Source organism: Zingiber officinale, chromosome 5B (genome assembly GCF_018446385.1).
Source record: "Zingiber officinale cultivar Zhangliang chromosome 5B, Zo_v1.1, whole genome shotgun sequence".
NCBI classification, from domain to species: Eukaryota; Viridiplantae; Streptophyta; class Magnoliopsida; order Zingiberales; family Zingiberaceae; genus Zingiber; species Zingiber officinale.
This window is the reverse complement of record NC_055995.1, coordinates 77,108,181-77,180,269: the sequence shown is the minus strand read 5'-3', so window position 1 is coordinate 77,180,269 and position 72,089 is coordinate 77,108,181. Positions and strand designations below refer to the sequence as shown.

The 72,089-nt window shown below is 37.5% G+C and overlaps 3 protein-coding genes and 1 pseudogene across 7 annotated transcripts; all 4 read left to right on the top strand.

Moving 5' to 3' along the window:
- The first annotated feature begins 32,954 nt into the window (after positions 1-32,954).
- On the top strand, positions 32,955-37,059 carry LOC121987511 (monodehydroascorbate reductase 2, peroxisomal-like). The gene is made up of 7 exons (XM_042541276.1): positions 32,955-33,152; positions 33,406-33,457; positions 34,289-34,369; positions 35,455-35,573; positions 35,681-35,900; positions 35,975-36,093; positions 36,285-37,059. Exons 1-7 carry the CDS (start codon positions 33,033-33,035, stop codon positions 36,960-36,962), a joined length of 1,389 nt encoding a protein of 462 aa, XP_042397210.1. The 5' UTR covers positions 32,955-33,032; the 3' UTR covers positions 36,963-37,059.
- Positions 37,060-37,202: 143 nt separating this feature from the next.
- Positions 37,203-44,837, top strand: LOC121984598 (annotated as a pseudogene).
- A 1,799-nt stretch (positions 44,838-46,636) lies between these two features.
- LOC121987510 lies at positions 46,637-50,103 on the top strand. The gene is made up of 8 exons (XM_042541275.1): positions 46,637-47,066; positions 47,737-47,770; positions 47,906-48,112; positions 48,883-48,972; positions 49,237-49,302; positions 49,396-49,487; positions 49,564-49,611; positions 49,792-50,103. The coding sequence occupies exons 1-8, from the start codon at positions 46,747-46,749 to the stop codon at positions 49,886-49,888; spliced, it is 954 nt and encodes a 317-aa protein (XP_042397209.1). The 5' UTR covers positions 46,637-46,746; the 3' UTR covers positions 49,889-50,103.
- Positions 50,104-50,745: 642 nt separating this feature from the next.
- On the top strand, positions 50,746-59,407 carry LOC121984596. 5 transcript variants are annotated; one of them, XM_042537603.1, is made up of 10 exons: positions 50,746-50,880; positions 50,957-51,047; positions 51,122-51,176; positions 51,247-51,305; positions 51,750-51,827; positions 52,276-52,323; positions 55,917-56,354; positions 56,437-57,901; positions 58,543-58,983; positions 59,080-59,407. In XM_042537603.1, the coding sequence occupies exons 2-8, from the start codon at positions 51,021-51,023 to the stop codon at positions 57,034-57,036; spliced, it is 1,305 nt and encodes a 434-aa protein (XP_042393537.1). In that variant the 5' UTR covers positions 50,746-50,880; positions 50,957-51,020; the 3' UTR covers positions 57,037-57,901; positions 58,543-58,983; positions 59,080-59,407. The 5 variants fall into 5 exon arrangements, with proteins under 5 accessions (XP_042393537.1, XP_042393536.1, XP_042393535.1 ...); XM_042537602.1 differs by having other exon boundaries at positions 55,899-56,354; XM_042537601.1 differs by having other exon boundaries at positions 50,757-50,880; positions 51,122-51,305; positions 55,899-56,354; positions 59,080-59,121; positions 59,220-59,407.
- Positions 59,408-72,089: the final 12,682 nt, after the last annotated feature.

The window sequence follows — 72,089 nt, the reverse complement described above, 5'->3', positions numbered from 1 at the left end:
AAATGCCAAAGACACTTCATTCAAGATAATCAAAAATGCTCTTCGGGATGGTGGAGAGAAGAGCTACATGTTCCCGAACGAGAATGATGAAAGACTCCGACAAATGACCTTGTGCCTTCAGGTGGTCCGCAGTAGCAGTGATAGCCAACTCGAAGGCCAGGACGAACCGATCGCACACCTTCTGGACGAAGTCGACCGAGCGGATGTAGGACTGCCTCATCGCAGCAAGGCGGCTCGGCTCGGCCCCCTGATACTCCGTAAAGGCAGCACGGGAAGCGTCGAGAGCCTCTTGCACGGCCTTCAAATTGTCCTTAAGTTTGGTCGCCTCCTCCGAGCGGCCTTTCTACTCTCCTTCCAGGAGCTCGGCCAGCTCTTTCACACGCTGGTCCAGAGCTCGGGCTTCCACATTCTTTTTTTCCAGATCAGCGATGGTGGTGTTCTTCTGAGTGGTGGCGAGCTCAATCTTTTGGTCATAACTCTTGACCTTCTTGTTAAGCTGGTCCAGCATGTATGCTTGGTCGGCCGTCTTCTTCCGCTCGGCCTCTAACAAGTCCTTGGTTTTTGCGAGCTCCTTCTGCAGCTCAACATAAGAGGGATCTCGAGAAGAAGACGGGCCGCCCGGACTCTTCAGTCTTTTCAGTTCCTCCTCCACCATTGCCAAGCGGTTGGCAACAGCAATTTCTTCCACCCATCTCTGATATACAAAGGCATGTTAAAAGGCCGACCGAGAAGGCTACATAAAAGGGCAGAAATGAACCTTACCCCTGTGGACTGCTGTATATGACTGTCAGCCAGCTTGTCGAGCGGTATCATGGCTACACGGGCCCGGGCGTCCGCCCACATCTCAGCGAGGGGCCCCTTGTTGGTGATCATATGTTCGGGAGCTGTCGGCCGATCGGACTCGGCCATAAACGCCTCAGTGGGGAGGTGCAGGGTGGCCCTCATAGTGCGGCGCCGGCCCGGGGTCGTATAAGCGGACGCAGAAGGATCGGAGGTCGGGCTGGACATTGTGGACAAAATGCCCGAGCGGCGAACTCAGCGGGGTGCAGGAGGAAGAGAGCTGACTGGTACCACTTTGATGGGGGTCGCGGGCGCATCCAGTTGAGAGGGGGTCCGGTCGGAGGAGAGCGGCTCGACTGATGGCGCTTTGCCGCGTTGAGATATGGCGCCCGTCCGCTCGAACACTTGCACTGCGGAGGTTGCCGAGCGTAGAGGCTTCTCAACACGCCGTCTTTTCCTGTCAAGAGGGAGATCATCCTCCGGTTCGGAGTCTTCCTCCCGAACGATCGTTTCCTTGCTAGGAGTGGCACCGCCAGTCGCATCCGCAGGCGAAGCCTGAGCGGCCGACTCCCCTGCATTTGTCTCGCTCTCACCTTCGTGAGAGCCGACCGGAGCAATACCCAATTGCTCCATTTCCTTGGCCACAATCGCCTCGAGCGCGGCCGCCTTCTTCTTTAAAATTCCGAATAGCACAGACTCCATTACGATGGTCGCTGCAAGGAAAGGAGAAGGAAATCAATTAGAACTCAAGGCAAATGTACAAGTGAAGTTCTTACCAAAGCTGCTCGGGAGGGGGGTCCGGATCGGACTCAAACCAAATATGTACATCACTCCTTCAGGTAGGAGCTTATTGATGTCGAGCTTCAAACCGGCTAGCAGATTCGCTGCTTGAAGATAGTCCGGTCGAGTCTTAAACTTCTTCAGCTCGGGAGAGGTAGGCGGTCCAACCTGCCATTTAGTGCGGAAAGGGAGCCGCCCGGGCATACGAAGAAAGAAGAAGTTTTCTTTCCACTGTTTGTTGGAAGATGACAGTTTATCAAAAAAGACTAAGCCGGGCCGAGCCTGAAATAGATAAGTGCCCGGCTTGGACTGCTTAGGATAGTAGAAATAATAGAAGACTTCCGGGCGGAGGAGAATGTTGTGTATCTTAAATAATACCATAACTCCGCACAGAAGGCGAAAAGTGTTGGGAAACAACTGGGCGAGCGGAATGCCAAAGAAGTTACAAATTTCGCCGATGAAGGGGTGGAGAGGAAATCGCAGACCGACTGTAAACTGTTCGCGGAAGAAACAGATAGCGCCGCGTGGAGGGTTATGTGGCCGAGCGGAAGGAGAAGGTAAAATCAATTCGAAATCAGAAGGGATGTCGAAAGCGTTAATCAGGCTCTCGGCATCGCGCCGATCGAGCCGCGACTCCATGGTGGTATACCATGGGCCGAGAGCGGGGTCCGCGGGCTGAGAGGAACTTGCCATCGCCAGAACAGTAGTAGAGAAGGCGGAAAGGGGGAGAAAATACAAAGGCTTGAAGGAGATGAATGGAACAGTAACCAAAAGACGAGAATTCGGCAAAGAACGCAAAGAAAATACAGAAAGAAAGAGGGAAAGACAAAGAACCTTACAGGAAAGATGAGAAGCGAAGGAGGAAGGCGAGGGATCGCCGGAATGCCGAGGAACAGGGTCGCCGGGACACTGAGCAGGAGGAGGCTTCTGGACGCGAGGGCGGAGGTGCGACGAAGGAGAAGGGCGAAGGCTTTATAGGGTTATGCCCGATCGTCCTGAGCCGTCGGATTCAGGTCACAGGGACCTAGGCCCACATCGCGCCGTCCATTTCAAATCGACGGATGTCGCATCAGGCGTAAGGCGGTGGCCGTACGATGAAGTCATCCGCGCCACGTGGCATTCGGTCAAAGGAAGGCATTTAATGAGCCCCATCACGAGGCAAAACCCGCATGCTCAACCATAATGGCGGAGATTTGCACGTATTCTGAGAAGATCCCGAGGACATGGTCACAGGCCATTGGAGCAGCCCTCGCCGATTAGCCGACCGGCTCTATTCGACCCCATAGTGGCCGAGCGGAGGTATACTTTCGGCAGTGGCGGGTCGGCTGTCGATTGGCCAGACTCATAGTCCAGTCAGTCGGACTTAGTGCCTCCTTCGACTAGACTTGAGGGGGAGGCATGTGATCCGGTGGTAAGGACGGGGATCACTCGTTGGCGGGAGGTCAACGACACGTGGAGGTCAATGGTCAAGAGGGTCAAGCCAGAGGAGAGGTCGTGTTGAGCGAAGTGACGGGGCCGACCAAAGCATCCGGCCGACCAGCATCCGGCCGACCGGATATCTGGCTAAGGGTCTCCCGAACCGAACGAGGGAGAGCCCGACCAGGGGTCGGGTTTCCGATGCTCAAGGTAAAAAGGTATAGGAGCCGGGCGGACTGGCCGCTTGGCTGAGACGCAGGACAATAAGGCGCAATCTTAGCCGAGCACGTGAACAGGGCTTCCTGGAGGCCATGAGCGCCGAGCGGCTGGTCCGCTCGGCTCGGGAATAGATAAGAACGCTAGAAGACAAAAAGGACAACTGGTAGCTTCATCCTCGAGACACCTGCCGCCGACAAACAGCATGGTCGGCGGTCGGAGCGGACAGAATATCGTACGGTGGAAGCTTCCACCATCACATCCGGGATATGCTTGGACGATTGCGGAATGACGTCAGACGTATTTTTCTAACACAACCATATTGAGGTATGTTTAGGGAAACGTGCACGCATCGAGAAGCGTGTCTGCCCCTCCCCGAGGTCCTATATAAGGACCCCCAGACTTCGACGGAGGTATGCAATCTTGATCACTGTAGCCACAGTAACGTTACTCTGCTTCTTCGTTGCCTGACTTGTGTTGGTGCAACATCCCTCAGGTCAAGGTTGACCTTGTTGACCAAGCTGAGTCTTGGTTTGAGTTTAAATGTTTGACAATAAGAAATTGATTGAAGAAGAGTCAAGTAGGTCAAGGTTGACCGGATACTTGACTGGGAAGTCCTAACTGGGATGTTAGGTAGAATGGAAGTCCTGGTGAGTGAAGCCAGGAAGAAGGAAAGTCCTAGTGAGTGAAGCTAGGCAGATGGAAAACCCTAGTGAGTGAAGCTAGGTGAAAGTCCTGGTGAGTGAAGCCAGGTGAAAGTCCTAGTGAGTGAAGCTAGGCAGATGGAAAACCCTAGTGAGTGAAGCTAGGTGAAAGTCCTGGTGAGTGAAGCCAGGTGAAAGCCCTAGTGAGTGAAGCTAGGCAGATGGAAAACCCTAGTGAGTGAAACTAGGTGAAAGTCCAGTGAGTGAAGCCAGGCGGAAAATCAGATGGATCAAGGATGATCGGACATCTGGTGTTGGGAAGTCCAAGTAGGTCAAGGATGACCAGATACTTGGCATGAATAGAAAAGTCCAAGTGGGTCAAAGAAATTGACGGACACTTGGTGGGAAGTCCTAGCAGTCAAGAGTGACCAGATGCTAGGCATGGTGTACCAACAGGTCAAGGTTGACCGGGTGTTGGTGTAGGCTTGGGACTTGGTTTTGGGCAAAATCAATTTGGATCGATCGATTGGCATAGTCCAAGCTCTTGAGCAGAGAGCCTGGATCGATCCGTGGATCGATCAGATGTCCCAATCGATCGGTGGATCGATTGGGGCGTCTGGATAGCGGCTGGATCGATCCATGGATCGATCCGGCGTTTGCCCAGGCGCTCCGGATCGATCCGTGGATCGATCCAAAGCCTCCCGATCGATTGGGAATTTTCGAATCGATCGGGATCCGACCGTTGCGTCGATATTTCCGTCGGCATCTCTTCACCGATTCACTCCAGATCTCTCGCCAGCTCCTCCACAGCACTCACAAAGCTCAGATCGCCAGTTCTTGAAGGATCTTGGAAGTTCTCCAAGTCAAGAGGCGGATCAAAGCCAAGAAGAGAAGCTAGGGTTAGGGTTTGTACTCATTGTAAGCTTGTATTTCTTGTATCCTTTCCCTTTCTTCTTGTATTGAGTCTTGTAGGGTTTCTCCGCCCTTGGTAGTTAGCATAAAGGAGAGTTTTATTAGTGGAGGGTGTGTGTGTTGGTGTGGATCCTTGGATTAGTCACCTCTTGTGAGGTGGATACCAAGTAAACCAACCGTGTTAGCGTTGTGTGATTGTTTCTTTGTATTTCCGCTGCACATCTTTGAAGAAATAAGCAACGCCGAGCAACGAGCGCAAGCGACGAGCTATTCCCCCCCCCCCCCCCCTCTAGCTACTTTTGGTCCTAACAACTTGAGCGTCGGAGGGTCGTCACCGGAACCCCTCCCGGCTCGGCTTCTTTGCAGATTCGCCGGAGATCTACACCACCAATCGGAGACAGCGGAGAGTGTCACGTCCCGAGTGTCCATCGACTCAGCGTTCGGATAGGATCAAAATATATATATATATATATATATATATATATATATATATATATATTTCTTGTATCATCCAGGACTTTGCTCCCTTTGATCGAGCAGTTTGAACTTTATGTAGGTAAAACCAATTTTTATGATTGACTTTCTTTTGACAATGTTTGGTTTAAACCATTAATAGACACTTATTTTTGTCACATGTGTGCAATACAGAAGTTTTTGAAACTGTGCATGGTAACTGATATTCTGTTAGTTCATACTGATTGAATGTACCCTTTTGGTGACATTTCGAAGGAATTTTAAAGAGCCAAACTAGGTTTCCAATTACTTAAATAAAACATTTTTAGTTGAATGATCCATTTTGATGGGTAAATCCTTCAAGCAAGGACATACAGTGTTTTGAAGCATCTCGTGGTAGAATTTTCTGAAAACATCATTGGGAGATTTTTTAGACCATGATTTTGAGAAAAAAGAAAAGATCTGGATAGGATGACTACTTGATTAGTTTAAGGGCATCAATTTAATCCATGCAGTCTATTGTTATAACTCCATTTCTTTTGTTTTATCATTTGGTAGATATTTCTTGGACAATATATTTTTCTTTCTAACTATACATTGAATGGAGACCAGAACTTAATCTAAATTTTCTGGTACTTGTTCTTTTTATGAAATTATTTTGCAGACTAGTTTTTTGTATTGGTTGGTTCTTCACTTTGTTCCACAATAGTATATATATTTTACTTGTGTGGATGTATGTTAAAATAAAATTAGATTTTCAGATACTTAATGCATGATTTTGCTAATCAGTCTGTTTCAGTGTTACTGCTAAGTTCCTTTGCTTTTTGTTTTTTTTTTTGGTATCATCTGATGTTGCTAGTCAGCTACTTCTCTTTTATTTTCTAAGAATTGCTAAACTATAAGCCCCTTCCCAAAGATACTCAACCCAACTGAATGTGTGACACAGGATGACCAGAGCATCGATCATCTAGCTTACTGGTTGTCAAATTCATCAACTTTGTTACATCTCTTGCAAAAGAGTCTAAAAGCTTCTGGCGCAGCTGCTTCTACACCACGAGCTATACCTCCAACGTCAACATCATTGTTTAGGCGAATGACATAAGTATGCAATTCATCCAGTCTTTCTGTTGCTATGAGAATTCTGTTGTAAATCATACATGGTTACTAAAACAATTCTTCAGAAAATGTAAAATTCACCAACTCCATTTCTTATGAAATGTGTTGCAAGGGTTTCGCTCTTCTTCAAACCTTCCTGTGGATGGACTTGCCTTTGTGCGCCAAGTAGAGGCCAAATACCTAGCATTGCTATTCAAGCAACAGTTGTCAGCTTATGTTGAAAAAAATTTTGGGATCCTTCGTGATAGTACAAAGAAAGATTTGAGCTCATTAATTTCATAGTGTTTACAAGTGATATGATTTTCATTTGTTTCTATGGTTGCACATTCTTTTAAATTTTTACTGAGCAGTCACTCATCCCCAAACCAAATCTCTCATTCATACTCAAAACTAAGCTCGTACCGGTGGCAAAATGCCAGAATTTACGACTTCATTCTCTTAATGCTTCCTGTTCATGATTGTAAGTTGTACACATCTTTGATTGCACAGGCACAGTTTAAAAATCATCAGACATTAGGAAAAGTACAGTTCTATTTTTATTATTATCATATTCTAATCGCCACTAACTCCGCCCATGATGACCGGTCATGACCGGTTCCAAATCCGGATAAAAGAGGAGGGTTACGTTAGGTTGTCAGCCAGTGTCAAACTATGACAAATATTCAATGAATGAATCCATTAAACTATTATGCTAATGCTAGATTGTTCCCCGGAAGGAACGCGTTGCAAGGTCCAACTGTAACGTCTTGGCAAGGACCGCTACATCTCCAGAACTCAGGTGTAGTGATAAATATACAAGAGTTCGCGTTACAGGGTCCAACTGTAACGTCTCAACAAGGACCGCTACATCTCCATGAGAACTTTGATGTAGTGTTAAATAGGAAAAAGTTCTCACACTATAGGTTTAGATAAAAATAAATATGATAGGAAAACTAGATTTAGAATATGAAATATAGGAACTCTCACTGGTAAATCAATGGAGGTAGTAGATATGATGATTAGGAGAAAAATTAGTATTTTGTATGTACAAGAGACTAAATGGATAGGCGAGAAGGCAAAGATGATAGAGAACTCGGGTTTTAAGTTATGGTACACTGGAAAGAGTAAAGCAAGAAATGGAATGGGTATCATTGTAGATAATTTATTAAAGGATGAAGTTGTAGGAGTAGTTAAAAAAGGGGATAGAATTATAGCCCTTAAGATAATAGTGGCGAAAGAAACTATGAACATAATTAGCGTATATGCACCACAAGTAAGATTAGATGAAGCTACCAAATCAAGGTTTTGGGAGGACTTAGCTGAAATATTACAAAATATTCCACCAAATGAAATGATTTTAATAGGAGGTGATCTAAATGGGCATGTAGGGGTGAAAAATGAGGAATATGAGAGAGTACATAGGAGTTATAGGTTTGGAACGAGGAATGAGGAAGAGAAAACTATATTAGATTTTGCGATAGCATATGACCTTATATTAGCTAATATTTTTTTAAGAAAAGAGAAAAACACTTAGTCACATTCAAAAGTGGGAATAATAAATCGCAAATTGACTTTTTTATGGTTAGGAAGAAGGATAGAAAGATTTGTAAAGATTGCAAAATCATCCCTGGAGAAAGCTTAACTACCCAACATAGGGTAGTAGTGTTGGATATACGCCTCAAACATAGTATCAATAGAAAGAAAATATATACAATTCCTAGAATTAAGTGGTGGAAGTTAAAGAATGGGAAACAAAATATATTTAAGGAGAAGGTAGAAGTACAAGCATTAGGTGAAATATACGATGACTCTAATACAATATGGGATAAGATGGTATCAAAGTTGAAAATAGTAGCTAAGAGTGTACTCGGTGAGTCAAAGGGACATGCACCACTAAGTAAAGAATCTTGGTGGTGGAATGAGAAAGTACAAGAGAAAGTGAAGGAAAAACGAATAGCTTATAAGGAATTATATATTTGTAAGAACGAGGAAAACTTAAAAAAATATACAATAGCCAAGAAAGAAGCTAATAAAGTAGTGAGCGAAGCAAAAAATGAAACTTTTGAACGGTTATATCAAAAATTGGATACAAAAGAAGGGCAAAGAGATATTTATAGAATAGCTAAAGTGAGAGAAAGGAAAACAAGAGATCTTAGCCAAATAAAATGTATTAAAGATGAATGTAATAGGGTATTAGTAAATGATGGAGAAATAAAAGAGCGGTGGAAGAGGTATTTTCATCAACTTTTTAATGAAGGTTTAGGTGACCAACTTAACTTAGGTAATTTAATTAGGTCAAATGAGCATAGAAATTTTAATTTTTATCGTAGAATTCAAATTTCAAAAGTAAAACAAACTTTAAATAAGATGCACAATGGAAAAGCCGTTGGACCATATGATATTCCAATAGAGGTATGGAAGTGCTTAGGGAAACAATGTATTGAATGACTTACAAAATTATTTAACATGATATTGAAAACGAAAAGAATGTCTGATCAATGGAGGATAAGTACTCTAGTTCCCTTATATAAGAACAAGGGAGACATACAAAATTGTGCAAACTATAGGGGTATTAAACTAATGAGTCATACTATGAAACTTTGGGAAAAAGTAATAGAAAAAAGATTAAGGAAGGAGACCACAGTGACAGAAAATCAATTTGGGTTCATGCCTGGAAGGTCGACAATAGAAGCTATACATCTCCTTAGACAATTAATTGAAAAATATCGGGAGCAAAAATAAGATCTACACATGGTATTCATTGACATAGAAAAAGCTTATGATAGAGTCCCAAGAGAAATTATATGGAGAATTTTAGAAAAGAGAGGTGTTAGCGTGACATATATTGAACTAATTAAGGATATGTATGAGAATGTAACGACTAGAGTAAAGACTTCAGGCAGAGTAACTGAAGCATTTCTAATAAAGATAGGGTTACATCAAGGATAAACCCTAAGTCCCTATCTTTTTACACTAATTATGGACGAACTCACTCCGCACATTCAAGACACAGTACCGTGGTGCATGTTGTTTGCAGATGATATTATTTTGCTAGATGAGACACGTGAAGGAGTAAATGCTAAGCTAGAATTTTGGAGGGAAACACTAGAAGGGAAAGGTTTTAAGCTTAGTAGATTAAAGACAGAATATATGAAATTTAAATTTAGCAATATTAGAAGTAATGAAACAATTGTTAAGATAGGAGAGGACGAGTTGCCCGGAACCGAGAGATTTAAATATTTAGGATCATTTTTACAAAATGATGGAGGGATTGAGAGAGACGTCTTACATAGAATACAAGCAGGATGAGTGAAATGGAGGGGAGCGTCGGGTGTTTTATGTGATCGTAAAGTACCTCTTAAACTTAAAGGTAAGTTATATAAAACCATTGTTAGACCTGCTATGTTATATGGAGCTGAATGTTGGGCTATGACTCGAGCACATGAGCATAAGATGAGAGTTGCAGAGATGAGGATGTTAAGGTGGATGTGTGGACATACGAAGATGGACAAAATAAGGAATGAGAGCATTAGAGAGAAAGTCGGAGTTGCATCTATTAAGGACAAACTCCGAGAGACGCGTTTAAGATGGTACGGACATGTACTTAGACGACCAATAAATGTTTCAGTTAGACGATGTGAAACTATGATAAATGTGTATATCAAACGAGGATGAGGAAAGCAAAAAAAGACTTGTTAGCAACAATAAAAAAAGATAAAATTTATTTAAATATAAATAATGATATAATAGGAGATAGAGCTCAATGGTGTAAAAGGATTCATACAGCTGACCCCGCCTAGTGGGAAAATGCTTGGTTGTTGTTATTGTTGTTGTATATTCTAATCGCCTCTATAATTTGATTCTCCATAAATTCCTTGATTATTTTTCTACACTGCCTGTAATTGTTGCACTTGCCCTTGATTCTTCTTGAGCTTCATTACTTGACCACTATTACACATTTTCTAAAGAGCTTCAGTCAGTGTTCATTGCATATACTTTGTGTTTAGGAAAAGGTTTAAATACACTAACTTAGTCATTCTGGATGGCCAGCACTGGTATACTCAGAAGTATAGGAATCTGTACCAATTTGTTTCTAGGTATACAATCTTTTAAATGATACTGTTAGTTCTATCAGATGCTACGAGGACATATGACTTTTAATTGCACTCGGAGTGATAAACACGTTTGATGGTGTTTTAATACATTTAGTACTCACTTTTAATTTGCTAATTGTGAATTTTTAAACTAAAGGTGACAAAGACAGAAAGAGCAAAGACTATGCTAAGAGGATGATCCTTTGTAAGTAACACTCAGAACAGTCCGTGGCAGAGTATCATTGACAATCTTAATAACCTGTTGGCAATTTTGCAAGAGAACTTTGTAAGGATTCTTTTGTCATGTATAAATTGTGAATAAATATTTATTCTAGCAATCAGATTACCTTTGTGAATATTTAGGTACCTGAGATTCTTATTCAGAAGATCGTTGTTCAACTCTTCTCTTTCATCAATATTCAACTTTTTAATAGGTGAGACTCCCTCTCTCTCTCTCTCATTTCAAATTAAGTTACATGCCATTAAATTGGAGAGTATATATTGTTCTAGTCTTCTCCTGCGCCGAGAAAACCAGAGAACTTGTCTTCATCTGATAGTTCTTGGTGCCATGTGCAGGTAATATTCCAGAAGTATAGGATTTCGTATGATGAGATAGTCAATGACCTCTGCCCAGTAAGCTTACTCTCCGGTTTACTCAAATCTATCGGATGTGCATTGAGATACTGAAAGCATTCAATACTAACAATTCAAATATTTGCAATAGTTACTAGTGCTTCTTTCTATTTATGCAGGTGCTCAGTGTTCAACAACTATCCAGAATTTGCACCCAGTGTTATGATGACAAATACAACAGTCAGAGGGTCTCTCAAACTGTAAGTTCAAACAACTAAGTCTTCGATAAACGTAGTACATTATGCATTTCCTCGATATTGTAATCTTCATTTTCAATATTCTTGTAATCTTTTTCAACATCCTTTAGGTATTATCATCTTTCTATTTCAGAACCAACTATATCTTCCATTCATTGTTCTACAGGTACTTTTTGACATGAGTAAATTACTAGCAAATGATTCCGAGAATGGTGAAGTCACCTTTTTGTTGGACGATGATTTGAAGTACAAACGATGTTATACAATATATTGTAGTTGTTTTAAAGTTATAGAGCAATTCATATTAATTAGTTCGATCGATGCCATTTAATATATGATAGTTGTGTTAATGTTATGGAGCAATGCATGTTAATTTCTCTTTCACTTCTCATGATACAGCATTCCTTTCTCACTGGATGAAGTTTCAACCTCCGTGCACGACAAGGATTTACTCGATGTCAAACCACCCGAGGAACTTCTCAAATACACAGCATTCCAATTCTTACAAGACTAAAGCTTTGGCAATCCAAGCGTGCATATACTTTTCGATAAACCAAGGAACATCAAAATTCTTTTAGATTATTTTGAGTTGTTTGTGATGAATTTTGGTCCCTATTTCTTGTAGTTTTGGTTCAATTCTTTGTTTGATTTAAAGAAGAAATATCCTTCTTCAGAATAGCAGTTTATTCTTCAGAATAACTTACGATAGAAATATCCTTCTACAGCAATATAATGATTTGATTTTAGTGCCAAGAACAATTGTACAACAAAATATATTCTGAATTAGTTTTGTCGATCCAGAAGAATAAGATATGATTAATGTGAGAAATTTTGAGATCTTTTATTGTCGAATATTTATAAATCAATTAGTTAGTTGACTTGAACATCTAAAAATAAAGAAAAAATAAAAGCGAAACGAATTATTTGTTTGATAAATTTTAATGGGATCATTTTTCATAACATAATTTAACTGGCATTTGAAGGAAACTACAATTCTTTCTTCTAATATGATTTAACTGGAAAAAAAATCAAAAGATTCTTTTATTAAAAAATAAATTATTATTTACCAATGCTCATTACATGATTTCCATTAATAAAAAAGAAAACAAAAATCAAGAAAAAATAAAATTGATTTTCTTGATCTCTCTAATTGATTTCTCCTTCGGTGGCTGGGTCGTCGTCGCCGCCGTCGTGTAGCCACTGGTTGATCGGGGTGCTCCTCCGAGCGCTTTCGCTCAACGACCGGCTCCTCGTCCAATCCGGGCGACCATCATCGGATGCCGATCACACCGTCTCTTAATCGTTCCCATCGCCCTCGACGCGGTCGAAAGACCTCAGGGGCGACAGCATGGCGATCCCGCCGGACTCCTCCGCGCCGCTAAGATCAAAGGAAAAACGCGGCCGAATCGCGAAGCGTAGATGGCGGCCGGAGGAGAACCTGCCGATCAAACAGCGGCAGACACGACGAATCGAAAACCTAACCGGAAACCCTAACCCTACATTTGGTGGAGAACGGAGAGGGAAACAATGAAATCGAAACGGGAGGAGGGCAGGAATTTATAGAATTTAGTGAATTAAATGAACGGTCGGGATCAACAATGGACGAACCTGATGCAATATAAGTTGATATTTTTCTTTAATGCATTTTCAAAATTAGAATTCATTATTATTTTTTGACGGCACTTAATACTATTATTTTCTCTCATTTCCTATCAATTAAAAATTCGAGAGAACAAGGAACGAAATCATCTCCCGATGCTTAATATTTATCCATTAAAGACTCAAAATGCAACAATTTATAAAATATAAATAAAAATATTTATCTCCTCCAATACATACTGTTTAAAAGAGAAAGAAAAATTAGATGCTAATTTATCTGACTTTACCTTTAAAATAAATTTAAAAGTTTTAGAATGGTCAAATTGTAATTTTTTTTATTTCAAATTATTAAGATTTATAGGAAGGTTTTGATGAGGTATTGTGTGATATATTTTTTACAATGAGATTTTTAGAAAGTTACAAATTATTTTTTTAATAAGGTATTGGATACTTTCTCCCCAAATAAACATTAAAATGTAAATGAGTCTAACCACTTGTATCTCGGCCCAACCTAAGATTGTGGCTAACATAGCTAGTTGAAGAAATTCTTATTTACCCATGTCGTACCTGACTTATTTTGTTTTTTCTTAGTTACAATTGAAATAAGAAACAACTTTAGTATGGATCATCTATCTAACCATATCATTCACACTTCTCTAGTTATAATTTTCCATTGTCAACTTACAATTTAAATAAAAAAATTGACAAACATACAGAGTCAAGAGAAAAATAATAATATTCTCAAATTGCATCATTAGGTATATTTAAGATCCAAAAAATTTAAGGTCGTAAAGTCAAGCCAAGTGATAAGATAATTGAGTCGAGTAAAATTAAATTTAAAATGAATCAATCTAGTAAAATAATTGTTTAAATTTGATTTGATTTTTTTTATGAACTTAATCAAACTCAGACTTCAACTTAGTTCATTTATATATTATTATTACATTTTCAATTTAAACGTATATATATATATATATATATATATATATATATATATATATGTGTGTGTGTGATTTTATAGACTTAGTCAAGATATTAATGTTAGGTGACTAGTAACTTGGGGATGTAATTATCTATTTTCTGTCTATATATTAGTAGAATTACATCATAATATAGGGTACCGAGTATCCTAGTAGACCCTTACTTGTTATATAGGTGCATGTCTATACATTAGTAGAATTATACCATAGTGTAGTATTTTGAGGATCCTACTAGACCCTTGGTTGCTATACCTTGTCAACCATTATCTCTCATTCGTGGTTGAGAGAGTCGTTGGCAACCGTTGGTATATCCTATCGACCATTGTCTCTCATTCATGGTTGAGAGAGTCATTCATTGTTGAGAGAGTCGTCAACGACCATTAGTATATCCTGTCTCCCATGCGTGGATGAGAGAGTCATTAGTGGTCATTGGTATATACCCTGTCTGCCCATGGGACCATTCGTGGTAGAGTGTTCTCCCACATACAGTGACTAGTTATTTACCCTGTCCACCCATGTGACCATCTGTGATAGAGCGTTCTCCTACGGACAGTGACTAGTCATTTACCCTGACTGTCCACGGGACCATCCGTGGTAGAGTGTTCTCCCATAGTCAATGTTTGTTATATATTTGCTATATGTCAGTCATGTATTTGTTCGTGCAGGTTTGGATGTACTGTATGTACTCCCGATTTGTTGGTTATTCTTGGTTGAGCAGGTTAGTGAAGTGCTATGTTATTGATTATACTTTTGGTTAGCTGATGATTATGTTGGGACACCTACGTTAGTTAGCAAGTATTTTACCTGAGACTACATCCTTTGATCTCCTATTAGTATATATTATTCATGCACTATCCTCTTCTAACCACTGAGTGGTTGTACTCACTACCTTTTATTTTTTTCTTGACTTTCATGTTAGTAGATAGAGGAGGTGTTGTGTCACTTAAAGGTCTTGGCGGGCAGTCCTGCTCGAGTTAGATTTATGTTGAGTTGCTTCATTTTATTGTTTCCGTTGCTTATAGTTATAGTTCTTTCTATTCTGGATTTTTTAGTATTTCACATGTACATGCATACATACATGTATTGTCATTTGTGACTTGGTGCTGTTATATTACATCAGTATTTTTATGTTAGCTTGAATTGGTTCGATATCGTATTTCCTATATTGTCACTAGGAGATACTGTCTGATTTGACGGATAAGTATACCCTCGAGGCGTGACCCCCGGAGCATTCGGGCGCTTGGACTTGGTCCAAGCACCCAGACAGTCAACAACTTGTCGACTGCCCCATTCTCCTCCCATCCGGCTCCGTTAGCTTGGGTGATTTCAGCCATCCGGAATAGGACTCGCCCGAACCCATTTTCAGGCCTTCTCCTCAAGCAAGCTTCCTCTCTGGCTTCTTGTCCTTCAAAAATGCTACACGCTTTCTTCTCGTTCGCCTTGTCCCTCAGACGCATCGAGCCCGTCGACTCTCTCCCGTGTCGTCCTTCTCGCTAGCTGCGTCTTTCGCTCAACTTCCTATGCTCCTAAGTTCCTACACACTTAGACATAAGACATCAAACAAACACAGGACCTAACTTAACTCAGTTGATCACATCTAAACTATCTCGGTGTACTAACAATCTCCCCCTTTTTGATGTGCATCAACTCGAGTTTAAGTTAGGTAAAAAAATATAGAATAAAATAACAGTTAAAACTGAAATTTTGCAAACTATAAAATTATAAATATAAAACCCCCTAGACATAAGCTCTCATCTCTCATTCTCCCAGTTTTATCACAATAAAAATAAAGTCGAGGGAAAAATAATATTAAAAAAAATTTGAAACTTTTGCTGAGGGTTAAGGAAACAAAAGTCATGGTAAAAAAACTTTTACAAAATAATTTTCTAAAAAGTCTGAATTTTTCAAGATTTAAGAATCATATTTACAAATTTAATATTAAAACTAATTTAACATTTTGAAAAAAAAAAAACTGCAACAAAAGTATTTAAATAAAAGTATTTAAATATGTAGAAAACTTTTCATGAAAATTTCTAAGCATTTTAGCATAGATAAATTATTTTATATAGAATCATAATTTTTGCAAGTTAAACTTTAAAATTAGATTTTTATACAAATACATTTCTAAAATATTTATAAGGATTTAGAACATAATACACAACAAATGAAAAATTAAAATTTTCAAATATAAGTTTCTAAGATTTTTTAGTTTTAAAAATAAGGTTTCCGATAATTAATCTATAGAACATTCACTGTTTATAAAAAATTTACAAAAAAAAATATTTTCAAAACTATTTCAAGGGATCTGTCATTATAAAAAATTTGGATAAGAATTTCAAAAATAAGGATTGTACAAAAAAATGTTTAAAACATACATAATTCTTTTCAAAAATAAATATTAAAAACAATTTTATTGATCCAAAAACCATGCTAATTTTTCTTGTTATTTAAAATATAACAGTAATTCTCTAAAAAATCAGGTTTTTCAAAATACATATCCAAAATATTTTAAATTTTAAATTATGACTCTTCAATAAAAACTTCATAAAGCAAATTTTAATCGAACAAAAATTTTGAAAATTTTAATACTAAGAGATTTTTCATTCTGGTAATAGAAGAAAAAAATTTCAACAATAAATATTAAGAGTAAGCATGCAAATGAAATTAATATTTCTAAACATAAAAATATACATAATCATTTATTTAGACTAAGTAAGATTTGAGGACTCAAAATAAATTTTTTAACCTAGAGAAATTTCTTGGGTACATAGTTTTGTGATATTTTTCTAATTTGACCCTTATGATATTTAAGATACCAATTTAAGCTTTTATAATTTTTCCAGGTATTTTAATTAACACATGCCGAGTTTCTTGATTTTTCAATTTGGCCCTTTAGTTTTTCATTTTCATCTTTAAATTATTATACATTTCTAAGGGATATATATTTGATACATTATTTTCAATTCTCATATTGCTTTTTTCAAATTATTATTTTTAGATTTAAGTTTATATAAAGATCTACTCATTGACTTAATAGCTGAATATAATTAATCAGGAGGTAGTAAACATACCTCACTTATCAGATCTGCTCTGAAGCTTGTTTCTTTCTCCTCACTGTAGCTTTCTTCTGAGGAGCCTCCTCCTTTGTTTATGCTCTGCTCCTGGTGACTTGCCATTATTGCAAGTCCAATGTACTCCCCCAAGTCAGATTCTGATGATGACTCGTCCCAAGTCACCTTTAGGGTTTTGTGCTTTGTTGTTATACTTGGTCCTTTTTGTTGTCCTTCTTCTTCATCTTTGGGCAGTCCTCCTCGATATGCCCCTCTTCATTACAATTATAGCATCTTATCTTCCTTGCTTTTCTTTGTATGCACTTGATTAAACTTATTAGTTCTAAAAAATTTCTTAAAATTTCCTTACAATATATGTTGTTTCTGTCATAGTTTGACGCTGGCTGGCAACCTAACGCAACCCTCCTCCTTTATCCGGGCTTGGGACCGGCCATGACTGTTTGCAGATGATATTATTTTGGTAGATGAGACACGTGAAGGAGTAAATGCTAAGCTAGAATCTTGGAGGGAAACACTAGAAGGGAAATGTTTTAAGCTTAGTAGATTAAAGACGGAATATATGGAATTTAAGTTTAGCGATATTAGAAGTAATGAAACAATTGTTAAGATAGGAGAGGACGAGTTGCCTGGAACCGAGAAATTTAAATATTTAGGATCATTTTTACAAAATGATGGAGGGATTGAGAGAGATGTCTTACATAGAATACAAGCAGGATGGGTGAAATGGAGGGGAGCGTCGAGTGTTTTATGTGACCGTAAAGTACCTCTTAAACTTAAAGGTAAGTTTTATAAAACAGCAGTTAGACCTGCTATGTTATATGGAGCTGAATGTTGGGCTATGACTCGAGCACATGAGCAGAAGATGAGAGTTGCAGAGATGAGGATGTTAAGGTGGATGTGTGGACATACGAGGATGGACAAAATAAGAAATGAGAGCATTAGAGAAAGTAGGAGTTGCATCTATTGAGGAAAAACTCAGAGAGACACGTTTAAGATGGTACGGACATGTACTTAGACGACCAATAAATGCTCCAGTTAGGCGATGTGAAACTATGATAAACATGCATATAAAACGAGGAAGAGGAAGACCAAAAAAGACTTGGTTAGCAACAATAAAACAAGATAAAATTTATTTAAATATAGATGATGATATAATAGGAGATAGAGCTCAATGGCGTAAAAGGATTCATACAGCCGACCCCACCTAGTGGGAAAAGGCTTGGTTGTTGTTGTTGTATATGTTGTTTCTGTTGGAACCCCAAGGTTGTTTTGGTGTGATCAACAAGTAAAGTTAGGTCCTGTGTGCTTTTAACCTTGTGTCTAAGTGTGCAGGAGCTTAGGAGCACAGGTAGTCGAGTGGAAGACGTAGCTAGCAAAAAGGACGGCACGCGGTGCGTCCGAGGGACGAGGCGCTGCGAAAGAGTACACCGGCGGACGAGAAGGAAGCGTGCGGTGGTTCCAAGGGACGAGAAGCCGGAATGGACGACTGCTCGAGGAGTAAGAGACGCAACTAGTGAGAAGGTCGACACGGGGTGCGACCGAGGGACGAAGACTGCGGATGAGTACACTGGCGGATGAGAAGGAAGCACGCGACGATTCCGAGGGACGAGAAGCCGGAGCGGAAGCCTGCTCGAGAAGACCAGAAGTTGGGTTCGGGTGTGCCCTATTCTGGATGGCAGAGATCACCCAAGTGAGTGGAAGACTCGGTCTGAGACAAACGGAGCCGGAGCAGAAGACCCGGGCTGGAAAAAGTCAATAGGATTGACTTTTCCTCCGGGGCGCCCGGAACTGTCCGGGGTTCTGGGCGCCTAGAGTTGACTTTTTGACCATATCGCGTCAAACACAATCTGAACTTTGGGAGATAAAGTTTTATCCCTCCCAAAGCACCCAGAATCCCTTCGGGGCGCCCCGACTAAGGCTATAAATACAGCCTTGGTCCAGAAGCTTTTCAACAACTCAAGCAATTCATTCTTTCTACACTTGTACGCTTTCTCTGTAGTTAAGCTTCTATTTTCTGTACTTCATCATTGTAAGAGGCTTCTCCACCTGAAGGTGTTTTTAGTACGATCATCTTCCTTGGATTAACAACCTCCCCGGTTGTAACAAAGTCAAATCCGGTGCCTCGTCTTTTCTGATTTACTTTTTGTTTAGCTAATTTATGCAAGTGTTAGTTTAAGAGTCTGAGAAGGGTTTGTTTTTTTATTTTCATGCTATTCAACCCCCCTTCTAGCCGGCCGCCGCGATCCAACAGTTTCATCATCGTCGAGGGAAGCACCGACGTCTGATTAGTCCTTCTTGGCTTTTAGAGCAATATTGTTTAACTTTTTTAATTCATGAGAATCTACACATTGAGACTCGTAAAATTCAAAAGTTGAAAATAAGTTTTCAAGAGTACTTGCCTGGAGGTCCTTAGAGATGTAGTAAACATCTACTAAGGCTGACCACTCTTGAGTTCTCGAAAAAGTATTAAGTGCGTACCTTAAGGAATCATGATTTGTCACCTTTTCTCTGAGGTTGTTAAGCTGGGTGATCAAATCTTTAATCCTTGCATGGAGTTGGGCTACCTTCTCTCCCTTGTTCATCTAGAGGTTCGTCAGTTGGCTTCAAAGGATGTCCCGCTTTGCTAATTGGCTTTCGAAGTACCTTCGTGAAGCTCCAAGAATTTCTCCCAGAGATCTTTGGCGGAGTTGTAGCTTCCGATCCGACTGACCTCCTGGGGAGGAAGAACATTAAGCAGATGGAACTCTGCTTTTTCATTAGCGACGAAATCAGCCTACTCCTTCTTCGTCCACGTGTACTCTTCTTTCTCAGCTGTGCTGATCCGTGAGTGCTACAAATCATATTTTATAATTAGTAATATTTCAAAATCAGTCTTGAAGAATACCTCCATGCACATTTTTCATGTCATGAAATCTCCCTTAAATTTCAGCGGGTAAATGCTAGATCCATCCATTTCTTTTGCTTTAGATAGCGGTTAGTGTTGGTCCCCTAGCGACCGGCAAAAGGAGGGTGAATTGCCTGAAATTGAAAATCAAACCTTTCTTGAACTTTAGCCTAAGTTAGAAAAACACTTGTTTATAAACAGAAAGTGAATGAATAAAATAAAGACAGAGGCAAGAAGTATTTACTTAGTTTGCAATCAGAGGATTACTAATCCAAGGTAAATGAAGCTCACTAAGATATCCTTTGGACGGAGTAACCTCTTACAATGTTGACAACTCACAAAAGTAGTAGAATAAAAAGAGAATTTATTTATGAGTGTTATTTTTTACTACTGAGATCAGGACTGTAATTATAGCCCAGTTCCGAGGGTCTAGAAGGGCTCCAGGTGTCTAGGCATGGATAAAATTTTATTCACATCGCAACGGATCATAATTGCTCAATCTGGATAAACTTCCCTAGTCCTGGCGCCTGGAACAGCTCCGGGCACCTGAACCCTTGTTGACTTGTATCCATAGCGAGGTTAAGTCAAGGTACCCCCGAGCTACCCCAGGGGTTCGGGCATCTAGACCATGTCTGGGCACCTGGACGGTTGGGGCACTTGGACTCCAGTCAACTTCGAGTTGACTTTTGTGTCCTAGCTTCTGCTTCGGCTCCTCTTGTTCCACTCTCATGGGTGATTTTTGTCATCTGGAATTGAGTTCACCCGAACCCATCTTTCGGCCTTTTCCTCAAGCAATCTTCCACTCTGACTCCTCATCCCTCAGAAATGGACATGTAGAAATGACATGTAGAAACGAAGCACCCGACGGAATATGGACTCGATCATTCTCAAACACAATTATCAAGATTTTCTTCAACTAGCGGTAGTACCGATTCTGGTTTATTTTTATATTCGGATAATAAATTAAGAGAATCATTAGCTAAATTTGTTTCCGTAGAACATCTTTCTTTTAGTTTTGGATCTGAATACACATTTGAAGATTTTTGTAAAGAATCTCTTAATCCATGTGCTAAACGTGTTTCTAGGACTACACTTACTTGTACAATTAAAAAATTAGTAAAACAAAGAAAAAAAAATTTAATTGATGAATTTAGTAAATTAGATAATAAAGTTTCTTTATGTTCTGATATTTGGAGCGATCATTGGCAAACACATTCGTATATGGGTGTGACTTGCCATTGGATCGATAACTCTTGGAACCTTCAAAAAAGATTATTAGTTTATAGAGTTTTTGATGAATCACATAATGCTCATAATATCGCACAATTATTATGTTTAATTTTAGAAGAATATGGTTTAACTCATAAAATATTTTCAATATCATTAGATAATACTAGTTCCAATACCGTTTGTATAGATGATCTAAAATTTGTTTGTCAACCTATTATTGGAGGTTTATTTTTTCATATTCGTTGTGTATGCCATGTTTTAAATTTATGTGTTCAAGATGATTTAAAAATTTTAGAAAGTTATATTAAACCAATTAGAATTGTAATTTCTTATTTATAGTCTCATACGTCTATAATAAAACAATGGGGTAGGTTTTGTAAAATTAATGGGATGAGACCTAAAAAATTTCCACGTGATGTATCAACACGTTGGAATTCAACATACCAATTATTACAAGATTCATTTTAATATAAAGAATTATTATGTTCATTTTTTTGTACAAAACACTAATACTAATATATATTTATTTTCACAACAATGGAATATTTGTAGTAGTATTTGTGAAATTTTAAAAGTATTTAATGATGCAACCGAACAACTTTTCGGTGTTTATTATTCCACTGCTCAATTAGTTTTAGAAAAATTTTCTAATATAATATTAGTTTTAAATGAATATATTAATAATGAATATTTATCTCCTTGCATCTTAGCTATGAAAACTAAATGGGAAAATTATTTTTATTTAATTCTTGAAATTTATTTAATTGCATTTGCTTTAGATCTTAGATTTAAATTAGAAGTTTTACCAGAAATGTTAACTTTATATTATGACGCTTTAATTCCAATTAAAGATTCTTCTTCCCTTGATCCAGTTAATATTATATATAATGTTAGAATTTATTTATATGATATTTATAATCAATATTATGCAAAATATGGAACACAAATTAATATTTCTGAAATACAACAAACTACTAGTAGTAATTTAAAACTTACAAAAACACAACTCTTATTAAAAGAACGGACAAAACGTCCACGAGAATCCTCAAGTTCCACACAGGAACTTGAGAATTATTTTACGACTTCTTTTGATTTTAATGAAGCAGATAGTGAAAACTTCGATATCTTAAAGTGGTGGTCACAGAAGGCTCAAAACTTTCCTGTTCTCTCCGTAATCGCAAAAGAAATTTTAGCTTCCAGTGTCAACTGTTGCTGTGGAGCAGACGTTCAGTGTCGGCGGCAACATATTAGATGAACGATGATTAACTTTGTCTCCCGACTCATTGGAAGCCCAAGTATTACTGGACGATTGGACCAGAGCGGAGAAAAGAATCCAAGGAATACAACTTTCAAATGACGAAGTTGGAGATTTTGATACTGAAGGAACAAATATGACAGGAACAGGAAATGGTAGTGAGTGAAAATGTAAAAGGATAAAAATATAAAATAACTACGTGAGCTTTGATTCCCCTAAAGGGATACGTAGGCAACTTAAATAAGTGCAAGTCCTTTTTCCAATAAATTTTAATTTTTAATTTTTACTGTTTAATTTTTAATTTTTAATTTTTAATTTTTTTAACATAATAATCTTGAACCGTGGCAAACCGTGAACCGAACCGTGAACCGAACCGTGAACCGTAACCGTCTTGGGCGGTTAAGGTTAAGGGTCGACCTGCCTGGAACCGTCGAACAGGCGGTTCTGAACCGTCGAACCATGGTCAGGTCTAATTCCGAGCATTCGGACGTCCGGGCGCCAGGAACCACTCCGGGCACCCGGAAGTCAATATTTGACTGGATAGCCTTTTACGCGATCTAAATGTTGGGGGATAAAGTTTTATCCCCCCCAGGGCGTCTAGAACCCTTCCAGGTGCCCCGACCAAGGCTATAAATATAGCTTTGGTCCAAAAGCTTAAAACAACTCAGAAATTGTAATTCCAACACTTGTGCGCTCTCAGTTGTAGTTTAGCTTCTTTCTTTTGTGCTTCATCGTTGTACGAGGCTTCTTTGCCTAAAGGAGTTTCTTTAAGTACGATCATCTTCCTTGGATTAACAACCTCCCCGGTTGTAATCAAGTCAATCCCGGTGTGCCTCATTTTTCTGATTTACTTTCTGTTTACTTTAATTTACAAGTGTTAGTTTAAGAGTTCGAGAAGGGTGTTTTTGTTTTTGTTTTACAGGGCTATTCATCACCCCCCTTCTAACCGGCCGCAACGATCCAACAAAAATTTCATTCCATGTTTCTAGACTTGTATTAGAAAAATATGGAACTGTTACCTAATCCGGATACACTACTATGTACTCACTATCTGTACTGTACCCTAAAAACTTCTGGACTTGTATTAGAGCTCTGGGGGTATGTTTGATTCAAGTTATCATGTATAACCTTCGTTATGTGATTACAGATAATTGCATAACTAAGACTATAGGGAATAAAATATAACCCTAGTGTTGTTTGGTTTAACGTAAGTAATGATATAACCTAATTTAATATTTACTATATTACCCTTAATAATATTAGGATTAGAAAACCTAATTAAATTATTTTATTAAGTTAGGAATTGATTAATAATTAACTAAAGTTTAAATTAAAAAATTAAATCCACTTCGAATTATTTTTTACTATATTCTCTTCTCCAACATCGTCCGCATCCCCCCTGCGAGCTTGTCGACGTCGCGGGCGGTGCCAATGTCATCATCAGGGTGGATGGCGAGCACGATGATAGAGTCGTCGAGAAGGAGAGGGTCCTCAGCGGTGGCCTCGGGATGGAGGCAATGATGATGAGGAATTTTATGAAGGAGAGTTGCTGATCATCGAGAAGGAAAGGGTCCTCAGCGAAAAGGTGAGTTGTTGATCAAGCAGTTCTGCTCTGACGCTGGCATCAACTCCAGTGACAAGTCCTCTTCTTCGACGGATACAAGAGGCTACTTCTTGTGGGAGACGCTTATTTGTGGAGGTGAAGAGGAGGTTGTAGGTGGCACTTGTGGGGCGAGAGGAGGGATCCACGGCTGTGCCCATGATCGTGTAGACATGGACGACCTCGGAGACCATGCGACCGCTCGACATAGAAGTAGAGGAGGGTGTTGAGGTGTGGTTCAGTTGGGGGAAGGGAAGGAAGGGCAAGACCACATCGTCCATATCAGAGTAGAGGAGAGCTGTTGGTCCCTTGGTGGCCAGCAAGAGGGGAGAGGTGAGTTGCCCTGTAAAAACAAATTCAACTCTTTCTCGACTTATAGCTTGATTAAGAACACTTGTAATAAAAAAACTAAGAGACTAATTACAGAGACAGAAACACAAGGAGACTTACTTGGTTTGCAAACAGGAGATTGCTAATCCAAAGAAAATTAAGCGCACTTTTATGTCGATCTCCTTCGGGTGGAGTAGCCTCTTACAACGTTAACAGCACACGATTAAAAGTAGAACAAAAAGAAATAAATTACAAGTGATTTTTGAACTGCTGAAATCAGAGCTATATTTATAGCACTGTTCCAGGCGCTTGGAAGGGTTATGGGCGCCTGGAGTGGGATAGAATTCTATCCCTGATACGTCGGTCAACGACCATGTCACTTTTGATAATATTTGAGTTTTGGGCATCTGGAAGGGTTCCTGGTGTTGGGACCAAAAGTAGCTAGAGGGGGGTGAATAGCTCGTCGCGTTCGCTCGGTGCGCTTCGTTGCTTGGCGTTGCTTGTTTCTTCTTGGATGTGCAGCGGAAAATACAGAAACAAATACAACCACGCTAACACTAGGATTTTACTTGGTATCCACCTCCAAAGGAGGTGACTAATCCAAGGATCCACACCACGCACGCACCCTCCACTATGAATAACACTCCTTTATGGTAACTACCAAAGGCGGAGAAGCCCTACAACACTCTCAATACAAGAAGAAGAAAGGGAAATACAAGTTAAGCAAAAGCTTACAAGATGTGCAGTAAAAATCCTAACCCTAACTTCTTCCTCTTGCAATAGATCCGCCTCTTGACTTGGAAAGCCTCCAAGAACCTTCAAGAACTGGCGATCACGTGCTTGTAGAGAGCTGTGGAGGAGCTGGAATGAATCTGAGAAGAGCTCGTTAAGAGATGCCGAAGACCACGCTCGCCTGCGGCTTTAAACACGACGCAACGGTCGGATCCCGATCGATTCAAATGTTCCGAATCGATCGGGGAGGCTTTGGATCGATCCACGGATCGATCCAGAGCGCCTCTGTGCTCTGGAAACGCGCCTGGATCGATCCACGGATCGATCCAGCGCTTATCGCGCGAAGCAGCATCGTCCCGATCGATCCAGAAGCTTTCTGTTCGCTGGGAAGAATCTAGATCGATCCACTGATCGATCCACATCCTGGATCGATCCACGGATCGATCCAGCACTTGGTTTTTGCCCAAAACCAAGTCCCAAACCTCCCTAACCAACATCCGGTCAACCTTGACCTGTTGGTACATCATGCCTCGCATCTGGTCACTCCCTTGACCTGCCAGGACTCCCCACCAAGTGTCCGATCAATCCCTTTGACCCACTTGGACTTTTACTCGTCGTGCCAAGTATCCGGTCACTCCATTGACCTACTTGGACTTCCACCAGATGTCTGGTCAACCTTGACCCATCTGGACTTCCTTCCTTGCCAAGTATCCAGTCAATGCCTTTGACCTACTTGGACTTCCTAACACCAGATGTCCGATCATCCTTGATCCATCTGGATTTCCTTCCTTGCCTGGCTTTACTCACCAGGACTTTCACCTAGCTTCACTCACTAGGGTTTTCCATCTGCCTAGCTTCACTCACTAGGACTTTCACCTGGCTTCACTCACCAGGATTTCCTTCTGCCTAGCTTCACTCACTAGGACTTTCACCTGGCTTCACTCACCAGGATTTCCTTCTGCCTAGCTTCACTCACTAGGACTTTCACCTGGCTTCACTCACCAGGATTTCCTTCTGCCTAGCTTCACTCACTAGGACTTCCTTCTACCTAACATGCCAGTTAGGACTTCCCAGTCAAGTATCCGGTCAACCTTGACCTACTTGACTCTTCTTCAATCAATATCTTATTGTCAAACATCTAAACCCTAACCAAGACTCAGCTTGGTTAACCAGGTCACCCTTGACCTGAGGGATATTGCACCAACAATCTCCCCCTTTTTGATGTTTGACAATACCACAATAACACTTACAATCCCACATGTAAGTTAGGCTAATCCTATAGCCTCCTTCTTCATGCCACTAGGTAATGAACCCATAAATTAAGCTTTTCATTCTCCCCCTAAGAGGGCAAACTCCCTCTAGGTAATGAAAACCTAACTTACTTCCTTTCATTCTCCCCCTATTGGCACACATCAACCCACTACAAAAAACATCAACCCGTCTTTGGACACACATCAACCTATGCTCCAATTTTGGGCACACTTCAACAACTCCATTTGTTGAAGACTCTCCCCCTGAAGAGTTGCTCATCGTGATCACAATTTCACTCATGTGATCAACTCAATATTGAAGGTCCCATACCCTTCATTATCCTTAACTTCTCACTCAATGTTGACAAATACCCAACCTTGAGCATTTTCAACCACTTGAGTTGCCACTTGAAATGATGAGGATATCCACTCCCCATTTATCCCCATTTCAAGTTTAAATGCTCAACCTTGAGCAAGTTCACAACAGAAGGTTAACCACCTTCCAAGGTTCATGAAAAATAATTTTCATGTCTTTAAAGAGTCCCTCCCCCTAAAGACATGGTGGTAACTTCTGTCATTGCACCAACAATGACTTGGAATCCCTAAACCTTTAGGAAACCCAGATTTAGAAGTTTTGAGGTTCAAATGTTCAAAATTTGAAACAAACCTCAACCTAAACTTCAATGAAGTCTTCCTTTACCATTCCATCCTTGTTTTCAACACGAAAACACCCTTTTTATGTATACAAATGTATTTTAAGGGTTTGGAATGGTTACCTAGACTAAAATAGGTTCAAAGTGTTGAAATCAGGCTTTCCCCAAAATCAGCATTGGATCGATTGAGTTGGGTTCCAATCGATTGAACCTTTCGAATCGATCCACCGATCGATTCGGACTACCCAATCGATCCGTCGAGATCGTCCAGATTTCGAATCGATCCATGGATCGATTCAGCACTCAATCGATCCATGGATCGATCGGAGCTCGATAGTTGCTGAAATTCCATTTCGGTCAACTTCGAAACCCTAGAAAATTCTACAAAAATCCAAAAATTATGAAATTTCGTGTAGACATTGTTTAGGGCATATATTATCAAGGAAAAATAGTTTTCTATGAAAATACATCATGTTTTCAAAGATTGACACAAACTTGAAAACTTGCAAAAACTTTAGTGTTTTCTTCAAGTTTGTGTCTAACTATTCAATGGTGATTACTATCAAAAGATAGCCTTCACCAAGGTTTTCCAAAAACATTTTAAAACATTTTCAAAACCAATATCCCATCATGTTTCTTGGGCATAATGCACATGACTTGTACATTAGCTTTCCCAATGATGGGAAAACACATAACTATGTGTTTTGATGAACCTAAAACTCAAAAGAATGCACTAAATCAACATTTTGAGTTTTGTTCATCTTCCTAACATCTCACTTGTATCTAATGTGCACTAAAACACATACAAGTCATCTTATAGTCCTTGTGAGATGTAAGATTTTGGTTTTGCCCTATTCTAGGGATCATGCATATCTATCTAGGCATTTCAAAGATATTGGACATCCACCTAGGATGTCACTTGTTAATAAGTGTTGTTAAATGCCATTTATCCTTAATTACAAGAAATTAAACTAATGCATGATAATGTTATGGCATACATCAAAAGGAAATAATTTTCAAAAGAAAATATCCTATAACTACATGATGTATGAATGTCATGACATGGTATTTTTGTATTTTTCATAATAAGTCATGAATGCAAAAGTAGACATGATGTCATGGCATATGTTGGGCAAACAATCATGGCAAGATTTAGCATAAATAAAATATACCTAGATTAACTATCTAAGTATCCTTAAAACCTTAGCTAAACTTACAACTTAAACCTAGATTGCCCTTAAGTGCGTCAAGAAAACGCCAAAACCTAAATTGGCATTTCTAATTCCCTTGATTAATTTATGCCAATTGAAATTAAGCATATTCCTCAAATGTTGGCATATTTCATTTTTCCACAAGAGTAGCACTTCAACATAAGGCTTCAATATCCTTTAATTTTCTAAGAACATACCAAAATCCCAACTTGGTAGCTCTTATGAATTTCCCAATATGTGTCTTTTAAGATTAAAATCAAATTTTCACCACTAGGCACATTTTACTCTTTCAAGGAGTAAATAATAGTTCCATTTCATTTTCAAAGGTTAACAAAAACCTTGAAAATGCTCCTTGAGTGTCAATTTCCTCAAAGTTGGGTTAACTACCCTTCTAATTGGAGTTGACACTCTCTAACCCATTTATGGGGTAGAGAAGATGCTCCTAGGAACCCAACACCTATTGGTGCTCCTTGGATGCTCTAGGTACTCACTAGGGATAACTTCCCTAGATACCTTCCTAGTGACCTTGTTGGGCTTCTTAGAAGCCTTGGTCACATTTTCTAGGTCAACCCTAGGGATAGCCTCCCTTGTGACCTTGTTAGTGACTTTCTTAGACTTCTTAGAAGTCTTAGTCACTTTGGTTGTAAACATACTCTTAGGGATGACTTCCCTAGTATCCTTGACTTGACCACTAAACCTAGGGTTTGTTCCATAACTATATGGAACCCTATGATAACTAGGCACATCCTTCTTAGCCTTTGGTTTGTATCCCAAACCTCTATGGCTATTTGATGGCTTTGACTTTCCTAGCCCTAGGTTTTGCTCATTTTGCCCTTTTAGAATATTTTCCATCCTTTTTAGGGTCTTTTCCATTTTATCAAGTCTTGATCTCAAGACTTAATTTTCTATCATTAAATCCTTAGAATTTGGTTTTTCATTAAGTCCATGAGCATTTTGGTTTCTAGGCTTGTATCTAAAATCCTTAGAGTTATTGCCTAGACTTTTATCTACATTCCTAACCCTAGGAGTGATAGTCTTAGCATGTAGGGCCACATGCTTTTCCTTAAAGCCCTCATGCTTTCTATTCTTATGGTAAATTGCGTTAAAATGATAAAAGTTAGACCTATCATGCTTTTTACCATAATGTAAAGGGGTAGGCTCAATAAAAGATACCTTCTTCTTTACCTTGGAGGCTCCCCCTTGACTAGTGTCTCCTTGAGCCTTGACCACCTTCTTCCCCTTGGGGCATTGACTTCGGTAATGCCCCTTTTGATTGCAAGAGAAGCATATAATATGCTCCTTGCTCTTCTTTGTGTTGGGGATGATCTCCTTGGGCTTCACCTTGCCCTTTTGTGCCACTTGGCCCTTCTTCTTGGCCAATTTAGGGCACTTGCTCTTGTAGTGCCCATGTTCCCTACATTCAAAGCATATAATATGATTTTTATTATTAATTGAAATATTTATACCTTTGCTTGTAGGGGTGGCATCTTTTTCTTTGGATCCGGAGGTAGAAGCTTCCTCTTGATCGGACCTTGATTCTCCTCCATTTGATTTTTCTTGACTTGTGGAGGTAGAAGCTTCTTCCTCCTCTTCTTCTCTTGACCCGGATGTAGAAGCTTCTCCTTCTTCTTGATCCGGTGTCACCAAGGATTGCTCCCCCTCAATCCTAGAGGTGGAGGCTTCATCATCTTGAATATGAAACAAGGAGTATGCTCTCTCCTTGTTCCCTTCGTTGCATTCCCTTGAGGATGAAGCTTCTTGGATTTTCTCTTCTTCGGAGGTTGAGCATCTCTCAACCTCGGAATCCTCCTCTTGGTCTTGCTCCAAAGAGTCACCCTCTCTGGATTTTTCTTGATCTCGTACAGTGGAGGGGATCTCTTCATGAAGCTTGGCCAATTTGCTCCAAAGCTCCTTGGCATCTTCGAATTCTCCAACTTGAGCCAAGATGTGGCTAGGCAATAAGTTGACCAAAAGCTTGGTCACTTTGTCATTTGCCTCGCCCCTTTGAATTTGCTCCGAGCTCCATCTGCTTTTCTTTAGAAGCTTGCCCTTGGAGTTCGTTGGAGCTTTGAAGCCTTCCATTAGAGCAAACCATTGCTCTATCTCCATCATAAGAAAGTTTTCGATTCTTGATCTCCAAGAATCAAAACTTGTGGAAGTGTATGGTGGAGCCACCCTTGTGTCAAATCCAAGTCCATCTTGGAATTGCATCTTGAAGTTGAGCTTGATGAAGTCTTGAACTTGAAGAGTTTGCTCCAACTTCTTCACCCTCTAGCTTTTCTTGATATGCTTGACCCTTCCGGCGATGATTCCGGTGAAGAGCGGCCTCGCTCTGATACCACTTGTTGGGACCAAAAGTAGCTAGAGGGGGGGGTGAATAGCTCGTCGCGTTCGCTCGGTGCGCTTCGTTGCTTGGCGTTGCTTGTTTCTTCTTGGATGTGCAGCGGAAAATACAGAAACAAATACAACCACGCTAACACTAGGATTTTACTTGGTATCCACCTCCAAAGGAGGTGACTAATCCAAGGATCCACACCACGCACGCACCCTCCACTATGAATAACACTCCTTTATGGTAACTACCAAAGACGGAGAAGCCCTACAACACTCTCAATACAAGAAGAAGAAAGGGAAATACAAGTTAAGCAAAAGCTTACAAGATGTGCAGTAAAAACCCTAACCCTAACTTCTTCCTCTTGCAATAGATCCGCCTCTTGACTTGGAAAGCCTCCAAGAACCTTCAAGAACTGGCGATCACGTGCTTGTAGAGAGCTGTGGAGGAGCTGGAATGAATCTGAGAAGAGCTCGTTAAGAGATGCCGAAGACCACGCTCGCTGCGACTTTACGACGCGACGGTCGGATCCCGATCGATTCAAATGTTCCGAATCGATCGGGAGGCTTGATCGATCCACGGATCGATCCGAGCCTCTGATGCGAAAGCGCTGGATCGATCCACGGATCGATCCGGCGCTTATCGCGAGCAACATCGTCCCGATCGATCGGCCGATCGATCGACCTCGATCGATCCACGGATCGATCCGAGCTGTCACTGGGAAGAATCTGGATCGATCCACTGATCGATCCACAGTCTGGATCGATCCACGGATCGATCCAGAACTTGGTTTTTGCCCAAAACCAAGTCCCAAACCTCCCTAACCAACATCCGGTCAACCTTGACCTGTTGGTACATCATGCCTCGCATCTGGTCACTCCCTTGACCTGCTAGGACTCCCCACCAAGTGTCCGGTCAATCCCTTTGACCCACTTGGACTTTTACTCGTCGTGCCAAGTATCCGGTCACTCCATTGACCTACTTGGACTTCCACTAGATGTCTGGTCAACCTTGACCCATCTGGACTTCCTTCCTTGCCTGGCTTCACTCACCAGGACTTTTACCTACTTGGACTTCCTAACACCAGATGTCCGATCATCCTTGATCCATCTGGATTTCCTTCCTTGCCTGGCTTCACTCACCAGGACTTTCACCTAGCTTCACTCACTAGGGTTTTCCATCTGCCTAGCTTCACTCACTAGGACTTTCACCTGGCTTCACTCACCAGGATTTCCTTCTGCCTAGCTTCACTCACTAGGACTTTCACCTGGCTTCACTCACCAGGATTTCCTTCTGCCTAGCTTCACTCACTAGGACTTCCTTCTGCCTAACATGCCAGTTAGGACTTCCCAGTCAAGTATCCGGTCAACCTTGACCTACTTGACTCTTCTTCAATCAATATCTTATTGTCAAACATCTAAACCCTAACCAAGACTCAGCTTGGTTAACCAGGTCACCCTTGACCTGAGGGATATTGCACCAACACCTGGTGCCCGGACTCAATAGGCTCCGGGCGCCCTGACCACATAAGTCAACATAATTGACTTTTTGTGGTTCGGGTCCTCTGCTCCGATTCTGCTTATCTCGGTCCGGGTCTTCCGCTCCGGCTCGACTAGTTTGGGTGATTTCGGCCATACGGAATATGCCTCACCCGAACCCAACTTTCGACCTTCTCCTCGAGCAGCCTTCCTCCCTGGTTCTTATCCCTCGAACGTCATGTACATTCTTCTTGTCCATCGGTGTACTCTTCCGCGGCACCCTGTCCCTCAGATGCACTGAGCTCGTCGGCTCTCTCCCGTACCGTCCTTCTCACTAGCTGCGTCTTCCGCTCGACTTCCTGTGCTCCTAAGCTCCTGCACACTTAGACACAAGGGTTAAACCAAACAGGACCTAACTTAACTTGTTTGATCACATCAAAACAACCTTAGGGTTTTAACAAGGGAAACTCTTAGGCGCTTGATGGCGACCGGGAATGTGCATGATCTCCAGCGATGCGGCAACGTCTTTGTCGATCCAACGGAGGGGGTTGGCCTTTTCTCACGACGTCTTTGTCGATCGCCAACTAAGGGAGGGAGGAAGATGAAGGAAGTTATGACTCAGTGAGGGAGGACGAAGAGAAGAGGAGAAAAAAAATCGAAGGGTAATTATGGAAAAAAACTTATTAAACCTAGAATTGCGAAAAAAACCCTATGCTTCTAAGGTTTTCTGATTTCAAATTGTATTCCCAAATTACTGACATGAAAGGAATCACTCATTAAGTAGGATCACTCATTATTTAAATCAAACAAGCTTTTGATTGATAACTTTGAACCAAACATACCTTAGGAGTATGTGCTTTTGAAATTTATATGTTTGTCCTTCTAAGCCAAGTTTCTTGGTGCTGCAATAAAAGAACATTTGGAAAATGATGACAATTTGAAAACTCTATAGGTTATTTTGAAAATTTGAAGAATAACTTTAAAAATGAAGATAAACAAAGTTTGAGGGGTAAAATGAAAAAATAGAAGAAAGGGACAAAATTGTTCAAATATCACAAGCAATTCTTTTCTTTGGAGTGTCTCCGTCTCTGTAATTCGATTTCTCTCCTCTATTTATCATTTGCCCTTCCATTTGCTGCTTCCTCATCGCCATCGGAGGAGCGACCGACGGGAAGAGATAGAGAGAGAGATCGAGCGCGAACTACGGATGGTTCGAGACTTCGTCTACGTCATACTTGGCGGCGGCGTAGCTGCTGGCTACGCCGCCCTCGAGTTCGTGCGCAGGGGCGTCGGCCGCGGCGAACTCTGCATCATCTCCGAAGAATCAGTAAGTTTCCGATCCCCTTGTCTGCTCGGAAATGTTTTTTGTGATTTCAGCACGAGCATTCAAAGAATTTGTCGAAAATTCGAGATGGAAATCTGCTTCTCGCCTATGCTATTTTTTTTTAAAAAAAATTGTATTAATAAATTGAGAATTAGAAGTTCCTCACTTTTACGGGCAATCAGCATGACAATTTAGCATTTATCATGAACTCAAGTTGGAGACGTTATAATTAAAAAAATGATGAATTGTTACGCAGGTTCCGCCTTATGAAAGGCCTGCATTGAGCAAAGGATACTTACTTCCAGAAGGTATGTGCTATTTTTCCATCGTACATAATTTTTGCATCGGGGTTTTACAGTTAGAAATGCAGTTTATGGAGATAATAATTGGCAATTCTACAGTAAGCTTTGACCATTTTCAGCTAAATGATAAGCATGATAGTTCATCTCATTCATACTTGCTCAATCAACTACAAGATTGAGTATTATTCAAATGCTTTCAAAGTATTTCACTAAGGGAGTTGTGAATCTAAGTGGGACAAATGACAATATACATCTTTGTTCTTGCATTAATCTTCTTGTGTGTAGGCTTAAAATGCTAGTAACTCACTTCAGATGACATCATATTATCTCTGATAGTTCCATTATTTACCTTTCCGATTTGCTGTTTCTTACTGAATAACCAGTCAGAATTTAGAAGAAGAATACACCAGTCATCTATCTCATTTAATGAACAGGCCCAATCATGCCCGATACTCTTGATGATTCTTGCTTGCATATTCTCTTGTGTAACTGATTTGTAATGTCCATAAACGACTAGATGCACACAAATGTACTCTTGTTTGAGCACATTTAAGCACATATACTTATAAATTGACTATGGCAGTAATTTTTTTTTTTTTTCACTTTTTCATCATATATAAAGCATTAATAATGAAACAGATTGGCATCATAAATATTTTGATAAATTTTTATCAATAAACATGAAACACTTTCATCAAAATGGTTACAGAGGCTTTTGTACATCAGCTTGAATGATTTTGCTATGAACGAATCGTTTATAATTTTCTATTTACCTTTGAGTTATATGCTAAAGCAATTTACACATGTGATAATAACATTATATAATTTTTCTTGCAGCCCCTGCACGCCTACCTACATTTTATACTTGTGTAGGTGCTAATGATGAGCAATTGCCACCAATATGGTATAAAGAGCATGGTAAAATACTCTTCTCTAATTTTACCCTTTTAGCAGTCATACAGGATTTCCCTTCAATATAGTCAATATTTTGCAAGTTGTGAAAATTTGACTCCCTGCCATTTCCTTTCTTCAAAGCCAACAACTTGCAGTTGTATGGTGGAAAATGGAATAAATGTAAACACTATTATGGAACAATTTAATTTTGTTATCATAATACCTTACTACTTTAAACGCATCTTCCTAGTATCTAGATCAAATGGTCATCCATTACTTAATCCAAATGTGCTATTTTTCTTAATTATAAATTATTTAAAAAAATTCTGTCCCTGTTCTGGAATGAATTAGTTGACGTTTTTCTAGTGCATTAAATTATTTTAAGAAATTCATGCTGAATTGGTGTTAGTCCCCATTTAGTGTCATTTCTATAAGGTTACAGAAAATAAATAAATAATAATAATTGACTTATAATTATCCAGAATTAGTGTTTCTTTTCAGCACCTCTCATGTACTTCGAAAGGTGTTATATATTGCCACTACCCATTGCCAGGAAATTTTTGCAGTCATATAGTTGGTACTGGGATTTTTAATTATCCAAATTTTGATGGTAGAAAGAACCTTATACTTGGGAGTGTTAATTATGTATGCTTTTGCTTCCTGTTCTTCTTAGATTAGTATGCCTCTACTCGGATGAAGTGGATTATAAAGCTTCATATTTAACTGTGACTTGTATTCTATAATTGGGGATGACCTTCATACTGGCGTCATATCTGCATCTGGAAAAATTATTAGTCTGTTGAAATTTTATCTATTTGTTGAATCAGTCAAACATAGACATGTAAGTTAACCTTATTCTGCAAATAGATTGAATTGTTTTTGATCTAGGTTGTGTTTATAATTATAACCCATAATGTTTTTTTGAATCAGAGTTGGCAGTGCCTGACAGCCTGATATCTTATAGTTCCATCATACACAAAGGATTTGGCTTGTAGTTTAATTTTGTTACTAAGAAGACTTCATTCTAAAGTTGTTTTTTCTTTCGTAACAATGATTACAATCTCCTCTTAATTTGTTAATTCCACCGCATAATTTCATGTTTTGATTAGGCATTGATCTTGTTCTTGGCACTCGAGTAAAGTCTGCTAATGTGCAGCTGAAGCAATTAATCACAACAACTGGTGAAACTATCACTTATAAGATCCTTATAATTGCAACAGGCGCTCGGGTATTGAAGTCTATGTCTAGTATTTGAAATCCCACTTCTTGTATTTCTATCATATTGTGCTCAAGCATGACTGCTATATGCTAGTGAAATTCATATGTTGCGTGCAGGCTTTGAAGCTTGAAAATTTTGGAATAAGTGAATCAGATGCTGAAAATGTTTGCTACTTGCGGAATTTGACTGATGCCAATAGGCTTGTAGGTCTAATGCAAGAGTGCAGAGGGGGGAATACTGTTGTAATTGGTGGTGGTTACATAGGCATGGAATGTGCAGCAGCTCTAGCTACAAATCAAATGAAAGTAGCCATGGTTTTCCCTGATGCATATTGCAGTGAGTATCGCCACAATATGTCATGAGATTCAGATAACCTTCGGTGATTGATTGTGCCTATAATATTTTGTCAGTGAGTCGTCTTTTTACACCAAAGATTGCAGACTTCTATGAGAGTTACTATAAGTCAAAAGGAGTTATATTTATCAAAAGGAATGCCCTGGCATCATTTGACAACGATTTGAAGGGAAAGGTAACACTGAGTGTTCTTTTGTCATACTTGTATTTGCTGATCTCATTGCAGAATCTTGAAATTATATCAGACATTGAAAGAGATCGAGTTAAGCTAGGTTATACCGTATCATCGTCAGCTTTTTTGAGAACTCTTCACACATATTTGTCATCATTCAGTTGCTGAACCGGCAACTACATTCTTACTTATAGGTGAAAGCAGTGATCCTTAAAGATGGCACCCATCTTCCAGCTGACTTAGTTGTGGTTGGCATTGGCATTCGTCCGAATACCAATCTCTTTGAAGATCAACTGCAGCTTGAGAAAGGCGGAATCAAGGTCAATGGACAAATGCAGAGTAGTGACCCCTCTGTTTATGCCGTTGGTGACGTTGCTGCTTTTCCTGTCAAACAATTTGGCAATGAGATTCGCCGCCTTGAGCATGTTGACGCCGCTCGAAAGACTGCAAAACATGCTGTTGCCGCCATCATGGCACGCGATGCAGGCGACCTCGACTATCTACCCTTCATTTACTCTAGAGTTTTCACATTGTCTTGGCAGTTCTACGGCGACAATGTTGGACAAGTCGTCCATTATGGAGATTTTTCGAGTGGGAATTTTGGTGCTTACTGGATCGACAAGGGTGTTGTTGTTGGGGCTTTCCTCGAGGGCGGGAACAAAGGTGATAATGAGGCGATAGCGAAGGTTGTTCGGTTTAAAGCAACCGTGAATGATATTGCAGAGCTCCAAAGGGCAGGGCTTGAGTTTGCATTGTGTAAGAGCCAGCTTGTCGCGAAGAGGTACTTGCGATATGCCATAGCTGGTGTTGGTGTTGCTCTAGCTATTTCAATTGCTTATTTTGCTTATGGATACGGGAAGAGTGATGTATGATAAAAAAGGGGAAGAAGGGGATGATCAAGGGTGAATGTGAATACAACATTAATAAGTTAATGATTAATAAAATCTAGCTGCTTTATTAATAATACAACATTATAATCTAATTACTAACTTCAACGGGCGGGAAAAGTTTGAAAGGTATTTTCTTTATTTTACAATTATGATTGAAAATTTGGGAAAATAAGATAGAACCCCAAGGGCTAAAATGAAATTTCCCAATTTGACCTTTGCGTTTCCCATGGTCTCCTCCTCCCACAGAGGGAAGTCATTCCTTGACCTTTCTTCCACCCCTTCCCTCGTACTTTCTACGCTGGTGGATTCCCTTCCCTGCCATCCTCGATCCCTCTCCATCGGCTCGATGATCTCCACGGCGACGGCGGATCACGAATAAGGGTTGCCAAGGCAAAATAATTCTCGATGGGAGATGTCATCGCTGGTATTTAAGGTGATCCATTCATTTTTCTTCTTCTTCTTCTGATTCTTTCATATACATGCAAAATTTCTTCTTTTTGATCCCCAGCCGTTTCGTTGTTTTAATTTGCATTTTTTATGGATTTTTGGGGGTTACTTTTGGCTCGGATTGATTAGAACTGGTGAGTTTTCTTAGTTTGATTTCTCTGTATTATGGCTTCAACCGCTGCGAATTCTATAGGGTTTCCACAAAGGTCGTAGATCTTTCCTCGTTGGTGTTTACAGTTAGTCACCAGATGCGTGGAACAATTTGTATCAATTGATGATCACGCTTTATCTTTGGTTGATACTGTTTTCTATTATCACTAAACGTTTTTGCAGTTAGTCAACGAGAACAGATTATTGTAAAAATTGCTTCTTAGTTCTACTGATGAGAATTGTTTTCTCCTCCTAATATACTAATTTCTGCCCCAAAGTAGGCAATTTTTGATAAGCTTAAAGAATTGATTTGTTGGTTACTTCTCTTTCCAAGAGATGTAAAAAAATATTCTTCCCTCCTTCATCTTCTAATTTGTTTTCTGATCCTCATGATTATCCTCTTTCTGTAGCTGTAATGATGTTCAAAAGGCTCTGTACACTTAAAGAATTGAAGTTCACAATCCTAGCTAGTAGTTACAACTCTTCTCAAGCCATATATACATATACTCGTTGGCTATAGATTTTTTTTCCTTAAAATGCTGTAGAGTTCATTTAAGTGAATATCATCCTTGATATGGCAGCTTAACATAAGATCAAGTAGTTTGCTACTAAGGTAAAATTCAGTAATAATGCAGTACAAAGCTAGTTACATATTCTTCTGGAATAGGTTTCCAGCATAAGTTCTCATTATTTCCTCTTCTAAGTTGTGGCATTTCATTACCATGTAGTAGCTGGATTATAGTAATGTCGATACCATAATCTGGATGAATTTGAAGCATAAAGATTATGGAAATTTCACTAAGCTTTGAGATTGGAAATGAAGAAATCGTCTACAAATCACACTGAGGAAGCTTTTAGGAACAAGGTTTTATGTTGCTTTGCCACACCCACATTTTTTTGGAGAATGGTAAATGTATATAAATGTCACCAAACCAATACAAGCTCTAGATGTCTACAAAACGATAGACATGAATTTGAACTTTACGGAACAATCTCTCAACACAAGGTACATCATCCTCAAAACGACATCTATTGTGAGTTTGCCATAAAAGAAAGACCATACAAGTGACTGCTAAGTATCGAGCCTTCATTAGCCAACCATTGCCTCAATATAACCTTCGGAATGCTCGAAATAGGCGCTGAACAGAAAAGATCTGATGTCGAAAACCAAGCCAAGGCCGTACCTTGTCCCACAACGCTCGAGTGGTGGGGCAGCTAAAACAAATGTGGGCGTTGGACTCATCTTGTTGTCTGCATAGCAAACACAACTTGTAGGGTTCATACAGCATTCTGTCCACCGTCCTCAAGCGTCCGTGAGCCTTCAACCAGAACGTGAAGCAATGCTTGGGCAACAGTCCAGGTTTCCAGACTACCGGCGCCCAATACATCTTGGCCACATGTGGTCTGAAGAGATCATATGCATTGACAGCACCATGCTTTTCCACTGCAAACTACTCGATCAATTTCATGTTTGCAGCACCTTGACTTCCTGTTCTTTGCAAGAGATCATCCCTAATTTTTAATAAGCGTTTGATCAATGGAGAATCAGACTCCTTGCTGCGCCATTGCCAAAAAATCCACACCTTTGAGATAGTGATGATGAACCCATCGTACCCCTTGCCACACCCACATTCTTGTATTAAATGTTGTCAATTATAAATCATATTATCTGAACATCTAGCAAGTCTTCTGCTAGTCAATTCATGTATACTTGGAATAGAATAGCTGTTGTATGCTAGCATTCTACATTACCACCAAAAATGCAAAAGATATGCATTACCGCATCACAATATTCAAAACAATCCAATTATAAACAAAGAAATGCTTGTGTTTCCAACTAAAGATTAGTTAATCACACTGGCATGCAATCTGTGGTTCTGTGGTTGTTTGTTTTAGTCAATGCTCAATGTTTTCAACTTTTAATGTTGTAGACCCTAGAAACTCCATAGAGATTGTAAGAAGGAAAGATGAACTATAATTGCAATCTGTTCATGTTGGTTGATATGTAGGCATAGGTAGCCTCATATTTGACATAAGCAGCAATATGGCTAAAACTGTCACAACAACTACCAATACTGATTTTTTGGGCATGTAGACCACAAAAGCCAATACTACCACATACTGAGTTTTTGGATTGAGCAGCACCTTATATTGCTCAAGGTATTATTGCATAATAACCATGTCTTATCCCATAGAAAAGCTTCTATAGATCAATATGAGGCACTTTTAGTCTGTTCGTATTGGCTGCATTTCTAGTCACGTATTTATCAATTGTGTTAATATGCTACGTGAATCAATAGGACAATCCATGCACCCGAAATACCTACTCATGTTGATTGAAAAAAAATGAATGTGGATAAAGCAAAGACAGCAATCTGATTTGCCATGAACAAAAATTGGTATCAAATCAAATTAATGTTATGGATGTAGACCAAGTAAGGAAAATGACTGCTACATCTTCATCATCATCATGACCATCATCAAATGACTACTACATATGCCAGAAAGGTAGTCTGAACTACACTTTGTTTTTGTTGACACTTACAACACGAAGGATAGTGGTGGGACGAAGCTGCCAGTGTGGAAGATATCTTACATGAAAGGAAGAGGGCATTTTGTTGATTACCAATCTGAAAAATGATGAAGCAGTTTGGACTACTGGAGTGCTAAAAACAAGTAACAAATTGATAAGGGGAAGAAACTCTGGGTGCGACGTTTGAATTAGAGGTTTGCAGAGAAAGACATAAGAAGATAATTCGTAAACAAAGAGGAGTCATCTCTAGGTTTAAATGAAAATAAACTTTATTCAAATTAAAACCAAAATCAACATGTTTATACAAGAGCCCTAACCTATCTTTAAATAGCCTAAGAAATAAGAAAAAGTCACAACAAAAAAAAAGGAAAAGTAAAAGAAAACTAATCCTAAAAAAAGGAGATAAAATCTAAACTAACTTTTAGAAAAGAAAATTAATCCTCAAAATTTAGACAAATAAAAGAAAAAGTTACAAGACCAAATCTAAAGTTTTGATGACCTAGTTAGCTGATTCTGTCTCGTCTGAATTCCGAATAGAGTGCAACCATGTCAAGAGGCCACGAGCTAATCATCTTCCTTGTAAGCAGTCTTGATCATCCTTCTTCAAGACCCAAAAGTGAGGTTGGTAGCCTCGTTTTCTTCTTGTCATAGCTTGAAGGGGAACATAGCTGTATCGGAGGACATAAATTGGTCGTGCTACCGAATGCTCATGCATTAGACGCCCTAGGTTGAAAAAAACTCATCCTTGAGTTCATGGTAGTGTCTTCAAGATCAAAAGCCCTCAAGTGCTTGTCATATATCATCTTCGTCATAAATTGGATTACCGACAATTTCGATCTTGTCATCCATATCTTTCTCAAGAAAAAATTTATTCAAATTGAAATAAAATAACTTACGACCTTTAAAATCTCGAGCACTACGATCACAATGTGAGACTTCCTTAGTCGGAATCTGTCTGTCATGATCTTGACCACGTACCTCAAGATCTTGCGCTGTTAGATGCTAGGATAACTCCGTAACTTGTCTCTGTAAGTCTTCGATGAGCTTGTAGGGTACGCTTCGATCCTGGTGCGAGACTTCCTCAGTTGGAACCTGTCTTTCACGACCACGACCACAGCCACGACGATCATCGATGGATCTAAGGCTCTAATAGCAACTGACGCAGGGAAGCAACTCCAGGTGCGACCTTTGAATTAGAGGTTTATAGGGAAAGACATATGAAGATAATTCGTAAATAAAGAGGAGCCGTCTCTAGGTTTAAACAAAAATAAATTTTATTCAAATCAAAACCAAAATCAACATGTTTTTACAAGAGCCCTAACTCATCTTTAAATAGCCTAAGAAAGAAGAAAAAGTCACAACAAAAAAAAAGAAAAAGTAAAAGAAAACTAATCCTAAAAAAAGAGATAAAATCTGAACTAACTTTTAGAAAAAAAATTTAATCCTAAAAAGTTAAAACAAATAAAAGAAAAAGTTAAGAGACCAAATCTAGAGTTTTGATGACCCAGTTGGCCGATTTCGTCTTAGACTTCGAATAGAGTGCAACCATGTCAGGAGGCCATGAGCTAATCATCTTCTGTGTAAGTAGTCTCGATCATCCTTCTTCAATGCCCAAAAGGGAGGTTGGTAGCCTCGTTTTCTTCTCATCATAGCTCGAAGGGGAACATAGTTGTATCGTAGGGCATAAATTGGTCATGCTGCTGGATGCTCCTGCATCACAAATGGTCATAGGCTGTCAGTGGTCCACTGCTACTCTTTTGTTGCAAGAATGCTCTTGGAATCAATTAGCGTTTGGTGGTTCTATTGAAGATGACACTAGTCATTTGGGAGAACATGGGCAATGACTGGAATTGGCATCAAAAGCGCCTTTGCAGAAGACATGCTCACAACTCCGGAAAAGGATGGAGTTGTTGGAGATTTGAGTGGGTTAATTGCCATTGTAGAATCTCATTAAAACAAAGCGGGTATTAATGACAAAAAAATCATTAAAATTTAATAATTTGTCAATAAAAGTTTTGATGATAATACTTTTATTAAAGTTGAGGCCTAAGTGTCATGGTTAAAACTATTAATATTAATAATAGTAAACTAGTTGATCCATCATTAAATGTGATATTATGGATTTCTTTTGTTATTAATTGGCAATTTATTTTATAATATCATCACTAAGTAATTAAACAGTGATAATTTTTTTTTAAAAAAAAAAAATTTGTCCCATGGCTTCGTAACCAAAAATAATTTTAGTGACAAATATTTAACATTGCTTGTGGCTAGAAACCTGCCATTTTATACTGGCTGATCAGTCGCTTAAGTTATTTGACAAAATAATAATAATAAAGATGATTGGAGCAAAAGGTGATAATAAAGATGATGAATCTATACCATGTTGCTGGTGTTTTTTCATTTCTGCTCCAAATGATACATCAATTAAACTATACCAATTGTATTTTGCATTCCAAAACTTATCTATCTTGACTCTGTTGTCTATTTACAATGGATCCTCCAGCATCAACTGTGATCACTGTTTCTTTTCTGTTGTTCCAATGATTTGTTGATTTCCTACTTTTTTTCAGGATCTGTATGGCTTCGTAACTTGGATACAGATGACAGAGAATCTTATGCAGGTGTTTCTAAGGTAGCTCTTCTGATGTTAGAACCAAGAAGTACTCACCGACCGACCATTAAATATAGGCCTATATTACCTTCTGATCTTGAAGCTCTTGAGCAGATCCATGTTTCTTTATTTCCTATAAGGTACTCCTTGTAGTGTGTTTGTACAATATGTTTGTATTTGATGTAGCTCTGTCGGTTCGATATTCCTATGTTCATTATTCGATGTGCCAGATAACTCCTGAAGAAATTATTAACATAAAGTTTCCTTTCTAATTCATGAATATCTGGACAAGTTTCCTCAATGTTTGCAGGTACGAGAGAGAGTTCTTCCTCAATGTTGTACATGGCAATGGAATAGTATCTTGGGCTGCGGTTGATGTCAGCCAGTCTGGTAGCCATGATGGTGAACTTATTGGCTTTGTCACTACACGCCTAATCTTGGCAAAAGAAAGCGAGGTGTTTACAGTTTACACTTCAATATGCATAACTGTTCCTTTAAGGCTTTAACAAATGATCCTAACAGATGTCTCTACTACTATGTTGCTACTGTAGCTTGCAGATTTGATTCAGTATAATGCTTTAAGGAAAGAAACAACACTTGTCTATATCTTGACGCTCGGTGTGGTAGAGCACTATAGAAATCATGGCATAGGTCCATACTTTCTCTGTGTCCACTATTTTTTTTTTTACTGCATGATTTTTTTCTGCTAATTCATTTTGTCATATTACAGCAACTTCACTCATACGAGAGGTAATTAAATATGCTTCCAGCATCAGTAGTTGCAAGGCAATATATTTGCATGTCATTGCCTACAACTTGCCAGCAATAAATTTTTATGAAAAGATGTTATTTAAGCTCGTGAGACGGTTGGAAAAATTTTATTACATCAACGACCAACATTATGATTCATATTTATTCGTATACTATGTGAATGGAAGCCACTCTCCCTACACTCCCTTGTGAGTTTCTTTTCCATTTTCAAATCTTTTTCTCTGTATTTACAATTGCACATGCTTTGATTTTTGTGCAGAAAATTACCTATTGCCTTTTCTGATTTTCTAGGATGTCTACATGCTCACCTAAGTTTCAATTTCTAAGATTTTTTTAGCTTTTTTAAATAATAATATATAGTCATTCTGTATATGCTCATGTGGTTTCTCTGAATTGAATCCGCAACTCCATTGTGAAATAAAATTAAATAAAAAATATCAATTAGCAAAAGCCTAAAGATGTTATACAAGGAAATTTGACAAATACATGCAATGTTAAATATTACTCGAGTCCATGCTATATCAACTTGGCACTGCAAATAGTTTTTCTAGTTGGAAGCTCAATGATCTTGCATTTAATGTTTATGTTGCTAAGGCGCATCGACATTGATACGTCAATTTGAGATAATAAACCTAAAAATCCATTTAGTATGAAATTGTTTTTTCTTTTTAGAAAAATAAATACCGACCTGCCAAATGAAAATCTTTTCAGTTTTTCCAGGCTGATGAAGCTACCTTAGTTGTAGCTAAACTAGTTGCTATAAAATTAGTTCTACCTTAGTTGTAATACAAACTGCTGACTGTTGATTAGAGCAATGTTAATCTCATCTGGTTCCATGATGAACATTACACCGAGTATATTATATCGTAAATGGATTTATGTTTCTTTTGTATCTCCATCCTTCATGTTGTTTGATGATGGGTGCCATCTTTTTCATTCAGGAACATTGTGGCAGCAGTAGCCGCTTATTTTAGGGGTTTTATGAGGATGTTGGCATTCAAGCTATGGAGAAACGAAGAGAGGCATATGCCAAGCTTGACCAAAGTGTAAAGAAACAAACTCTCTTCTTGTTATTCAAAACAAGAGGATCCTTAGCACGGAGAATTCTGCGTGAAGAATTCAAAACAAGTGCATTTCAGTGTGTATAATTGAGGTTGATGATCCTTGACGGGAAGAATTATGCATTTGTGCATAGAACTAAGGTTGATGCAATCGATCATCCTAGCGCATATATATACTATTTCAATGTTGTAATATCATTCTTTTTTTATGTTTTCATAAAACAGTGATAACCACATGTCGCCAATTGGTTAACTTATATACAGAAAACAATCTTACCTCATTGGAGTAATACTCATTTTTTTGTGGATTTGGTGCTTGTTTTCTGCCTAACCCCGTATGAAACATGTAGGCACTTTGGTTTGTGAAATGGAACTATTTTTATCGGTTCTATTTATTTGATTTTCATGGTAAAGTTTGATTGGTTCAATTTGTCCAACAAAAATTGATATATTCCGTTTTGATTTAACCAATTCGGATCTATTTAAGAAAAATTTTCAATGGAAGTTTTCATGACGAATTAAATACTGAAAACTAGTTTAAAAAAAAAAAAGTTAAGAGCGAATAGTAGGCCATTTAATTAAGTCGGTTTTGGTAACTTGAGCAGCTGCCTTTTTCAATTGCTTTCCCCCAACTATGGGACAGCAGCATCTCCACGCAATCTATTGCCAATTACTGCATAAAGCAACTAACTAGATTTGGACTAGATCTATTAAACTAAACTAAATCCGAATCTTCAAAAATTAGAGAGGGCACGTGGCATTGACTACTGCTCTGTTATTGGATTGAAGGAGAAGGAAGGAAAAGATTCGAAAGCAACTTGAACATGCAAAAGCTACCCGATACGATTCTCAAACAGATTTGGTTGGTCGGCCGTGTTTCTCAATTTAAAGTTTATTTTATGGTCAAATTTTTTTTTTAAAAAAAAACCCTAATTATTCGAATGGTTAAAATGACATGCTTTACTTTTTAAAAAGTTAAAAGATGTCTTATTATATTTCTAATATCGCAAGTATCTTAATTCCAACTCTCTTATAGCAATTACATAATAAATACCACGTATAAAAATAAATAGAATATTTTTATATATAAAAAAGCTTTTACAAATTTGATTAGAATTTAATCAAACTTATTTTAAATTAATTAAAATTATTATAAAACTATTGTGCCAGTCATTTAAATTTAAAAATAGTTTAATTTAAATTAAATCATATTAATCAAGTTAGTAAAAAAAATATATAAAAATATTTTATATATAATATTTGTAACTAAATTAATTTGAGTAAGATCAAAGTAACAATTTTTGTAATCATCCAGGGGAGAAGCATCTCATATATATTTTAGTTAGGGATGACAATAGATAAGATTTGGATAGAATTTTATATCCTTCGTATCTATCCCTATTTATTATATCTATATCCATATTCATCTTCATACCCATCGGGTATTTAACTTTCATACACATCCCCATATCCGTCGGAGTTTCGGGTACCCATATCCTATTACTCCATACCATTCTCATTTTAAAAAAAATATTTTAGTATACTTGTCAGCTTTTCCTTGTCTCACGCTCCATCGATCGGGTGAACATTTCCCGTGGAAAACAATATAAGATACGTGTTGATGACCGGGTAAAAAGACAAACTAAGTTTTTTTTTTCTAAGACGAAACGCGGGCTAAAGTTTTTTTCTTTCCCAATAAAATATGAGGCTTATATATATATATATATATATATATATATATATAGGGTATCGGGTAGGGTATGGATAGGATTTTACTACATCCGCCTCCATACTCATATCCGAAATACCCATATCTAAATACACATTTACTATAATCGGGTATAAAAAATTTCTCTATATCCTCCTCCATTCGGATCAGATGTCGAATTACCCATCGGATTCGGATGAAATTATCATTCCTAATTTTAGTAAATACATTTTGGCTTATCAATTTCAACGAACACAAAGTTTTTGGCTTCCCAAGTTTCCCTCCAAATGGGAGAAGCATCTCATCAAGCCACTTTTTCCCAATGCACTTTATCTTTCTTCCCATTCACCTTCAGCTTTATTCCTTGCAAACCTCCATAAACAAACTCACAGTCCACGGCCGTCTTCCTTCCTCGCTTGAAAGTTGAGCATCTTCAAAGCTCAACTCGAGCAGCAGGGGAGAAAAGAATAGATTGAAGGTTGATGCATTTCTCAGCAGCACCTTCATCAAATTCTTGGCAGCCGGTTGTGACTGCTGACTCCACCGAGGCGTACTACTGGTTGAACTGGAGAGCTCTGCTATGTGCTGTGTGGGTGCTGTCTTCCATGATCGTAGCTTCCATTTTGGTGTGGAAATTTGAAGGCAGTGCCTTGTGCAAGGATGAGCTGTGGTGGCCTTGTGTGCCGGAGATTCACCCCGTTTGGTTGCTGGCCTTCCGGCTTGTCGCCTTCGTCGCGCTGCTCGGGTTCCTTGTCATCAATGTTCTTGTGGATGGTGGCGGAATATTTTACTACTACACGCAGTAAGCCATTGTTTCAGGTGTCGAGCAGTTTTTGCAGCTTCTCTTATCATGCACTTTGAGTGATTGGCTTTATTCCTCTGTGGGAATTGACTGTCTGTTGGTGATTCATGTTGCTAGAAAAGCTTTTGCAGTTGCCAAATCTTGATCAATTGATAAAGTAGCATCTTATAATGTTTTTGGAGTGTCTAATGGCATGTTTACTTTTAGGGAGATAGGAGGGAAAAGAAAGGGAAAGAGTGGATTTGTCAAAAAAAAAATCATTTACTTGGATGGGAGAAGAGAGGATGAAATAATTTAGTTCCATGCTAATCAACTGAAAGTGGAACAAAAAGAAATTTGAATTTCCAATAGAAATTATTTTCTTCCTTTCAATTCCATTGAAGTCCATAACAATGAATGTGATGGATAAAAGCATAAGAAATAACTTAGTCCAAGGCATACTCTTATGTCTATGTTTTAGATAGCATTGATTATTTCGAAAGAATTAGTAGTTGTATTTAGGACTTTTATGTTGAGCCTATAACTACACGAAATTTCTTTATAAAATGCAATGCAATACAATTTTTTTTTTCTAAATTCTATAGGATGGAATTGTATCCCTAGAAAAATGATATGTTTCCTTTAGTTTCTTTTTCACTCATTTTAAGTGTCATTTGTTCATTTTTCTCAGGTGGACGTTTATGCTGGTTACCATTTATTTCTTGGTACGCCCTTAAACTTTGAATGTCACACCATTTCGCTTGTATTTCCACTTTTAATGTTTTCCTTTTGTTTACGATGTTTTAGACAACCATAGATACTTTCTCTAAAGTTCTCACATATACAGCTTTATCTTTTAGATTGGAACATTGATGTCTGCCTATGGGTGCAAACATCTTGACAAATTTAGTGAGGATAAAGTTGGAGTTACAACTCTGAATGTGGAGCAGGGAACATATATAGCTTCTGTAAACGGTCAAAAGAAGAGGCAGTCTAATGTTCTCGAGGAACAGCTAGTAAAGGAAACTGCTGGCTATTGGGGGATTTTGTTTCAAATAATCTTTCAGGTAATTGCATTTTATCTATGACAATCAGTCAAATCTATCTCCTTTCAGTGCAATGATTGTTCAAGCTGGTATTTAGCTTTAAATTTTCGATAATCATTGGCGATTGAAATTGAAAACTAACCATTACCAACAAAAGTTATTCTAATTGATTTTGCTAATATTTTAAGTGTGAGCAGTTATGCTTTACAATCGTTGTCTTGCTTTCATATATTTATAGAGCACGAAAGGGGGCATCTTAAGGGATGGTTGGCGTGTGGTGTAATAATTTTATTGAATACTAGTGATGATATATCCATATTCTCGTCGTTTTGGAAATAGTACAAACAAGGTAGACATAACATAAATCAGATACAATGAAATACTAATTATTTCTGTTAGTTGAGACTTGAGAGCCCGAGAGGATCAATTTTTGATCAGGCAATCATTTATTTTGCAAAGGTATCAGAAAAGCATAAAAGTGCTAGTTATAGCTATGTGATTTCACATACACTCATGGTCATGCGAAACTTTCGCTTGAATTGAGAATCGAGTGGCAAGAGTGTGCAAGCAGTCAAGCTTTATGTGAGCAAGTCTATGATGAGTAACTATCACTTATGGAAGAAATACCCTTTAGATTTCAATTTTACCCGGTTCTTTAGTTAACAGACAGACAATGCCATTATCCTTTTTGTGTCAGCATTCTATACCTTTGTGTACTTTAACACTATAAGCGTTCCTATATATATTTTTTTGCCTTGCAGGTGAACTAATTTGCCTCTTATCTTTGCCAGACAAGTGCAGGTGCAGTGATGCTTACCGATTGCGTCTTTTGGTTCATCATATTCCCATTTCTGGCCATCAAAGATTATAACATGAATTTTGTAAGTTGGTTCACTACAACAACTAAACACTCGGAAATAAAAGCCTCGATATGCAGGGTAGCTCATCGAGTACTCAAACGAAACTGTTATTCACAATGCATTCCAACCAAACGTTGCATTTAGTAATCCAATCAGTCATTATCTATTCTTTCTCAGATGTTCATTTTTATTTTTGCATCAACAATTCAGAAATTCTAGGGAAGGTTTTCAGAGGATCGCCTTGTTAAGATCATTAAAGTCCTTGAATTTTCTTTGCAATGGCAGGTATTGGTTGGCATGCATTCGATCAATGTAGTTTTCCTTCTCGGTGAAACAGCACTGAATAGCTTGGTAAATTGTTCTTTTTTCCTTGTGGTTTAGTGAGGTGGATTTATCGTAAGACAAGTTGGTTCGATGATTAACACTTTCACATACCTTAAACAGAGTTTTCCCTGGTTCCGTATGGCATACTTCCTACTCTGGACAGCAGTTTATGTCCTATTTCAATGGGTGATCCATGCTTGTACCAATATATGGTAGAATCTCTTTTAATCTTCTTCGACATTTCAGAAAAAATAAAAAAAGCTTTGGATTGACATTTTCTTCTTGCAGGTGGCCTTACCCGTTTCTCGATTTGTCATCCAATTATGCACCAATATGGTAAGTTTCATTCGGATAAAAGACTGACATTTCTGAACATTGATTCTTCTATGCGGAGCATTTGAATGTTGATTAGTTCTTGATTCATGCACAGTAAAGTTAGGAAATCAGTTGGATTTCACCAGCAATCTTGAGCTCAAGCCACACAATTGTGATGATGAATCTTTGGTGTAACTGCAGGTATCTTTTGGTAGCACTGATGCACGTACCTTGCTATGCTGCATTTCGATTGATCGTAAAGATGAAGCATTTTCTACTCTCCAGCTGGTTTCTTTAGTCCTATTCTTCTAGCAAGTAGCTGTCTTTAAACTCACTGATCGCCTTAGCTACTACTAACGCCGCATGAAATGGTTCGACTAAAGAAACTGGCAGATGAAGAACTATGAGAAATGGCATGCACTTTCAAGCTCAAGAAAATAGCTGAAAATTGATTTTTTTTTTTATATATATATTTTTTTAAAATTTTCTTTTAATATTGTAAGTTTTTAATGGCACTCAAAAGTGTTCATATTGTTGATTTTTTTTTTACACAAAAAAGTTGCCAAATGGTGATTCACTTTGTGCATTTTGTTGGATTTAATTTTTATTTTAATATAAAAAAGACAGTCCGGTGCATGAAATTTTCGTCATACGGAATTTTAGAAAAGAATTTATTATACACAGTTTTATTTTAATTTTTTTTTATAAAAGTTGAATTCATGACTTTTTTATCAATAATAATTTTATCAAAGAATTCCTTTCTAATTTTTTTATTTTAATATCTAATAATAAAAAAGAGAAGAGGGCTTTCACAAAAGCTTTACTAATTTGAGTAATTATATCCTTTATCGAGATTTATATTAATAGGAGCTTCGTTCATGTATGGGATTTTTTTTATTTTTTATAATCAGATACCTCTATCTTCAGTTATTTATTATATTTTTCATTAAACTAAAGAAAAATATTATCCTAGCTATGATTTAAACCATGGGTGCTTGGCAATGGGGCGGATGATAAATAATAATAATAATTTAAAAAAAAAGATAAATGAATTTGGATAACCTGGAGGTAATTGGTATTTTCGGAAAAATTTGGGGTGAAGGGAAATTTCGATCGAGTAGGTTTTGATAATCGATAAACACTGGCGGGCAAAATGAAATTTTCTGCACACGCGCCGGTTGGTTGCATTGCATTGCCTCCGAGCTTAGGAGCGCCGAGAGGTAGAACCCTAGGCCGACTTATTTCCCTCCTCCCTTCCTACTCGAACGCGATTTGAAGCGCACAGCCGAGGTTGTTTGGCATCGTTTTGGTTTTCTCCTGCAATTTGTGTCATTGTTTTCTCACTCCCTTTGCTCTTTTTCTCCAGCATTGGGGAAGTGTGGAGATTGGTGGGTGAAGGAACTTTTCTCAGCTAACTCTTCCGATCGGTGATGGTGTCTACTTTAAACCTCGATGATGTGAGTGACTCTTCTGTAAACATCCTGGCGAACTTTTTATTTTTATTTTTTATTTTTTATTTTTGACGATGCAGGAAGACGATTTTGGAGGGGATGCTCCTGGAAGCCAGACTAGTACCAAACGTTCAGGTATTCCCTTTTCCTGTTTATTCTTTTTTTCCTCACCTATTTGGATTCCTGTTACACGCTAAACTTCCAGATGGTAAGCGAAAATTTGGAGATCTCGACGAAGAAGAAGAGGACGTCTTTGGTCGCAAGGTATTTGCCTTCCAAAAGTTATGAAGATCAACATTTTCGTCTTTCTTAATTTTACAAGGTTTTGGTGATCTCTTCTCTTCCAAAATGCTGCAGTTGCCTATTTTCCCTTCACTAGCATGTTAACGTAACTTTAGAAAATATTTTGAAGACTTCGCACCAAGTTTCTTGATTAAATTTCCTTGACTCAACATGTTGATCATGTCTTTGTGGTAATCGTGTTTATCTGGAAATCATCTGAATGAATGCAAGTAACACACTACAATCTATAGCATACTACGTACACCTCAGTTAAGCTTGATATCTGGGTAACCTGTACATTCTTCATCCATACAACTATGTTAATTGCATTTGCAAGTTCTTGGTATACCTACTGAATAATGTATTTATTGCCCTGGTAGACCAGTCATTACTGATAGTACAATTAGTTGAATTTGTTTCTTTCAGCTAGAGAAAGCTAAGAAAAGAGAGGCTGCATTTATTGTCACTTTTGCAAAAAGAGAGCAGGAAATTGCTGATCTCAAGGTAAACTTCGTTCCAGTATCTTTCTAAGCTTTAGTGATATGTTGCATTATTTATTATACTTGGTTCCTCATTATGCTGCCATACATAAGTCAATGAAGCGTTATTATACTTGGTTCATTTTTTAATATATATCTAGGAGTATGGTTTCCATTACTACATTTCTCCTGCTTAAAATAAAGAGGATAGTTACTAATCAACTCGTCACCGGTCACTGAAATACTGATAAGATTGCACCATTGTATGAGTGTTTCTACCAAGGTTAGAGCCATGATTTATAAAGTTCCCAAATGCTTTGCGAATCAAGAATCAACTACTTGATGCACAATCCATTCAATTGTCTTTTGGGTTTTAAATATGCATTTTGTGTTTTGATATAGAGTTTAGTTTTCTATTAGTTGTTTGCATCTAGCCTGGTTATCTGAGATTATTCGGTATGGTGATGTTGTAGTCTGCAGTTCGAGATTTGAAGACTCAACTGAGACCACCATCAATGCAGGTATGATTCATGAGCATCTATGTTTTGCTGCTCTAGACTAAGTTAGGTATCATTTTAGATAATGTGGTCTGTCTTTTTTCTAAAAAATTATTGATTAATAACTGTCCTGCTACTTACTCCAAAATATGCTCTGTGTTGCCTATAGTAATTTTCTGAAGTACTTTAATCAGTATGACTCTCTACTGGTCTTTATTTCTCAACATCAGCAAACATGCGAATAGTTAGAAATATCAGTAAGACAGACTCAAATTTCCTTACAAGTAATATGATCTCAACAGAACTGATTAGTGATGAATGGATGATTTTTGTCACAATATTCCTTTCAACTTCATGGTGATGTGAATTGTGAAGTAATTCACTTTTAACTTTTTAATCACTTTTCTCAAATGGACTGTTAGATAATTGACTAATCTAATAAACCAGAAGTTAGTCTAGAACATGACCTTAGATGCATTTTCCTCAATATTATGTTACATGTTTTATCCAATTGAAATTATTTGCATGTCATGTTCTGTGGAGCTTTTTGTAGTTCACTGGAAATTTAGTGATAGGATTGATGCAGATGAACTCGAGTGGCTAGAGGGGGTGAATAACTCTGCAAGGTCAATCAAATCAAGTTGCAGCAGAAATAATGATATAACATGTCAATGCTAATACAAGAAAATTTTACTTTATTTGAAATCACCTCTTCCTACTTCACGGCTTGCCAATCCTCTCATTTGATCAAAGATGCTATTCCTTTTATAAAAGATTTTCAGAGGTGGAGAAATCTCTTAGGGTGCGTTTAGTTCAAAGTTATTGTTGATAACCTTGGTTATCTATCCAAGGTTATCAACAAAACCTTGTTTGATTTATATAATGAGCGGTTCTCTTATAATGACGCATGCCCAACACATTACAAACGGGCCATGCCACCCGGAATGTGATTCCCTCTTAATAGTGAGGTTTTCCTTAATCCCGAGGTTCTCGATTTTTTTTTCCAAAATTATCCTCCGATATTTTCCCTTTGAGACAAAAATGGCCCTAAAGATTTATCAAATCTCAATTTGCCCTAGATATAACCAAATTCCAACGGCATTCCCGACTCATGAAGAACCCTAGAGGCGTTCCCCACTCGCAAAGGCATCCCCACTCGTGAAGAACCCTAGCGGCATTCCCCACTCGTGAAGAACCTTGGTGGTGTTCCCCACTCGCACCCTAAAGGCGTCCCACTCGCGAAGGCATTCCCCACTCGCCTTCTTCGAAATCCCCATGCTGGGAGGGATTCTTCTTCGATTCCTTCCTTCAGTGAATTTCTTCTACTACGTGATCGTGTAATTCCTCGAATCTCGTATCGTTGTTTGTTTTTCCTCCTTTCTTGTCTTTGGATGGACTTGAGTTGGGGGATAATCCCCCTCTGGTGAGTTGAGGATAGGCATTAACAACAAGAGTTTGGGAATTGATTTTTTTTATCCGGCACAGGTATTAATTTGATTGACATGCAGAGCAGATTGTTTAGATTTTAGAAGATTTTTCTCATTTTTGTCTTCTCCTAGCTAATTTGCAAATGATAGAACTTCAGTTTTTGTTAATGAGTAATGTCTTAGTTAATTTGGATTTATTCTTCTCAATGCTTGCAAAAGTCACCATGATTAAAAATATGGTTATCAACTCGTATTTTCATTTGCACCTCCTACATATAGTGAGAACTTGACAGTTAGATTGCTAAGATAATTGTTCAATTCTTGTTCCTTTCCAAGCATATAGTTGCACACGCACTATGTATTATAATTTGTTGTTGGCCATCATAATAATTTTGATGTGACCTTCTGCTTCAGTATTTTGTTCCTGTTTCAATTCTGGTTTGAAACAGAAATTGTAGGTCTCAATTCAGTATTATTAGATTTTTGGGCTTTTAACTCTCTTGTTCTACCTCCTGTTTTAGGATTTTCCACCTTGCTAATTTACTGTTTGGTTCGTTGCCCTATTTACATGATAGGCTGATATGATTCGGTTGGCAGGAGATAAAAATGATTTCGGTATTCATTATGCGCATGAAGATGATGGAAAGCAAGTTATTTATGCTTTTATTATTGACAATTGTCTTAGCTATCAAGAGAAGGAGGGTTAGGTTCATGAGGAGCATATTATATGCTGATTAGGCATTGTGTAGATATAATATTAAGTCTATAAAATTAAATGAGATGATTTTTTATAGTGATCGTCAATGTGTTGATAACTATAGGATGGATAGAAGGTCTTTAGATAAACTTTGTTATTTGCTAACAACTCATAGAAAATTGAAAGGAAATAGAAATATGTCAATTAGTGAACTTGTGATATCTTTTCTTCACATTATTGGACATAATGTGAAGAATATGGTTCTAAAATGCTAAACAGTTAGATCCAACGAGACCGTGAGTAGACAATTTCATTAGTTTTGGACTTTGTTCTGCGGTTACACAACATTTTACTTAGGAAACCAAAACCAATCCCACAAAAATTACACGGATGAGAGGTGGAAATGGTTTAAGCTAAAAGTATATAATTTCTATAAATTTATTTTTTAATCGATTTTAATGTATACAATAATTAATTTAATTTTATGATACTTCTTTGAGTGTAGGATTGTTTGGGAGCATTAGATGAGACTTATATTAATGCCAATGTCCCAATAGTTGACAGACCTAGGCATCAAACTAGAAAAGGTGAAATTACAACCAATGCCTTGGGTGTATGCACATCGAACATAGAATTTAGTTATGTCCTATCGGGTTAGGAAGGATCTGCAGCAGATGGTAGTCTTAAGGATGCTATTAGTAAAAGGAATGACTTGAAGATTCCATAAGGTAATTAAGTTATAATTATCGTAAAATAATAGTCACCTGTAATATAGTTAACAAATATTTGGTTTATATATATATATATATATATATATATTATTATTATTATTATTATTATTATTATTATTATTATTTGTGTGATGCTGGATACACAAATGAGGAAAAATTTTTGGCACTATATAGAGATCAAAGGTACCACTTGAATAAATGGAGCCAAGGTTATCAACAAACGACAGCCAAAGAGTACTTTAATACGAAACTCTCTCAAGTGAGAAATTGCATTGAGAGTTGTTTTGACATTTTAAAAGCTAGATGGGCTATATGAGTGATGTCTTTTTATTCCATTAAGACTCAATGTAGTCATGTAGGATTATTTATGCTTGTTGTATTCTCCATAATTTCATAAGGTATGAAATGATAATTGATTCGATAGAGACCAAGGCTGATGTCCTTGAGTCAAATCCAGTTCTACTGGGACTGAATGGAGAGACAAGCTTGCGGATGATATGTTCACGAGCTGACAGTTATTAGTTAATTAAATATAATGTTCATTCTTGAAATTTGGATTTTATTTCTATGTATTTGAACTATTTGATTATGTTGTATTTGAGTTTATTATCTATTTGAACAATTTGAACAATTAGATTATGTTTGAACAATTTGATTATATCTAGATTTTGAATATTTTCCATTTGAACAACTTGATTATGTTTTACGCATGCACAATGTTGTATTTGGATGATTTAATTTCAGTTTTCAATGGAAGGAAAGAGCAAGAAGAGGCTAGCAATGGTAGCAACGGCTACGAATGCACCAACTTCACAACCAGTTCTATCAACTCCAATTGAACAAGTAGAAAGTTCAATGCCAACAAAGGTTAAAAGAAAAACTCTTTGCGCCAAACACTTATGGACAAAACAAGAGGATGCTGCATTAGTTGACTGTCTTGTTGAGTTGAGCAAAGATTCAGTTTGGAAGAGCGAGAATGGTTTTAGAACTGGGTACTTGTTGCATTTAGAGAAACTTATGGCTGCTAAAGTGCCATCAAGCAATCTGAAGGCTACCCCTCATATCGAGTCAAGGTACAAGCTACTAAAGAGGCAGTTCCATGCAATCAAAGAGATGTTGAATCATAGCAGTGGATTTGGATGGAATGATGCTGAGAAGTGTATCATTGTAACAAAGGATGTCTTTAGTGATTGGGTTAAGGTGACTTTTTCTATTTTTGTTGTTTTTTCATTTCTTTAATGATTGTGTTTTTTTTTTTGTTAATGATATGTTTTAAATTTAGAGTCATCCGGCTGCTATTGGTTTAAGGAACAAAGAGTTCCCCCACCTTGATGACTTGATGTTTGTGTGGGGGAAAGATTGTGCCATAGGAGCTAGTGCAAAATACCCAACTGATGCAGTAGAAGAGATAAATTTATGCGATGAAGAGGCTGACACGTTTGAGTATGAAATAGATGAACAAATTGAAGATCACGAAGATAAAGAATCTGTCAGAGATGAAATAAAGAAATTTGAGATTCTAGATTCTTCCGTGTGCCCATCAAGCAAGAAGTCAACCACGAGAAAGAAAAAAGGGAAGTCTGATGATGTTCTAGGTGACTTGGTGGGAGAGATTCACAAGTATATTACTACTGTTATGGAGGCTAATGAGGAGATGAAGGGAATTTCTACCTACTTCAAGAAACAAACCGAGTGTAGTGATAGAAAAATGAGGATATATGATGAGTTAATGGAACTTTCTGACTTCTCTCAAGAAGAAATTATGGATGTCGGGGAGAATATTCTCAAGGATGAATACAAGGTCGACAACTTCTTCGCACTGCCAAAGACATTTAGGAGAGATTACGTGGTGAAGCAGCTCTCTGAGATCAAACCAAAATGAATTTGATATTTGAATTAGGTTGGCACTTATATTTTGATATACTTTTGGAAGTATTATTTTGAACAAAACTTGTTGAATGAATGTCATTTTGGATTGAACTTAGATGATATATTATATTATGTTTATCAAAATTGCTGGTTGAATTAGCCCAAAATGTGATTTCTAGTCAAGTGACAAAGGCTTGTGTAGCTAGGTATATGTTGGTGAAATTGCTAGTGAAATTGCTCGATGAAATCATTTTTAATTGTTGGTGAAATTACTGAACCGTATGCACTAGGTATATGTAGCTAGAATTTCGTGACAAATCCATCTATTCCTTTTTCTTTGCTTAATTGTCTCTGCCAATGTGCAGTTTAACCTCTTCCAATTCAAGTTCTTTGAATAATTGTACAGGTCCAGTTGCTTTTGATGCGAGCAGTTAAAGTGGAAGCATTTTACACTAAAAAAAACATAGATTTATGGACGAAATTAATTTATCACAAATCAGCAACAAAAATAGCGATAAAAAAAGTCGTCGCAAGACAACAAAAAATTTAGCAACAAAAATAATTTATCACAAAATTAGTAACAAAACAATTTGTCGCAAAATTTATCACAAATTAGTGATGAATTTTATAATAAATTTTGGATTCGTTGAACATATAAATTTCGGACAGATCTCGATTTAGTAAATTTAGCGATGAATAATAAATTTGTTGCTAAATTTGTGACGAAGTCATTTCGTCACTAAATTTAGAGGAAATTTCAGATCTAGGGATCTAAAATCCCTCCTAGGCCTAAATTCACTCTATCCCGAATGCACACATGCAGTGATGTCGATGTCCTTTGGCTCTCTCCAACTTGCGAAGCATGCTGATCTCCTTTGGTAATCTTTGATTCTTTCCCTTCTCCTTTCCTCTCCCCTCCCTTAAATGTTGGGTGCGAAGCATGCTGCTTGCAACCGGCCTCGCCATTGCTGTTGCTTTCCGACGAATGGCCACAACATCTTCCATAGATCTGGCTACATCCCATCTTCTAAGGATCTGATTGATTTCCTTGATGTGTGATTTGACTGTTTGATTGCTTGTATGAGTTCATTGTTGATTGATTGTATTAGACCCAGCTTCCATTTTTAAGATGTCATCGATTTTGTTTGAATTGAATGATGCAAGTGAAGTGTTTGATGAATTTCCCTAAACATTACTTTAAGTTGATTAGATCGGATTGGTTCACTTTTGTTGTGTTGATTGTCTACTTGAATATATTATATTGAATATACAATAACAATGTAGTGAATTTATTAGGTTGTCTCTCCAAAATTTATTTTCATTGTTTACTAGATTATTTGATTTCTAATGAATCACTTGATAGAGATTCTCTACTTTTTATCATAAATTTCAACTTATTCAATGTTAATATGAATGTTCATAATTTAGATCCTATATAGTCTCATGATCCTATATATCTAATCAATATTATATGTATTTCTATTATATTGTTATTTTAATTTTTCTCATGACAATACAGGATAGATAAGATGAGCTAGCTCAGAGAAGTTTGGGTGATAGTGATGATAATGATGGATTTGAGCCATTTGTTGGTAATAATACGAGTCTATGACTTAAGGCGAGTGGTGGACCGAAAGAGGGAAGAATATTTGAATTGAGATCTTTAAGTCGAAATTGTAGAGTTGCTAATACATCTTCCACCTCATTAGCAGTGAGGGCAGAAATAAATCAATTGATTGAAGAAATTAACAATTTGAAAGAGTTACTAGTGCAAAGGAATCATGAAATGAGGCAAAGGGATCGGGAAATTAGCGATTTACGCCAACAACAGAACTTTATCATGCAACATCTTCAGTTAGCCTCCCCTCCAAGTCAGATTCCTCGTGGTAATGGTGATGATGGTGGTGGCCGCGACGATGACGACGATGATGATGGTGATAGTTGTAATTGAAATTGTTGGGTATGAATATAATTTGTCACAAATTTAGTATTATTGAGCATTTGTTACTTGATTAAGTTTGTGAATTTTTGATTGGTGTTAACTTATTTTCAATAGGGTCGCCAAGGTGGTGACAAATGGAAATCCATGTCAGAAGAGGTGAGTGTTTACATTTGTTGTTATAGTTTATTACTCTGTATTTTCATCTTAATTATCTTACTTTTTGTTTGTTTATTTTCTGATGCATGTTTGTTTAGAAGAGGAAGAATGTTAAATTTTAGAAGAGACTGTTTGTTACATTGTCTAGTTTGAGTTAAACAATGTTATGAGATCTTTTGTTGATGATTTCTTAGATAAACTTTGTTTTGGAATTTGTTTGTGTACGTTGTATCAGATATTGTATGAGATCTTTTTGGTTTGTCAGGTATGATATCAGATTTTGTTATGGGATTTTGTTATGAGATTTGTTGTGTATGAAAATGTCAGATATGATATTGATTTACAGGCTTTATATGTGTGTATGATGTATTGAATTTACCTTTTTTTTGTGGCGAAAACATTAAAAGTTTGTGATAAATTTTACAATAAAAATTTTAGTTACAAAATTTAACAATTTGTAATGGAAATATTTTCGTATCTGCAACGAAAAATAGTTTTTGGTGCTAATATACAATGAAATTTTTTTTCGTCATTGATCAATGGAGAAACTCTAGAGTCGTAGTTTTATGAAAAAAATTATTTTGTCGTTAATTTACGATGAATTTTATAACAAAATATTTTTCAATGTAAATTTCCATGATTTCTTATTTTTTGTTGACAAAAATTTTGGTTACATAATCCATTGTTTATCGCAAAAAAGGAATTTTATTTATAGTGTTAGTTACAATCATATGAGGACCAGCAAATTCTAGAGACATTATGCTCGAATTTTATTTTCGAAGAGGAAGGTTTTACCTTTCAATTTGATATTTTAATTAAGCAAATTGTCCCCCCCTTTTCAAATGACCATTCTACCCTCTATCTTTTTTTATTTTTATTTTATTTTTTATTTTATTTTTATTTTTTTTAATTCATACTTATATATTTTTAATTTTTAATTAATTTTAATTTTTTATTTTAAAATTTTTTTTTATTCATACTTATATATTTTTAAATTTTTATTTAGTTTTATTTTTAAAATTAATTTTATTTTTATTTTTTTTCATTCATACTTATATATTTTAAAATTTTTATTTAGTTTATATATTTTAAAATTTTTATTTAGTTTAAATTTTTAATCAATTTTATTTATTATTTTTCATTAATACTTATATATATTTTTAATTTTATTTAATTTTATTTTTTAATTAATTTTGTTTATTATTTTTTCATTAATACTTATATTTTTTTTTAATTTTTTTTTAATTAATTTTATTTATTATTTTTTAATTTTTTAATATTTATTTAGTTTTATTTCTTTAATTAATTTTGTTTATTATTTTTTTATCAAATTTTTTAATTTTATATAATTTTTAAATTACTCCCTTCCTTTAAATTACATTCCTAATTTGACACTTAAATTACCCGCATCCAACTATTAACACATGTCATAATCTTCTCTCCCTTTAAATCATCCCTCCCTCCAACCATTGACATATAACACATGTCAGAATCTCTCACCCTCTTTAAATTACTCATCCTCCAACCATTGACACCTGTCAAAACACCCCCCTCCCTTTAAATTATCCCTCTTCAACGCTTGATATATGTCAGAACCTCCCATCCCTTTAAATTACCCCCCTTCTAACCCTTTACACATGTCAAAATCTTTTATCCCTTTAAATGGCCCCCCTTCCAACCCTTGACACATGTCAAAATCTCTCATCACTTTAAATGACCCCCCTTTCAACCCTTGACGTATGTTAAAATATCTCATCCCTTTAAATTACCCTACTTCTAACTTTTAACATATGTCAGAACTTCTCACTTTCTTTAAATTACTCATCCTTCAATCCTTGACACATGTCAAAACCCCCCTCCCTTTAAATTATCCATCCTTCAACTCTTGTAGGCAAGGTTGGGTCCCTTTTTATTAGTTATGAACCAAAGTTGGTTTGGTTTAATAATAAACCAAGAGAGTTTTGGTTTTGAACCAAGTTGATTTGATTTTGAGTAAAGCTTAATGATAACATATCAGGTTGCTATTGGCCATTAGATTTGGGAGATGACTTGCTTCCCATATCATTATGGAGAGGTATATATATATCCCTCCATGAGAAGAACAATTAATTAATCAACTGGGTAACCAAATAGGATTAGGTTTTGCTCCTTATTCTTCCTCCCTTCTCTCTTACATCACCGCCCCATTGGAGCCACCACCACCCAAAGCATCCGCTGGCCACATGCCCTGATCATCGGCACCCTCTGGCCTGCCCATGTTGTATCCTATCAGATAGGCTACTATGCTTCCTTGTGCCGCCGGATAGCAAGAGGTAGATCCCCCTTGCAGCTCCCTGCTAGTCAGCTAATGACTGTGATGGCAAGCCTCTAGCCACTCTAGCCCTTATCGACGACTTCCCTACTGCGGGATAGCACCCACAGCCACCGGCAAGAGTTGTACTTGCATCGGTAGCAGCTCCTTGGCCATAGAACAACAAGCCAAGGTTGTTGGCCCTCCTCCTTTGTGTCGGCCAAGTAGTTGGTCGAACATCACTTTATGCCATTGGGTTGCCCTCTTTGTCATGCACAAAGTCCAGCTGTGGAGGTTCTCTCTCGGATATGTCTTCTCCTCCATTTTGTTAGTACCAAATCGGAAACGAAACTTGTGGCTTAACAAAGTCGTCTCAAAGATATCTCAGCATGGATATCGATAGAGGCAAACTTGGTCAAGTTTGCTAGTTGATGTCATTCCCGCTTAACGTCATGTAGCAGGTATAATTTCAATTTTTAATTTGTGTTATATGGCTATGTCTGTGTATGTGTGTGATGCACGTGTTGCAATAATTTAAAAAATTATTATACTTTCGGTGCTTGTTTATGAAATAAATTTTTAAAACAAGCATAGAGACACCCAACAGTGGCATTGAGCAGTCATGTGTTTTGACATAGATCATAGATCTATGTTTTGTGTATTGTATGTTGTCTAGAGTTATAGGAAATTTTGGATAAGGAAATTGTTTCCTAATCAGATATAACTTTTTTTTAATTTTGGACATGTTTCCTAATTTGTTAGGAAATCCAATTTTAAAATTTTTTTCTAATTTGTTAGGAAAACAAATTTAGAAATGATTTCCTAATATAATTAGAAAAAATTAATTTAGGAAACCATTTCTTAATTTAATTAGGACTTTTCTAATTTGAAAATTATTTCCTAATCTGTTAGGAAAAATCCAAATATAGAAAAATTATTTCCTAATTTAATTGAAAATTTCCTAATTTGAATTATTTCCTAATAAGATATGAAATTAGATTTAGAAATTGTATTTATTTCTTAAATTAATTTATCATAACAATGGCATGATTTATGTTAAGTTAGATAACATGATTTATGTTATAATTGATGCCATTAGATATGCCATGATTCATGTCATATTATACCACATAAATAGTCTACAGATTTTTGTAGACCTTTTTCCATGTGATTGATCAGACATAGAGTAAGTAAAGACCTTTTAAAAATTTTAAAGCTTACACCTTCTATTAATATGATAAGAATTAGAGTTTAATTTCACGTTTGAGATGTTTGACTTCAAACCTAATTTGAAATTAGACATATTCAGATAATCAAGATATAATCTCATAATTAATGGTTTGGCTTTAACTTGAAACATTAATTTGTTGGACTCACTCCAAAGTTAATGTGAAAAGAGGTGAAGTTGGGTGATATACATATGATGTATATATGTTTATGAGTTAATAACCCGATGTTTATACAAATATCAATTGTTGATAGCATAATGTGATAGTTATATATATGTGATATATTATTGGTATGTGTGATACATGCCACTAGAGCTAAGAATAACTTATTGAACTCACTTCAAGGTTGTCCTTATCTATAGTGGATATCAACTCACTTGGAAAAACCTTACCATCTCCCGAATGCAAAATAAGGGCTCTTGAATTTGCTAAGCAAGTGGGACCCCTTTTATGTATGTGAATGATTTGTATTACATATTTTATTCATTTCTCTTATATGCTCAATTTTGTATTTCTAGATTGTTAGAATAAGCACGGCTTCTATTAATTTGCGCTCAATTTTAGAAACAAACTAACAAGGCCAAACTTCTTGGATTGACTTTGAAACCTAAAAATTATTCTCAATATTGATAAGAAGGCTAAGAAAGAAGACCTACTCCAAAGGGCCCATGTCACCATTACGGTGAGATGACATTAGATAAGAAACTGCAAGATTTATCTAAAGTCAGTGAAGAAAAAGAGCGCATCTAATGCCCCACCTCAATATCTTTGTTATTAATTGTTATACTATTTTCTCAGACGCTTGAGTATTGGATACTGGTTCTGTCTCACATATATGTAATGACATATAGGAGCTAAGGATAGTAGAAGATAGATCAAAGGAGAAGCAAATTTGTCAGTTGACAATGGAGCAAAGGTTGCAACTATAGCTTTAGGAATTTATTTGTTAAAGCTCCCTAGTAGACTAGTTTTATAATATGATAATTGTTATTTTTTTCCTTCTTCGATAAAGAACATTGTTTCTATTTCTTCCTTAAATAAAAAAAAACTTTTAGTAACAATTATTGTTATATAACTTTAAATGGTGTTTTTTATGTGACTGGAACGTTCTGCAATGGTATCTACATGCTAGTTATATCCAATGAAATATTTAATATCTAGACGAGCAACAAATGCGCTAGAAAAGATGATCAATTGATCTCCTACATGTGGCATTGTCGCCTTGGCAATATATATAAGAAACACATGTCCAAATTACACAAGTGTAGAATTCTGGAATCATTTGAATTAGATTTATTTGATACATGCACTTCATGCTTACAAGGCAAGATGATTAAGTTACCTTTTAAGGGAAAAATTAAACGAGAGAATGAGGTATTAACCCTCATACATACCGATGTATGTGGACCTATCTCAACTCATGCATGAGGAGGTTATAGCTACTTCATTACCTTTATCAATAATCACTCATGATTTGGGTGTGTGTATCTCTTATGATACAAGTTTGAGACATTTGAAAAGTTCAAAGAATACAAACATGAAGTAGAGAAACAACTAGGCAAAAGTATTAAAATACTTCGATCGGATAGAGATAGCAAATACTTAAGCCAAGAGTTTCAGGATTATCTCAGAGACAATGACATATTATCTCAATGTATTTTGCCATGCACACCATGACACAATGGTGTGTCAGGAAGGTCAAACTGAACCTTGTTGGATATGTTTAGGTTGATAATGAATAATGCAAGTCTTCTCAAGTACTTTTAAGGTTAAGCACTCGACACAACTATTTACTTGCTAAACAGAGTCTCAATTAAGGCAGTCTCTACTACTCCATATGAGATATTGACTGATAAGAAACCTCATCTATCTTATTTAAAGATATGGGTTGTCTTGCTTATGTGAAGAGGACTATATCAGATAAGCTAGATGCTAAGTCCGTTAAGTGTTTATTTATTGGTTACCCTAAGGAAACAATGGGTTATCGATTCTATCATCCCTTGGAACAAAAAACATTTGTTTCAAAGCATGTTGTATTCCTGGAGAAAGAGTTTCTCTTACCGGAAAATAATAGGAGTGAGGTAGAATTTGAGGCAATTCAAGAGACTCCAATAAACACAAAAAAAAACTCCTAATTAGGAACCACAACTGATTACTCATAAGGATGAGGTAACTACTAAACCTATTGTTACACCACCTCTTCATAGATCTAGTAGAACACATCTAATTTCCTAGAGATATGGATTTCTGATAAGTGAATCGAGAGACATGTTACTTATTGAGGATGAGAACCTAAGAAGTTTTGAATATTTCAGAAAGGGTATCATGGTTAGAAGCCATGAAATAAGAAATAAATTTCATGTATAAAAATCAAGTTTAGAATTTGGTGGATCCACCCAAAGGTATAATGCTTATAGGGTGTAAATGAGTTGTCAAGAAGAAAACCGACATAGATGATAATTTGATTATCTATAAAGCGAGATTGGTGATAAAAGGTTATCATAAAAAATATGATATTGACTATGACAAAACATTCTTACCAGTTGTCATGTTTAAATCCATTTAGATACTCCTAGCCATAGCTGCTCATCATGTTATAAGATATGATAAATGGAAGTGAAAATAATTTTTTCTAATGAAAATCTATTCAAAGATGTGTATATGATACAACCCGAAGGTTTCACATCTATTGACAAAAATAAAGTATACAATCTTTAACTGCCTATTTATGAACTGAAGCAAGCATCTAGGAGTTGGTGTTGGTGCGGTTGGCACTAACGATCTAACTCAGGTTTTGATGAATGACAAAGTAGGTTAAGTTAGTTTTATTGTGATCTAACGCTTTAACTAAGTATACAAGAGAAGCCCAGACTAGTCGACGGGCTGACCGGATGTCTAGCACGAAATCCAGCTAGGTCAACAGGTCGACTTGATAGCTGGCACAAAGCCCAGACTAGTCGACGGGCTGACCGGATGTCTGGCACGAAGTCCAACTAGGTCGACGGGCTGACCTGATAGCTGGCACGAAGTCCAGACGAGTCGACAGGCTGACCGGACGTTTGGTAGGTAAGTTAAGGTAAGTCACTAGAGGGGAGTGACTGTGAGGACGCGTTCCCGGGAAGGGAACTTAGATGCCGATCCAATTTAGAACCATTTCGAAACTCTAAGTTGAGATCTTGACTAGATTCCGGTCTCAGTGAGACGGAATCTAAATAATGCTCTGTTTTATTATTATAACTGTACTATTCTAACACTTTGTTTTGTAGGGTAGTTTTGCATTTTACCTAGCACTAACGTTTTTTTTGTAGGTTGCTGGAAAACAGAGGTCCGGGCGCCCGGAGTGCAAACTTTATCTCCTTATCGCTTCACCACTTGGAGGACGCTGATTGGCTGGGCTATGCCACCCTCCATGCGCCCCGAAGGGATCTGGGCGCCCAGAGCCTCCTATATAAGGAGGATGCGCCCTGGAGCAAAGAACAACTCACTACAACGTTTGCTCTGTTGTGCTGTGCTCCTGCGACGCTGCGAAGCTTCTCCGACAACGCGCTACTTTTGTTTTTCCTTATTGTTGTCGGTATCTTTTCTTTAAAGAATCCTGTACTTTCACTTGTAATATTTTAGCGAATTGTTAGTGCATTGCCCATCGAACACACTCAACGAGTGCGGGCCTTGGAGTAGAAGTCGACGAAGGCTCCGAACCAAGTAAAATCGGTTCCTGTTAGCTTTGCTCTGATTTTATTCTTCCGTTGTGCACTCTAACTCGATAAAGGATTTTATTTTAATCACTATTCACCCCCTAGCGAATTCGTGATCCAACAAGTGATATTAGTGTTGAGTATTTCGGGCCGCGAAAACCACTTTTTTGCGTCGCGAAAACCCCGAAACTCCCTAGCCAACGGATCCGTGCGAAGAGTATAGTACAAAAATTTTACATGTACGAGTTTACTAACTAGATCTACTCTTAGATCTATATGTTTAGAAAATTACCCTTGATGCGTGCCCTTTTCGAATCCCGCTCGTCCAAGGAAGTGTCGGATCTCAAGATTGTCAACGTAGACAATCCTCTAGAAGTATCCACACGAACAAGATGTATTCTCTAACACACAAGGATGGAGAAGAGAACACCACAAGTGTGCTAGCACTTCTTGATGCTCTCGGATGGGATTGGAAGAAGAAGAAAGGAAAAGAATAGAACACACTCCTCTAAAAAAATCTCTATGTGACTTTCACTAACCTTTCTTCTTGGATTAGACTCACTCTCCTTTCTTCTCCCTTGCTTGAAACCCACGACCAAGAGAAGAGAAGGAGCAAGAAGAGAGCTTAGGAGGAGGAAGATGACTTGAATGAGAGTTACTCACCAAAAGAAAAACTTCTCTTTTTCCATCAAGTGGTCGGCCACTACAAGTGGTGTAACCCCCTTCACATTAATCACAATTAATGTGGAGGCCATTAAAGAGAATAGTTGTAACCTCCATGAGGTGGCACATGTGATGATGTGACACATCATCATTAGTTCTCCTAATGCCAAGTCACAAATGATGTGACATAAAGTCAAGTCAAACTTGACTCTTCCTCTCAAGTCAAGTCAAACTTGACTTAATCTATCTCATGGTTGATCTAATCCAACCATTTAATTCAAGCCAATTTAATATAATGAATCTAATTCATTTAATTAAATTGATTCAATGAGTCATAATCTAAATTAGACTCATTGAACACATGAATCAACTTGAGTCCAACTCAATTAGCCCAATTTGGATTACTCTTAATCCAATTTGATTCATCACATGAACCTAATCCTCTTGGTTGATCATATGAACCTAATCTCCATCCACTTGTTCTTTGTGTGTGACCCAATAGGTTCTTGTAACGTTGGCAATGCCCCTAAACTCATTTAGAAGCATAAGTAATGAGCGGTATCTAGCAATACATCATTACTACCCAAGTTACAAGAATGTTGAGATCCAACATCACCTTGTGACTACTAATTGTGATTCCTCACAATATATGACAAGTGTCCTTCTATCCTAGACATCTAGATTGATCAATGTGAGGCATAGACCGTGTCATCCTCTGACCAATCTAAATCTTGAACTCCAAGTAGACTCACTCAATCAAATGAGCTCAATATCTCATATTGACTCATTTGGGCATGGCCATGCACTTCGTGATCTCACTCTATCAAGAATATCGATGTCACTCCCGTCATATAGGAGGGATAGATCCCATCTACATCACTCACATCCCTCCGCATAATTTGTTACATACCCAGTAATCGCCTTTATAGTCCTGTAACACCCACTAAGCTTTTAAGATAAATATGAGAATGATGAATTTGCCTTAGAAAAATATTAGTAGAATGTTGAACCAAAAAGAAATAAAAAGAAATAAAAATAGGGAGTGGTCAAGGATTGAACCTTGAACCTCTCATAATGTAAATGGTAGGATTAATGGGTAATAACCAGTTGGGATAGGAATGATATATTGATAGCAAAGGAGGGAAACTCATGATAAGGATGAGAGTAAAAGCTAGCCAAAAGAAAGCAAGAAAAGAGCAAGAGAAAGGCAACTTGCCTTCCTTTCTTTTCTCTCCCTCTTCCTCTCCCTTTGCCGTGACTTAAAGAGGACAATTAAGGGGATTCATTCCCCCTTGTTTCATCATGAATGAGGAGAACAATAAATAAATAAAATAAAAAGAAAAAAAAAGGGGCTAAGGGAGAAGGAAAGCAAAAACCAATTTTGCTACCTCTTCCCCCTTAACATAAAAGGGAGCATGTAAAGAGAAGATTTTATTTTTCTCTCATTTCTCTCATTCTCTCCTCTCCACCACCGAGAGCCTCAGCCCCCTCTCCTCCATTTTCGGCCCCCAAAACAAGGTTCCTCCTAGGATACAAGGAAGGCTACCAAGGGAAATCAAAGGAGGAGAACAAGAAGAAGAGACCCTTTCTTCCATCACCACACTTTAGAACCACAAGCGAAAAGGAAGTAAGTATCCCCTCACCTGTAGTACAAGTGGTTTTAATGTGTTTTTGGATTTTATGAGGATTTTAAAACCTAGAAACAAAGTTGTGAAAATTCGGCCAAAGAAAGGACTTGTTGATCCTAGGAATGTTTAATATAAGCCTTGATTCATGATAATTTTTCTATGCTTTGTAAGAAGGTTTTCTCTCATATTTTTATATATATGTGATGCTGGATTAGAGATGTACCTAACCCTAGAGTTTCGGCCAAAAAGGTTTTATAAGGGCTAGGGAATTTATTTGTTTACCTAACTTGCACAAAACCCTCTAAATAAATGGTTAAGGATCCATTATTGTTTTCATACTTGAAGGTTACTTGGAACCAAAAGTACCCCACTCACAAGTTTCGGCCAAGGAAGGGTTTAGGGTAGGGGTGTCAAAAATGAACCCGACCCGACGACCCAACCCGAGTCGACCCGAAAAAAATCGAGTTCGGGTTGGACATTTTCGGGTTCGGGTCGAGTTCGGGTTGGAGGGTTGGAGAGTAAAAGAGTCTCGGGTTGGGTCGGGTTGGACCCGGGTTGACTTAAATATAGGGTTTTGTGGGTTTTTTTAGGGTTAAATCAAATTTTATTTTAAAAATTTAGATGTTTTTATGTATATTAATATCATGTTTGTATGATAATGATGAAATATTGAGATAAAAGTGAAGAATTATAGGGAAAATAGCCCAAAAAAGGCGTTTTGAATCGGATTTTTAGGTTATATGGGTCGGGTTCGGGTTGATCGGGTTGGTCGGGTTTGGGTTCGGGTTGAGGTGTTTTGGGTTGAACTCGGGTTCGGGTCGGGTTCGGGTTGGGTTAAAAAAAAAAAAAAAAAACTCAACCCGACCCGACCCACCCGAATTGACACCCCTAGTTTAGGGTTAGGAAGACTTTGAATTTAAACTCACCATGTTTATATGATAGAATATAGAGTTTCTTAAAGAGTTGCATGCTTGTATGTTGATAGAAACTCATGAACATCACTTTTAATGTTTCGGCCATGGTAAGGTGGATGGTTTAGAATAGCTTAAACCGATTTTTTTTAACATGCTCAAAACCTCCATGACAATAAGATATGAAAGTTGTTTGATGCTCCCATGCTTAATTAGAGTATAGGAAAATTGGTTGCATGATATATGATAATTATGACCACAAGGGTCCTAGCTTGTTTGTGAACCAAACTTATATGTATAGTTTCTTTGATATTTTTGCCATAAAACTTGTTTAGGTTTTCCATACTTTAGGCCACCTAAAACCTAGTTTAAAGACTTGGAAGGTTTCGGCCAAACATATGCTATGAGATAAAGAAAGGAAAAACCTAGGAAACCTAAGACATAATTTAAATGTATGCTTATAGTGCTTGACTTTGATACATGTTATGAAATGTGTTATGACTTTCTATGCTTTTATGCCATTTGAACAAATTCCATGCTTGATGAGGTTCGGCCATGTAGGGTTTAAAGACCTAGAAACCTTAAAATTTAGACCTCATGTGTTAAAGATGCTTCTTATGAAATTGAGATAACATGTTGATTGTGTTCACATGCTTATACAATTAACTATGATTCAAATGGACACCTTAAAGTCTCGGCCATGAAGGGATACATACCTTAGAAACCCTAGAACTTACATTGAACATGCTCATGTCACTCTCCATGAAATATGAAATGTAGAAAGCTAAAAATTCACATGCTATATGTTGTTAGTGACCTAAATTGATGCTAAGGGAAGTTTCGGCCATGACATAATTTTAAGGGCTTAAAGGATTTAGGAACTAACTCAATTGTGCTTACCATATTCCTTGAAACAAATGCTATAAATATGGTTAAGGTTTCCATGCTTTATGTCATTTAGAACCTTGTTTCACACTTGTTAAGGTTCGGCCAAATGAGGTTTAAGGACTTGGAGAACTTAGAGTCCAAGTAAATCTTGTTTATAATACTTCCTATGAAAATGATATGTGGATGAATTAGGTTCTACATGCTTGGATGTTGTTTAAAACCTGAATTGGCACCTAAGAGGGTTTCGACCAAGATAAGAACCCAAAGGATTAGGAAGCTTAGTACCCAAATTAATCATGTTACATTGTTCCTTATGATTGGATGAGCACATGATACACTTTTATGCTTAGACATGTATGCTTGTGAGCTATATAAGATGAGAATTTCTACGACATGTTATGAGTTCAAAATATGCATGCTTTATGTTATGATATGTGGGTAAATTTTACATGCTTTGATGATATGATATGAGCTGAAAATATGCATGCTTATGTTATGATATGTGGTGAAATTATGCATGCTTTGATGCTATGTTTAGTGCTTAAAATATGCATGCTTTCATGATATGCTATGTGGTTAAATTATGCATGCTTGATGATATGCTTTATGCTTAAGATATGCATGTTTTTATGATCTATGCCTAAGTGATGCATATTGTTATGATATGATGTATGCCTAAGTGATGCATACTTTTATGGTATGATGTATGCCTAAGTGATGCATACCTTTATGACATGATATATGCCTAAGTGATGCATACCTTTATGATATGATGTATGCCTAAGTGATGCATACTTTTATGATAGGATGTGTGCCTAAGTGATGCATGCTTTTATGATGTATGATATGTATAAGTATGACATGTACTTTACTTTATATGGCTTGTACCAAGGGTGGGCTCTATAAGCGCCCCGGGGTCGATGGAATAAGACTTGGGCCTCGTTAGGGATGGGCTCCTAAGTGCCCCTAGGTCGATGGAGTAAGACTCGGGCCTAGTATGTTGCCTTGTAGGATTCAAGACTTGCTACCTTGGATCTACATAGGTTGCGCGCAATATGTAAGTGGTACATAGCCGGGATCCCCTTTAAGTTGAGATTATGTTCAAGTATATATGTAGGAAGAAATGATTTTAAAGATCATGAGACATACACATGTTTTTCGGATACATGTTTTTTTTCAAAATCATATTGCATATACCTTATGATGATTTATGATATGCCATGGTTAGATATGATTATGTTATGTTCCATGATATGTCCATGTGTAGGATATGCCATGACTCCTTATAACGATATGCCATGATTAGATACGATTATGTTATGCTTCATGTTATGCTTTACGCTATGATATGCCATGACTAGTTATGATTTCTTCATGTTGCATGATATGCTTAAAAGAGTATGTTACATTATGTCATGACTAGTTGAAATGATGTCATGTTGAGACATTCTTTGATTATACTATAATTTTCGGTTTTAGCAAGTAGGAAAGGAACTTACTGAGCCATGAGTGCTCACAGCTTACTGTCCTTGTACCACAGATAAAGGAAAAAACTGGATGAGCTAGAGGAGCAGCAGGAGAGGCAAGGAGATGTGTGTGGCAGTGGTTAGGCAACCAAATAAGAACCTGCTTTAAAAACTTTTAAAGAACTATGCTTTGGTATC

Coding starts and splice junctions, on each gene's coding strand:
- LOC121987511 (XM_042541276.1), top strand. CDS start 33,033: ATGGTTCGAGACTTCGTCTACGTCATACTTGGCGGCGGCGTAGCTGCT. Junction 35,574..35,680: donor TAATTGCAACAGGCGCTCGG/GTATTGAAGTCT, acceptor TGTTGCGTGCAG/GCTTTGAAGCTTGAAAATTT. Junction 35,901..35,974: donor TTTCCCTGATGCATATTGCA/GTGAGTATCGCC, acceptor ATATTTTGTCAG/TGAGTCGTCTTTTTACACCA.
- LOC121987510 (XM_042541275.1), top strand. CDS start 46,747: ATGCATTTCTCAGCAGCACCTTCATCAAATTCTTGGCAGCCGGTTGTG. Junction 49,303..49,395: donor AAACAGCACTGAATAGCTTG/GTAAATTGTTCT, acceptor TACCTTAAACAG/AGTTTTCCCTGGTTCCGTAT. Junction 49,488..49,563: donor CATGCTTGTACCAATATATG/GTAGAATCTCTT, acceptor TTCTTCTTGCAG/GTGGCCTTACCCGTTTCTCG.
- LOC121984596 (XM_042537601.1), top strand. Junction 51,306..51,749: donor AGGACGTCTTTGGTCGCAAG/GTATTTGCCTTC, acceptor TGTTTCTTTCAG/CTAGAGAAAGCTAAGAAAAG. Junction 51,828..52,275: donor AGGAAATTGCTGATCTCAAG/GTAAACTTCGTT, acceptor GTGATGTTGTAG/TCTGCAGTTCGAGATTTGAA.